Here is a 72,089-nt window from a genome sequence, read left to right on the forward strand (position 1 = left end):
ATCGGTTACCTCGCCATCAACAATCACAGGCAGCCAAAAATTTCCCATGCTTGGTGGCGAATGATATGGAAATTACACGCCCCCTGAGGACCAGAATTTTTTTCTGGTGTGTACTCAGTCACAAAGTTCCAACTAATGACCAATTATCTCATCATGCCTTATGCGGCCCGAGCTGGTGCGTCCTTTGCAAACAGTCCACTGAATCCATTGATCATCTGTTTTTAAATTGTGATTTCTCGAAAAACCTATGGGAATTCATCTCAAATTCTCTACAATCAGGTAGATGGGCTACAGATAATGTTAATAATGGCTGGAAAAATTGGTAAACCGCAAATCATGGTTCCAAACTGATCAAGCTCCCCTTGCTCTTTTGCTGGTCCATTTCGCTGTGTAGAAACAAAATCATCTTTGGCGAAGGGATTGCAAATGGGCCTGTCATGGATGCTAAGATATTACCAGCCTATCATGAATTGCTTGATATCAAACCACCCGCTCCTTGCTGACCTATCGCCCCCGCTCCCATTGATAAATCCATCCCATGAGCCTATTTTGATGGGGCTACACAAGAACAAGGATGTTGGGGGGGGGGGAAGGGGGGGTGCCGGGGGGCGGTGTTTCATTCTGCATCTAAATGATCATCACAAATTTAATGTTAAGCTGGGACTTGGAGGTGGAACAAACAACTTTGCAGAACTTATTACCCTCCATCATCTATTGCATTTCTCTCTGGGTCATGATCGCATAAATCTACAGATATTTGGCGACTCGAAAATCATTATAAACTGGTTCAATAATGTCTTTGCATGCCATGCACATACTCTTAGACATATACTGGATGAAGTAATTTTGTTCAAATCTCAATTTAACAGTATCTCATGTCAACACATCTACAGGGAATATAACCAAAGCGCTGATAGGCTTTCCAAGGAGGCCTCGCTATTACCCAGAGGACAGTGGTTGATACAGGAGCAGAATGGAGCTGAACAGTACCAGTATTATCACCAGCCGTACATAGACCAGGCATATCATAGGGCAATCAGGCCCTAGTCTTTGGTTTTTTGATTATACAGTTTTTGATTTTCCATTGTAAATATCACTGCAGCTACCATCTACAGACTTTTATTTTTGCTCTCACCCTGCGTGGTGAATGACATTGTAATTATTTCAGCGATGTTTATTACAGACTATATTATGCTATATACCCTGCGTGGTATGAGACCAATATTCAGCACCATTTTTGTATAGTCAGGGTGACAAAAGGATGTAATTATTACACAGACATGGCAACAAAGCCAATACTGCATATGCTATCAGCATCTACTATATGTAATTTTTCAAATATAAATGAAAGATTACGATTTTTCCGGTAGAAAAAAGAAGAAAAAGTGTAATAATAAAAATAGAAATTGAATACAAAATAATTAACTAAAAAAATGATATCTAAATTAAAGAATAGATATCTGCTTGAATCACACTCTGTGGTTTGTTGACTCAACGGATTATTTTATTGAAAAATTTCTCAAATATAAATAACATTATATTATATGTATATCTATAATCAAAATTAAATACAAATGAAACAATATGCGGGGGACGTGTGTAGAGGTGTGGAAGTGGGGGAATAATGCTTCTCCCACACATATTCCTCTTTCGCACATCCTTTCAATTTTCTACAATAGATACTAGCATGATAAATAATTCAAATCTTTGACCATTCAAATTTATGTGTTAATTAAAGTGAAAATTAATGTTTTATAATTTTTGTTGGATGATAGTGTGCGGAAGAAGGGTCTGACAGGGAGAATGTGTGTGCAGGTGTAGAAGTTGACGTATAATAGTTCACCCACACATATAGCTCTTTTGCAAATGAGTCAATTTACAAAACTGAGTTAAAACTGAAATTAAATTAAACTAAATTAAAAATTGATCTATTTAAAACTAAAATTAAACTATAGCAGAGTTGTGTTTTGTGTTGTGAAATCATCGTTTAAATGCTTGTGAAACCTACCATTCAATGTACGCTGAAACAACTTTTTGTACTTGTCGATAGTTTTGGTTATTGCAATTTGCTAGGATGGATTTTGGCTGTGAAGCCCTTTGTACGTTCTTGATTTTTTTACAATCAATAATCATTACACATGCCTTGAACATATATGGTGGGTACTTTTCCTCCCCATTTGTTGATCACCACAACTACATCTCCAGTTGTCCAATCTGCGATATCACCCACTTTTGTCTTCTCCGATATGACTGAACATAGGATCATTGATCTTCCCACTAGCATGTATTTTCTCCTCAAAGACACCAACACATAGGGTCTTCAACAAACAACCCTCTAACATTGATATGGATACACTATCATTGCTGCTCTTAGGGCTTGGAGGCTTCCCTATTATATTTGATTTAATCCATTATCAATCATAGAACTATGGCTAAATAACTTTCCCTCTTGACTACACTTTTTCTCCTCTAAAATTCAATCCCTAAAGCAACAGAGTTCAACCCACTTATTGTGACAAGTCTACAAATTGTCCACAACAATTAGGGCTTCCAAAACAAATACTAATAATCCTCCAACCACTATACATAAGCTGCTCCAAACTGTTGTTCAACACATACAAGAACAACCCTCCATCCCTAACAAATCTTTAATTAGAAAGACATACAACATACCTCAAACTGAAGTATTCTTCACCTCTACTAGGCCTTAGTCATATAACATATGACTGAGGTTTTTTGGCCTTGGTTAGGGCACTTGTACATATATATGTCAACCTTTTATTAGCCTCAAAACCTCTTCATTTCCAGTTTTGTCTTCTCTGTTCAACCTCCTTTCTTCTGCACTATATTGCAAGGTAATAAAACTTCAACTTTACGTCCACCATAGGTCATGCAAGCTTATGAATAGGGCTCAACCCTCCTTGATGACAAAAAGATGTCCTGCGGCTTGTACACAAGGAATTATACATGATCTTATGTGCAAATTTTCCTTTAAAATTGATCCATCATCTTCTCTAACTCAGCCTATCCGAAAACACAAGAAGGATGCCAAACTTGTCCTCCTTTCACTTCATATATGCTCCTATAGGCTTGTAGCTTCCTCAAATGTCTTTCACCTTGAATATATCCTCTTGGATGGTGATAAAATGAGACCTAAAACACTCTTAATTACATCATTCCATGGTGCAATTATTAGCTCTCCAAACGACAAATTTCAAGCCTAGCCGACTTGAAAATAACATAATTAACCCAACTCATATAAATAAAAAATCAATTTATCATTTGTTCAAAGCCTCCATAGTTTCCTTAGGTCGCCTTAGCTCCTTTAAGGGTTCTCCACTTGCAACAATGAAGAAACCATAAAAAAAACTCCACTTGGTTTCATGCCCACAACTTTGGGTGCAAAACCCACTGCTTGAGTACTTCACCCACAAAGCCCTTTTGTGGGACAACTTCTCACAAACCCAACACCTAGGGTTGTGGAGCACCTCCAAAGCTACACAAATCAACAATATAATTGATAAGAAGAATGAGATAATGATTAATCAAAGAATATTCAAGTATATAAAGCTTAATGAGCTCTGTTGTTATTAAATTATAAGACATTCTTTCTTAATTTTGTGTCTACTAGGTCATTACTCAAGCTAATCAATGATAATGATTAGGTCTCAAAGGTCAATTCAAACTATTTATGATCATAACTCTAAGTAGTTTATGGTGGAGATTCATTTACCAATAGGAAGTTAGTATGTAAGGTAGAATTAATACTCAAAGATATTTTTAAATAGTTGGATGGTGAAGTAAAGATTCGTATGAGTACCCTGTTTTTTTTCTTGGTGTTGCTACACTACCAAAGAGAATCCATAGCCGATGGTGTAGTCATATTGACATCATAGGCCTTTCTTCGCTGCAAGGGGCATCCTTAGCCCTGGCAAAGATACCCTCTTTCCTATTTTGGGAAATGTGAACATACAATAATATGAATTTTTGTTAAATTGAGATGTTTACACACTAGACCTTACCCTAATACCATAGACATTGCTCCATTGTCAGTGAGCAACCATAATCCTAGCGAAGTTGTTAGGATATCCTGATTATATGTTTGATATCTTCTTTATTATAGCATAGAGGGATGATGTCTAATAATGAAAATAAGATGGCATACTCACATCATTAGTGTAGGTTTTAACCTTGTACATACATTACCTGCAGACGAATTATAAAAATAGAAAATTAACAATGACGAGAGCATAAAACATAAAAAATATATACATAGAGATTTTCCCCTAGATCCCAAAACCGAGATTACCAGATTGATTTTTCATTATGTTCCTTTCAATGTTACAATACGTATCTATACATGTCGAAGCATCCATAAACCCCAATCCATTAACCCTAGATTAGAACATAACCATAGTTCCCTTGACCGGATCTACACAATACCATGGATGGAAAACCATCATGCCCAAAACAATGTGTGAAATCCATGCAAAAAACCACTTGGGTGCAAAACCCATTGCTTGAGTACTTCACCCACAAAGCCCTTTTGTGGGACAACTTCTCACAAACCCAACACCTAGGGTTGTGGAGCACCTCCCAAGCTACACAAATCAACAATATAATCGATAAAAAGAATGAGATAATGATTAATCAAAGAATATTCAAGTATATAAAGCTTAATGAGCCCAATTATTATTAAATTATAAGACATTCTTTCTTAATTTTGTGTCTACTAGGTCATTACTCAAGCTAATCAATGATAATGATTAGGTCTCAAAGGTCAATTCAAACTGTTTATGATCATAACCCTAAGTAGTTTATGGTGGAGATTCATTTACCAATAAGAAGTTAGTATGTAAGGTAGAATTAATACTCAAAGAGATTTTTAAAGAGGGAGATGGTGAAGTAAAGATTCGTATGAGTATCCTGTTTTTTTTCTTGGTGTTCCTACACTACCAAAGACAATGTAGTCATATTGACATTATAGGCCTTTCTTTGCTGCAAGTGAGCATCCTTAGCCCTGGCGAAGATACCCTCTTTCCTATTGTGGGAAATGTGAACATACAATATTATGAATTTATGTTAAATTGAGATGTTTACACACTAGGCCTTACCCTAATACCATAGACATTGCTCCCCTGTTAGTGAGCAACCATAATCCTAGCAAATTTGTTAGGATATCCTGATTATATGTGTGGTATCTTCTTTATTATAGCATAGAGGGATGATGTCTAATAATGAAAATAAGATGGCATACTCACATCATTAGTGTATATTTTAACCTTGTACATACATTACCTGCACACGAATTCTAAAAACAGTGTAGGTTTTAACCTTGTACATACATTACCTGCATACGAATTCTAAAAACAGAAAATAAGCAATGAGGAGAGCATAAAACATAAACAAGATATACACAAAGATTTCCCCCTAGATCCCAAAAATGGGACTACCAGATTGATTTTTCGTTATGTTCCTTTCAATGTTACAATACATATATATACATGTCGAAGCTGTTATCGGGAAATCTAGTGTCTATGCAGAGCTGCTAGTCCCACTAAGATGGGTAGCTATCTTAGAAACAAACAGATTAAAGTTACTTTCGTTTTCCTTTACGAGAAGTAGATAGGAGAGGAGAAAAGAATACCAACCTCAATATTTTGCTCGGTTCCTTGCTTGTTCCTTCTCCTCTCTGACAGATCTTTTCCGCTCTTTCCTTGATCACTCTGCTTCAAAGAGTACCTGTAAAGTCAAAGCAGCATAATACCTTCAAAGTGTAGAGATCTACAATCATAAACAATATAGGACCAGATATATATTGACCACACAAATGCACATATTATCAGACATACAAGAACGTGGAGGAAAACTTGAATAGCTTTATTGATGTAAAGATTAGAAGAGAGGATTACAACCCATTGATTTGACCCAACGTCATCCTCCCAGCATGAAAGCCCTTCTTCACCTCATGAAAAGCTTAGATCACCCAACACTATGATATTCCACCAGGAAACTTCCTTACAAGATACAAGATTCCAGCCTCTGGATCTCTGGGATGAGGGATCCATATATAGATGATTGCAGGGGGGTGAGTCAGCTTCTGGGATTTTGATTAGTGTCTTCTCTCTGATAGTTCTTGATTCCACTTGGAGATTGATGATCTCTTACTCATCCCTGGGCGAATTCAGAGAGGCAAGTGTCACAAGAGAAGTTTCTGGAAGATTCCATGATCATCCACCTTGCAAACTGTCTCTGCCATTTGTCTACTCTCGCCCATCGCACCCTATAGAAGGGCTTTTCAGTATGCATCGCACTTTTTGCACTGAGTAGGTGAGATGCATCGTACCCTTAGCACTGAGCAATCTGTATGGTCCAGTTTTGACCAGTTCTGAGCAGTTTTCTGTGGAGAACTTCTGGGAGATGATGTAATCAACTGACCTTGTTCCTTTAGGGCATGAAACAACACTTTTAGGGACTCAGAAGCCCTTGGTTTATGGACATATGTGATTGGGGTTGCAGTGCCCAAATATGTCTATAACAGAAGCATCCATAAATCCCAATCCATTAACCCTGGATTAGAACATAAACATAATTCCCTTGACCGGATCTACAAAATACCATGGATGGAAAACCATCATGCCCAAAACCATGTGCGAAATCCATGCAAAAAACCATAGGTAGGTCCTCCCACCTAATATAGGGTTGAAAAAAATTTCCCAAGGCGCTGCCCCAGACCCTGTACAAGGGGTGCTACCGCCCCCCTTCATACCTGCCAACAAGGGGGATACCGTCCCCCTTGTCACCCACCGACAGTGCCCACCGCAGCATACAAGGAGGGGCTACATCCCCCACTATGCCACCCCCCGCCCCCCCCGCATGGGGTAGTCTTGCAAAGAATATAACACAACCAAAAAGTTAAGATACTTTGCCAAGATATCCTAATTATATGTTTGGTATCTTCTTTATTATAGCATAGAGGGATGATGTCTAATAATGAAAATAATATGGTATACTCATGTCATTAGGATTTATCATTAAGGTTGTTAATCTCTCACAGTTTCAACACTACCCAAGGATAAACTAGTTATATTTTATGGTATAGGTGTATGTAAAACTTTGATTTGACTGAAAGTGGTAAGTTAGAATCGAGTATCTAAGCATTTTTTTAGAATATGGTTACCAAAAGTAAATCCTCTTTCAACCTATTGGCATGAACAAAATATCTTTAAGGACATTTCCCTAAACACATCATGACAATTAATACTAACTTGGGTTCATCGATCAATAGACCATTCCTATAAATATCAATTAAGGCGTTTAAGATACAAGGGTTCCATCTATATTCATTCTAACTTCTATAGCCGTAAATTATACGTGATCAAAATTTTAAAGAGGTAAATTTATGTACAATCCGTATACATTTTATGGTTTCAATAGAAAACTTATTCAAAGAAATCAAATAGCCAATAAGACAAAGTTAGAATCTTACAAATTTCATACCTCTTACCTTGATGCTTCATGCTTATCGAGAATAGTGATATGTTAAGTTTCTACGAAAAAGAGGAAGATATATCTTTCAACATGTTTACCAAAAATAAGTCAACGTCTGGGTGATAATATATTGATACTTTTTAAAAACCTTGTCCATCCAATCCTCCACAAATTCATAGTCCTTTGTGTGAATGTTCAGTTGATAAGGCCTTTGTGACATAAAGATATATGTGGCAAGTTCATGATGTATTTCCATGCCACAACTATATGAAATTGTACCAAAGTTAATCATATGACAACTTATATCCTTTTGAAATTCTCTCATATAGAAACATGGATATAAATCTATGATATAATCATCCCGAAGAGGCACACAAAATACCTCAATTACCTTATCATCACAACTCTTATTAGTTCCATTTTTTGTTTACAATGACTAATTGAAATATAAAAGAGTTGGAAATTTACATCAAATGAAAGTAGGAGTTTTTGAAACCATACTCCTAATAAAAAATTGTATGTTAGATCTTGCATATATATCTTCAAGGAAGCATTTAACTCGAATATATGCAAATATTGTTCACCTAAATGTATTCCTTTGATATCCCAAGTATTGTTGAATTTGATTATGATTATCATAGATGACAACAATGTTGTGTGGTAGATTTTGGATATATCATAATGGTAAGAATGTGTAAAGGTGTTGAAAATATCATTATGACGTATAGAACCATGTGCATTAGTATAAATTTTCTTGTATCTCAAACTATTTAAGGAATGATTCAGAATTTAAACTTTCTCCAATAAGGGTTGAACATTGATATGCAAAAGATTAGACATGCATACCTTTCCGAAAGACACTCTAAGAACATTTTCAAGAGTGTGAAGTTAAACTATTACTTCCAACACCTTCATGGGTGGATTAATGATAAAAATTTATATTCATCCTTTTTCAACATCAATTAAAATTGTGTTTTTGTATGCATGCATAAATTTTATGGTATTATTAGGGTGTTGATCCATAAATGATAAAGTAAAGAATTGTATATCATTTGACATAGAATTTTGAGATAGGTCGTTTGTAGTTCTATTTACTAGAATATTTTTGGAAGATTTATTGTTAATGACAATGTGTTTATCAATATCCTTAAATTTTGTATTCATAACATTTAAGAGAGAAATCATATCTTCAATTTGTTTCATAAAAGGTTGAGTATATATTTTTAAGAAATATGAACAAGATTCACTTGAAGGTGCTTCATATTCTTTAGATAATTCTTGATCACAAACCTCTAAAGAACCTTCTACATACTAATTTCCTTGCATATTATGATCTTCACATGGTTGTTATAAGAAATGGAAAAATCAAGATGGCCAGATTCACCATCCTTTGCATAACTATCATATATAGGCTCATGACTAGGAAAGTTGAAGAGTGTTAAGTCAATAACATGCTTATGTTCATTATGATTATAAGTATCAAAGGGATCATAGTTGCACAATGATTGTAAATTTTCACTTGTAAATGAACTATCATCCATTTAAGGATTGTGACAAGGAGTTAATTCTTCTTTTTCATATTTATCATATTATGGTAACTGTTTAAGTTAACCAACATGAAGATCAAATGAAAAAAAAATTAGCGCTATTTAAGACATCATCACATACTGCTACTTCTATAGAAGATGATTGAAAGACCGAACCACTTGTTTGAAAATTCTTCATCAGTTGATTGTTGATGGGAATATTCATGAATGTATAACGTTGATTCTTCCTAATCTTACGTATAGGATGTAACATCTTCTTCAAACTTGGTTTCTTCAAAAAGAAATTATACTACTATTAGGAAAATGATATAGAGATAAACCAAATTCAACATTAGTTCGAAGGTTTTGAGATTCTTCATAACACAAATGTACTCTTAATATTTTGTTAGAATAGAAGGATTTTCTTGGTAATTAAATCTAGATATTATGATGTCCTGTTTAGTGAAACATTTAATTGGTAGAGAAAGAGAGGATAAATATGTTTCCTTAAAATCATCAAGTTTATATGCATCTTGCAAACTTCCAATTTCAAATTCTTCATCACTAAGATAATGTTTACTTTCTTGAAACCTTAGATAAGCATTATCACAATGTCCATTCAAATTGCAATTATTTTCAAGGAGTAATAAGATATGATACATCCTTTTATAATATGTATGAAATATAAAATGAAAATCTCTTAAGGAAAAGATGTTGACAGGAGCCTAAAATATCTTAAGGAAAAGATGTTGATAGGAGGATGGCTCCTGTTCCATTGCCTAACATCTACCTCTAGAGACAACATGAATAATTTCAAAAGGATGACTTCACAATAAATCCTAATTTTATGAATGCAACAATGTAATTCAATAAAATGTTGAGTAGGTCCATCATCATTATCTTCTTGAAATTGAGGAAGATATTTATCCCACATGTCTATGTTAGGTATAGCATTGGGAAAACCAGGTATGTTAGATATATCCAGAGGAGAAAATTATGTAGCTACCCAAATAATCATTGAATTAGCACAAACAATACATATAAACTAAAGAGTCTCTAGAAAAAAAATAAGAAAAAAAAACAAATATTTTCTTGGAAATTACCATGTGTGTGTTGTGGTGTTCCTATTTAGCTCTAGGTCGCAGGTTTAATCACCTTCCATACCCTAGGGAAAATAAGTATTTTCACTACAATCCCAGCAACAACACCAAAAGGGGTGATGTTCCCTGGATTAAACCCATCAAGGGTCATTGCCAAGGCATCCAATCGAAATTTACAAAACTTCCTTGCTTTAGGTCTTAGGTTGGCCCCTTAGACGAGAGGGGGTATCCCTCGACATGCCAGAAATGATAATTGTCCCACATTACTTTAGAATAATTGTTTAAAGTATTAGACTACTGAATTAATGATGATAAGTAAGATAATTATTTTTAAATAATACAATGAAGATAATAACACTTGAATTAAAACATGTTAATTGAAAAATGTCCAATATCAATGATGGGAGTCTATAGTGTGAGAAATTTAGAGGAGAGAATTTCGATGTCAATGTTGGATGAAGTTGTGTTTTAATGGTGTTACATAAAAAGTTTATTTTTACTAAAAAGGCTTTAATTATGTTATATTTCTTTTTAAATGGTTTACAATGATAGTAATTTAAATAAAATTTATGTATTTATGCCTCAAAATCTATAAACAATACTTTTTGTTGAATTGTAATCTCATTCAAGAAAAAGAAAAGTTGCTTGATTAGAACTCATCCAAGTAAGCACATCCAATGTATATTTTGATTTCTCTCAAAATAATAAAAATAAGTTTTTCTTAATATCATTTTTTTTATATCACATATTATAAATTAGTGAGAAAACTATCATAGAAATTATTGAAATACTTTAAAGAAAATAAAATTTTAAATATATTTAAACCACATAAATTATTAATAATAATTTTTAAAATATAAATTAAAAAATTAAAAAAACAACCTCCATTAAATTTAAATAAGTGAATGTTTAAAATTAACATTCCCATTATTAAAATTTATTAATTTTTTTTACATAAAAAAACATTTAAATTTAAAAAATATTAATATTACAATGACTTTTATATGACATATAAAGTAAATCAACAATTAATCATTATTATATATTAATATTATTCACTAAAAGAAAATATTACAACAGTTTTATCCTCATCTTCCCAATCTATTTTGTTTGACTTGAATAATTTTTCTATCATAGATAAAGTAAATCAATTTTTTTTCATAGTATTTATTGATAACCAAAAAAATTACTTAAGATGTTGCATAAATCCACTTTACCACATACATAATGAAAATTAGCATTAACAATTTTACAAAAAAAAAAATGTACTTTACATTAAAAACAGATGATGAAATACTATATACATATGTGAAATTTGAATAAAGTTACTAAAATATAGAAATTAGAGTCTCTTACAGAGTTGACAAAATAAACACAGTAAATCAACAATTAATATCACTATATATTTACATCATTTACTAACTAAAAAGCTCAGATAATACAATACTTTTATCCTCATCTGCCCAATCTAATTTGTTTAACCTAAATAACTTTTCCATTAATCTAGGTAATCTCCTTAACAATGGGAAAAAGCTTATCACCACCCTTTCCAGCATTGGCGTAGCTTCTTCATTCCACACACCACTTGATCCTGTGATGCTTTCTAACGCTTTTAACCTGAATAGATACAATTGCTCTAACATTGGGAAATCACCATTTCCAATATCCAACTCTTTTAAGATATCACAGTCCTCTATGTTTAATACCTTTAAATTGGGTAGCCTCATTCCCAATGGAAATTTCTTCAACGATGGGCAGCTATCTATTGTCAACTCTTGGAGTGTGGACATGGATGCTTCATTCCAGATGTTTGATGGTCCTCAGATACTCTCTAACTGCTCCTAACTGCTCCAAACTGTTGTTCAACACATACAAGAACAACCCTCTATCCCTAGAAAATATTTAATTAGCAAGACATACAACATACGTCAAACTGAAGTATTCTTCACCTTTACTAGGCCTCGGTCCTATAGCATATGACTAAGGGTTTCTGGCCTTGGTTAGGGCATATGTACAACTATACGTTAACCCTTTCTTGGATTCAAACCCTCTTCATTTATAGTGGTGTCTTCTCTGTTCAACCTCCTATCTTCTGCACTATACTACAAGGTAATCGACCATCAACTTTACGTCCACCATAGGTCATGCAAGCTCATGAATAGGGCTCAACGCTCCTCGATGACACAAAGATGTTCTGCGGCTTGAACACAAGGAATTATCCATGATCTTATGCGCAAAATTTCCTTTACAATTTATCCATCATCTTCTCTAACTCAGCCTATCCAAAAACACAAGAAGGATGCCAAAGTTGTCCTCCTTTCACTTCATATATGCTCCTATAGGCTCGTGGACTTCCTCAAATGTCTTTCACCTTGAATATATGCTCTTGGATGGTGATCAAATGAGACCAAAAACACTCTTATTTATACCATTCCATGGTGCAATGACTAGCCCTCCAAACGACACATTTCAAGCATAGCCGACATGAAAATCAAATAATTAACCCCACTCATATAAATAAGAAATCATTTTTTCTCATTTGATCAACGCCTCCATAGTTTCCTTAGGTCGCCTTATCTCCTTTAAGGGTGCGCCACTTGAGACAATGAACAAACCATCAAAAATTCCACTTAGTTTCGTGCCCACAACTTTGGGTGCAAACCCATTGCTTGAGTACTTCACCCACAAAGCCCTTTTGTGGGACAAATTCTCACAAAACCAACACCTAGGGTTTTGGAGCACCTCCAAAGCTACACAAATCAACAATATAATTGATAAAAAGAATGGGATAATGATTAATCACATAATGTTAAAGTATATAAATATTAATGAGCCGAATTGTTATTAAATTATAAGACATTCTTTCTTTATTTTCAGTCTACTAGGTCATTACTCAAGCTAATCAATGATAATGATTAGGTCTCAGAGGTCGATTAGTCTCAAAGGTCAATTCAAATTGTTTATGATCATAACTCTAAGTAGTTTATGGTGGAGATTCATTTACCCATAAGAAGTTAGTATGTAAGGTAAAATTAATCCTCAGAGATATTTTTAAAGAGTGAGATGGTGAAGTAAATATTTGTATCAGTGCCCTCTTTTTCTTCTTGGTGTTCCTACACTACCAAAGAGAATCCATAGCCAATGGTGTAGTCATCTTGACATCATAGGTCTTTCTTCACTGTTAGTGAGCATCCTTAGCCTTGACGAAGATATCCTCTTTCCTATTTTGGGAAATGTGAGCATACAATAATATGAATTTTTGTTAAATTGAGACATTTACACACTAGGCCTTACCCTAATATCATAGGCATTGCTCCACTTTTAGTGAGAAACCATAATCCTAACAAAGTTGGTAGGATATCCTGATTATATGTGTGGTATCTTCTTTATTATAGCATAGAGGGATGATGTCTAATAATGAAAATAAGATGGAATACTCACGTCATTAGGATTTATCGTTAAGGTTTTTAATCTCTCACAGTTTCAACACTACCCAAACATCAACTAGTTATATTTTATGTTATAGGTGTTGTAGGTTTTAACCCCGTACATAAAATACCTGCATACGAATTCTAAAACACAAAAAATAAACAATGCGAGAGGAAAACACATAAAACACATATACACAGAGATTTTCCCCTAGATTCCAAAACCAGGACTACTAGCTTGATTTTTCATTATTGTTCCTTTCAATGTTACAATACATATTTATACATGTTGAAGCATCCAATACCATGGACCAAAAATCATCACGTCCAAAACCATGGACCGAAAACCATCACGTCCAAAACCATGTGTGAAAATTAATGCACAAAACCATAGGTAGGTCCGCCCAACTTAATATAGGGTCCAAAAACAAAATTTTCCAGGGCGCTACCCGGGACCCCATAGAGTGGGGTTACCTGCACCCCTCAAACTCCCTGTGACTCCCCCCGCTATGCAATCGGCGCAACGAACAAGGGTCTCCGCCCCCCTTCTAACCCCTCGGTTAACTACGTGGGCTAGTCGTGGAAAGAATATAACACAACCCAACATTCTCCCACTTGTTGTTTTCTTTCCACAGGGGGCCACAAGAGAGCTTAGTCATTTATCCAGCCCTGCAATGCCCATTGTTTCTCTACACCAAGAGAACTTCTCAGAGATCACAGATTTTGTCAATGCATCTACAGTATTCTTCAAAGTGTCCACCTTTACCAACAACACCTTTTTGTCTTCTATCATATCCCTCACAAAGTGATACTGAACATCAATGTGCTTTGTCTTTGAATGATATGCAGGGTTCTTTGCCAAGAAAATTGCTCTTTGGATGTCACAGTCTATCCTTATAACTCCCAGTACTAACCCCATACTTGAACACAATCTCTGCATCCAAACTGCTTCCTTGCTTGCATGAGTGGCTACCATGTATTCTGCCTCTGTAGTTGATAGTGCCACTACAGATTGTTTCTTACTCATCCAACTGACTGCACCTCCAACTAGGTTAAACACATACCCACTTGTAGATATTCTTTGATCCAGATCTCCAGCCTAGTCTGCATCAACAAAGCCACGAATATCCAACACTCTGTCCATTCCTGGTCTTCCTTGGTAGCACAAACCATAATCATTAGTGCCACGCAAATACCTGAAAACCTGCTTCACTGTTGTCCAGTGCTCCTTCCCTGGTTTTGACATAAACCTGCTCAATACTCCCACTGTATGTGTAATGTCTGGTCTAGTATAAACCATCGCATACATCAGGCTACGGACTACACTTGCATATGGAACACGGGACATGTCCTCTTCCTCGTCTTGTGTCTTGGGACACTATTTCGCAGATAACTTTACACCTACAGGAATAGGAACCTTCACTGGTTTACTATCCTGCATATTAAACCTCTGCAATATTGTCTCGACATACTTCCTCTGGTTTAAGCAAAGCTTCCTCTTTGTCTGATCTCTTTTAATTTCCATGCCCAAAATATAGTTTGCAGCACCAAGATCTTTCATGTCGAATTTGGAGGACAAATGGGTCTTCAAATCCTAGATAATTTCTTTGTCATTTCCAACCAGCGACGTATCATCCACATACAAGACCAAATAAATAACATGGTCACCAATTAATTTAAAATACACACTGATTAATTAATGTAGGTTTTAACCCCGTACAAAAATTACCTGCATACGAATTCTAAAACACAGAAAATAAACAATGCGAGATCATAACACATAAAACACATATATACAGAGATTTTCCCCTGCATCCCAAAACCGGGACTACCAGTGTGATTTTTCATTATGTTCCTTTCAATGTTACAATACATATTTATACATGCCGAAGCATCCAATACCATGGACCGAAAACCATCGCGTCCAATACCATGGACCGAAAACCATCGCGTCCAAAAAACATGTGCGAAAATCATGCACAAAACCATAGGTGGGTCCGCCCAACCTAACATAGGGTCCAAAACCAAAATTTTCCAGGGCGCTACCCCAAAGCCCATAAGGTCGGGTTACGGGTGCCCTTCAAACCCCTTGTTAACTACATGGAAAGAATATAACACAACCCAACAAAATGGGTCTTCAAATCCTGGATAATTTCTTTGTCATTTCTAACCAGCAAAGTATCATCCACATACAAGACCAGATAAATAACACAGCCACCAATTAATTTAAAATACACACAGTGATCTTCTTTGCTTTTGGTGAAGCCAAGTCCCCCTATAAATGTATTAAATTTCTGATACCACATCCTTGGTGATTGTTTTAACCAATACAGAGACTTCTTTAACTTGCATACCAATTCTTTCTTACCCTTCACCGCAAAGCCTTCAGGTTGCTTCATGTAGATCTCCTCTTCCAGATTCCCGTGAATAAATGTTGTCTTCACATCCATCTGTTCTACGTCAAAATCAAAAGCAGCAACAACAGGTAAAAGTAATCTAATAGAAGTTACATTGGCAACAGGAGAAAAAATATCACCAAAATCAATTCCTGGCACCTGGGAATAACCTTTTGCTACCAACCGAGCTTTGTATTTCTCCACCTTTCCTTCTGCATTTGTCTTCTTCTTGAACACCCATTTTCTGCCAATGGGTTTCCTTCCTGACAGCAAATCCACCAGATCCCAAGCCTCATTTTTGTGCAAAGATGCCATTTCATTAACCATGGCATCTTTCCAAAGTTTTCCATCCTCTGAATCTACTGCTTCCTTCACAGTTCTGGGATCATCATCAGTAATAGATAAACCAAAATTTGAATAGAAAGTAGATGGACTATACCTTTCTGGCTTCCTACTTTCTTGAATTGATCTTCTCACACCCGGAGTTGGAACTTCATCTTCTGATTCCTTCTCTATTGTAGAGTCTGATTCTTCCTCCTTTAGCTCAAACTCTATCTTCTCAGGTTCCTTTGGTTGGAATTCATGTTTAATAACATCTTTCACCTCTCTGAACACCACATCTCGGTTGTACACAACCTTCCTTGTTGCTGGGTTCCAAAGCTTATAACCTTTTAAACCATCCTTATACCCAATAAAGATGCACTTTTCAGATTTACTATCCAACTTGGTTCATTTCTCCTTTGGAACATGTACATATGCATCACATCCAAATACCCTCAGATGTGAAAGATAGGGTTTCTTACCATTCCATACCTCTTGTGGAGTCTTATCCTACAACGCTGATGAAGATGATCTGTTGACCAGGTAACATGTTGTCTCCACCACCTCTGCCCAGAATTCCTGTCCTAACCCAGTGCCGCTGAGCATGCTTCTTGCCCTTTCCATCAATGTCTTGTTCATTCTTTTTGCAACTCCATTTTGCTGAGGTGTATATGGAGTAGTCTTCTGTCGTACTATACCACACTTCTTACAGAATTCTTCAAATTCCTTCCTGCAAAACTCTCCATCGTTATCTGTCTTCAGCACCTTTATCTTCTTTTCTGTCTGGTTTTCCACCAGAGCCTTAAATTCTTTAAACATGTTAAAGACTTCATATTTATTCTTAAGGAAATATATCCATGTATTCCTTGAGAAGTCATCTATAAATGATACATAGTACATAGACTTACCCAGTGATGCAACCTTCACAAGTCCAAACACATCACTGTGCACAAGCTCTAATATCTATTTCGCCCTCTTACCACCAGAGGGGAAACTCACCTGATTCTGCTTCCCATATACACAATTTTCACAGAAATCAAAATCCAGAGAGCTATTACTCATACCTTCTACCATACCTTTACCATGAAGTATTCGAAGGTCCTTATCTCCAATATGTCCAAGCCTTTGATCCCATAGCATGGTCTTCTCTCCAGAGACCACTAGATCTTCTGCTCCACTTTCAGGAACCACGGAACTGTTGAACCCATCAACAACAGTGCTACCTTGTAGCTTGTACAGAGTTCCAATTCGAACTCCCCGCATCAATACCAGTGCCCCCTGAACCCTCTTGCAGGTATCCTTCTCGAACACTATTTTTACAACTGCATCATCCAACTTGCTTACAAAAATCAGATTTCTGGCTAATGCTGGAATATGCAGAACACCCAGAAGTGTTCTAACCCTTCCACCTTGCAAATTTAGCTTTACTTTTCCGTGACCAATGATTCTAGCCTTCCTATCATCCCCCAAGAAGACATCACCACCATCATATTTCTCATACTCGCAGAACCACTCTCTATTGGGAGTGAAGTGAAAGGATGCACCTGAGTCAATCAAGCATGCCTCATGATCTACATGTGTACTTGAAGAAGCGAAGTACACATCCCCACCTTAATCTGAAGTGGTTTTTGCCTCTGCAGAAGGAGCATCATCAGATCCCTTTCCTTTATCAGGAGCTTTAGATTTACAGTCCCTTTTATAGTGCCCTTCCTTTCTGCATTTCCAGCACACCACCTTTACAGGTTTTCCTGGAGATTTAGATTAGATTTAGATCTCCCACTCGATGACTTATTTTTGTTTCTATTTTGGGACCGTCCTCGTATAGACAAGGCATCACCATTCTGGCTCTCCATATTTTTCCATCTCATCTCCTCTGTCAGCAAGGATGAGACTATTTCATCAAACTGCAAGGCAGTTGCATTGCTACCTATTGCAATAACCAGACTATCCCACGAATCTGGTAGAGAACACAACAAACTGATGCACTTATCTTCATCTGAAATTTTAATATCGTATTGTGCTCTTTGCCTTCCGATCCAAATTCTTCCATTCTTCATCAGACACTCCCGTTGTTTTAGTACCTGGATCAACTGCAATCCACTGATCTTTATCCACCAACAGATCCTCCATCTTGAGTTTCCATAACTCAAAACTCTGACCATTAAATTTCTCAATCTCTATCTTTCCACTGCTCACCATCTTCTTTCACCACCACAATCGATCCCGCAGATCTCCCACTGAACAGAGTCTACCACAGGCTCGAGTGAAACCCCTCAGCGACAAAGGCATCCCCCTGAAGCCAAAACAGCTCTGATACCAAATGTAGGTTTTAACCCCATATAGAAATTACCTGCATATGAATTCTAAAACACAGAAAATAAACAATGCGAGAGCATAACACATAAAAGACATATACACAGAGATTTTCCCCTGGATCCTAAAATCGAGACTACTAGCTTGATTTTTCATTATTGTTCCTTTCAATTTTACAATACATATTTATACACATCGAAGCATCCAATACCATGGACCGAAAACCATTGCGTCCAAAACCATGGACCAAAAACCATCACGTCCAAAACCATGTGCGAAAAATCATGCACAAAACCATAGGTAGGTCCGCCCAACCTAATATAGGGTCCAAAAACAAAATTTTCCGGGGTGCTGCCCCAGACCCCATAGAGTGGGGTTACCTGCACCCCTCAAACCCCCTATGACTCCCCCCGCTACGCAATCTATGCAACGAAGAGGGGGTTCCTCCTCCCTTCTAACCCCCCCGTTAACTACGTGGGCTAGTCGTGGAAAGAATATAACACAACCCAACAGGTGTATGTAAAGCTTTGAGTTGACTGAATGTGGTTAGTTAGAATAGAGTATTTAAGCCTTTTTTAAGAATATGGTTACCAAAAGTAAATCCCCTTTCAACCTACTGGGATGAACAAAATATCTTTAATGACATTTCCCCAAAATCATCATGACAATTAATACTAAGTGGGGTTCATTCTTGTAAATATCTTAGTTAGAATAGAGTATTTAAGCCTTTTTTAAGAATATGGTTACCAAAAGTAAATTCACTTTCAACATACTGGCATGAACAAAATATCTTTAATGACATTTCCCCAAAATCATCATGACAATTAATACTAAGTGGGGTTCATTCTTGTAAATATCAATTAAGGCATTTAAGATACAATTGTTTCATCTATATTCATTCTAACATCTATAGCCGTAAATTATAAGTGATCAAAATTTTAAAGAGGTAAATTTATGTACAATCCATAGACATTTTATGGTTTCAATAGGAAACTTATTCAAAGAAATCAAATAGCCAAGAAAATCAAGTTATAATCTTACTAATTCCATACCTATTATCTTGATTCTTCATGCTTATCGAGAATAGTGATATGTTAAGTTGCTACGAAAAAGAGGAAGATATATCTTTCAACATGTTTAAAAAAAAAGTCAATGTCTGGGTGATAATATATTGATACTCTTTAAAAACCTTGTCCATCCAATCCTCCACAAATTCATAGTACTTTGTCTGAATGTTCAGCTGATAAGGCCTTTGTGACATAAAGATATTTGTGGCAAGTTCATGATTTATTTCCATGCCACAACTATCTAAAATTGTACCAAAGTTAATCATATGACAACTTAGATCCTTTTGACATTATTTCATATAGAAACATGGAGATAAATATGTGATATAATGATCTCGAAGAGGAAAAAAAAACCTCAATTACCTTATCATCACAACTCTTATTAGTTCCAATTTCTGTTTATAATGACTAATTGAGATATAAAAGAATTGGAAATTTACATCAATGAAAGTAAGAGTTTTTGAAACCATACTCCTAATAAAAACTTGTATGTTAGATCTTGCATATATATCTTCAAGGAAGCATTTTACTTGAATATATGGCAAATATTGTTCACCTAAATGTATTCCTTTGATATCCCAAGAATTGTTTAATTTGATTATGATTATCATAGATGAAAAAATTGTTGCATGGTAGATTTATGGATATATCATAATGATAAGAATGTGTAAAGGTGTTGAAAATATCATTATCACATATAGAACCATGCACATTAGTACAAATTTTCTTGTATCTCAAACTATTTAAGGAATGATTCAGATTTTCAACTTTATCTAATAAGGGTTGAACATTGATATGCAAAAGATTAGACATGCATACCTTTCCAAAAGACACTCTTAAGAACATTTTCAAGAGTGTGAAGTTAAACCATCCCTTCCAACAACTTCATGCGCTGATTGATCATATAAGTTTATATTCATCCTTTTTCAACATCAATTTAAATTGTCTTTTTGTATGCATGCATAAATTGTATGGTGTTATTAGGGTGTTGATCCATAAATGGTAAAGTAACTAATTGTATATAATTTGACGTAGAATTTTGAGATAGGTCGTTTGTAGTTCCATTTACTAGAATATTTTGGGAAGCTTTATTGTTAATGACAATGTGTTTATCAATATCCTTAAATTTTTTATTCATAACATTTAAGAGAACAATCGTATCTTCAATTTGTTTCATAAAAGGTTGAGTATATATTTCCTTAAAATCATCAAGTTTATATGCATCTTGAAAACTTCCAATTTCAAATTCTTCATCACTAACATAATGTTTACTTTCTTGAAACCTGAGATAAGCATTATCACAATGTCCATTCAAATTGCAATTATTTTCAAGGAGTAATAAGATATGATACATCCTTTTATAATATGTATGAAATATAAAATGAAAATCTCTTAAGGAAAAGATGTTGACAAGAGGAAGGCTCCTGCACCATTGCCTAACATCTACCTCTAGAGACAACATGAATAATTTCAAAAGGATGACTTCACAATAAATCTTATTTTTATGAATTCAACCATGTAAGTCAATAAAATGTTGAGTAGGTCCATCATCATTATCTTCTTGAAATTGAGGAATATCTTTATCCCACATGTCTATGTTAGGTATAACATTGGGAAAACAGGTATGTTAGATATGCAGAGAGGAGAAAATTATGTAGCTACCCAAATAATCATTGAAGTAACACAAACAATACAAATAAACTAAAGAGTCTCTAGGAAAAACTAAAAAATAAATAAAATATTTTCTTGGAAATTACCATGTGTGTGTTGTGGTGTTCCTAGGGAAAATAAGCATTTTCACTGCGATTACAACAACAACACCAAAAAGATGATGTTCCCTAGATTAACCCCATCAAGGGTCATTGCCAAGGCATCCAATCGAAGTTTAATGATGGTAAGTAAGATAATTTTTTTAAAATAATACAATGGAGATAATAAACACTCGAATTAAAACATGTTAATTGAAAAATGTTCAATATGAATGATGGGAGTCTATAGTGTAAGAAATTTAGAGGAGAGAATTTCGATGTCAATGTTGGATGAAGTTGCGTTTGTTAACTAGAAAGTTTATTTTTACTAAAAGGTATTTAATGATGTTATATTTCTTTTGAAATGATTTGCAATGATAGTAACTTAAATAAAATTTATGTATTTATGTATCAAAATCTATAAACAATACTTTTTGTTGAATTGTAATCTTGTTCAAGAAAAAATTGCCTTGATTAAAACTCATCCAAATATACATTGATCATCCAAATAAACACATCCAATGTATATTTTGATTTCTCTCAAAATAATAAAATAATGTTTTTTTCTTAATATAGTTCTTTTTATAACGCAAATTATAAATTAATGAGAAAATTATTATGCAAATAATTGAAATACTTTAAAGAAAATAAATTTTTAAAATATATTTAAACCACAAATTATTAATTATAATTTTTCAAAAAAATAAATTAAAAAATTAAAAAAACAACAGCCATTAGATTTAAATATGTGATTGTTTAAAAATAACATTCCCATTATTAAAATTTATTTTAAAAAAATTACATAAAAACATTTAAATTTAAAAAATATTAATTTTTTTCTAACATATAAAGTAAATCAACAAATATAAATATGTGATTGTTTAGAAATAACATTCCCATTATTAAAATTTATTTAAAAAAATTACATAAAGAACATTTGAATTTTAAAAATATTAATTTTTGTATGACAGATAAAGTAAATCAACAATTAATCATTATTATATATTAATATTATTCACTAAATCTTCCTAATCTATTTTGTTTTACTTGAATAATTTTTCTATCATAAATAAAATAAATCAATATTTTATTTTTTTCCATACTTATCTATTAATAACCAAACATATTATATAAGATGTTGTATGGGTCCACTTTACCACATACATAATGGAAACTAACCTTAACCACTTTACAAAAAAATATCTACTTTACATTAAAAACAGACGCTGATACATACATGAAACCTGAATAATGTTATTAGAATATATAGACTAAAGTCTCTTACAGAGCTGACAAAATAAACAAAGTAAATCAACAATTAATCATCACTATATATTTACATTATTTACTCACTAAAAAGCTCAGATAATACAACACTTTCATCCCTACTATATATTTACATTATTTACTCACCAAAAAGCTCAGATAATACAACACTTTCATCCCGATCTTCCCAATCTAATTTGTTTAAACTGAATAACTTTTCCATTGCTCTAGGTAATCTCCTCAACAATGGGCAACCTCTTATCTCCACACTTTCCAGCTTTGAGGTAGCTTCTTCATTCCACACACCACTTGATCCTCTGATGCTCTCTAACTCCTTCAACTCTGCTAGTTTCAATTGCTCTAACATTGGGAAATCACCATTTCCAATGTCCAGCTCTTTTATGCTATCACACTTCAATATGTATAATAGCTCTAAATTGGGTAGCCTCATTCCCAATGGCAATTTCTTCAACAATGGGCATCTGTCTATCACCACCGTTTCCAGCTTTGACGTAGCTTCTTCATTCCACACACCACTTGATCCTGTGATGCTCTCTAACACCTCTAACTCTGCTAGTTCCAATTGCTCTAACATTGGGAAATCACCATTTCCAATGTCCAGCTCTTTTATGCCACACCGCCCTATGTTTAATGCCTTTAAATTGGGTAGCCTCATTTCCAATGGCAATTTCTTCAACGAGAAGCAATTCCATATTTTCAACTTTTGGAGTTTGGACATGGATCCTTCATTCCACACGTTTGATGGTCCTGAGAGACTCTCTAACTTTGATAACTTGACAAGACTCAACACCGTCAACATTGGGAAACTCCGAAGAGAAAGCTCCCTTAGTTCTCTACAGTACTGCAACTCTAATACCTGCAAATTTTGGAACTCGCAATTGGGTAAAGTTACCCCACGATATAAAGTCAACTGAAGCATTTCCACCCTTTCTATTTTTTCTATATTAACACCATCCGACTGGAAGCGTAATGTCAAGTGTTTCATCTCCGTCCAAGTATCAATTGTAACAACATCTCCACCACCATCTGCCTTTACAGGCGCCTTCAACACCCGCATCTTAGTGAGATTTCTGAGATCACCTGCCCTCACGGCATCATTCATATTCCCAACGACCAATCGGTTCAATGAAATGAGTTGACCGATATCATCTGAATTGACCTTCATTTCAGAACAATCATCCAAATTGAGATGCTTTAACATTTTAAGCCCTCTTATTGTACTGGGCAAACCCTTCAACTTATCACAGCCGTGAAGATTGAAAAATTGAAGCGCTGAAAGATTACCAATGCTGTCAGGTAACTTTATCAATTCCTGGCAGTCACTCAAATCAAGGAACTCAAGCAGTCTGAGTTCCCCCACTGATATGGGGGGCAACTCTGTTATACCAGTCGAGGACAGATCCAGAACCCTGAGAGAGATGACGCTGGAGAGAAATGGTTGTCGAACATGCCTCAAACTATTATTTGAGGGCAACAGCAAGCTCACCAGATTTGGACATTTGAGAACAGCAAGCTCCTGAATATCATTGTGGTCAAGTGAAATTCTGTTGCAGTTGCTAATCTCCTTTTCACCGGGAAAATTTGTGAGATGTTGATCCGTGGCAAACAACCAGTGCTCCTCGCTTTGGCCTATATGAATTGCCATGTTCCGGAGGACATCATGGATTTGTATCGTCTTCACATATGCATAATTATAATCAACTTGAACATACTCACCGGGCACAACATACTGGATCAAGCACCTGTTTGCCAGCAGATCCAAGTATTCGTGGCCAACATCCATAAGATCAGTTGTCTCTTTGCCGGTGAGCAAGCCTTCCGCGATCCAAATTTCCACCAGTCTCTCCGCATTAATTTCTTCATCCTCCGGAAAAGCAGCACAGTAGAGAAAACAACACTTTGAGTTACGGTCAGGCAAATCATTATAACTATACCTTAACGTTTTATACAGTTGTGCATTAATTGCCTCGTGAAGCCTTGGAAAATTAGGATCCGCATTTCTCATCAGATTCCTTGCACGACGCCAGTGGTCTTCAGTCTTTTTGGAAGTCATGGCTGCACCAACTACATTTACAGCCAAAGGCAGGCCTTTACATTCCTTGGCAATTTCTCTGGCAATAGCTTCTATCTTTTTGTCGAGAGCAGCGGGGCCATTTTTAAAAGCTTTTTCCTTGAACAGCTCCCACGCTTCGTCTTCGGACAGGGTCTGCATCTTCAAGGATCGCTCCTGTGCCCCCATTGCTGCAATCACCTCTGCGCTGCGAGTAGAGATCAAGACTTTGCTGCCCTTATCGACATTGCCAAAGCTGAAGCCTACTTCATCAAAATCAATGCGCTCCCACAAATCGTCCAGAATTAAAAGAATTTTTTTCTTCTCAAGGGATGCGGACAAACTCATCTTCCGCAGATCATTGTCGAAGCTTTCATCGAATTTCAAATCCAATGCCTTGGCAATGGATCTCTGCAAGTTTCCAGTATTATAATTCTGAGAAACAGTAACCCAGATGACAATCTCAAAGGTACTAACCTTCTGGAAATGGTTATGAATTTTTTTCAGCAGGGAGGTTTTGCCTATCCCGCCCATACCCCACACACCAACCACGCCGTGAGGAGGTTGGGTAAGCCATGTCTGTAGTTGCATCTCAGCATCTTTGATATCTGACCCAACAAGATTTGGGACAGGTTGGAGGAGGACTAGCCGTGACACTGCAGCCGGCAGAAATTGCTCGATATTGGCAACAAATTGAAATTCATCGTGCAGCTCTTTAAATAGGTTATCGAATTTTCTCTTCCATTCTCTACATTCTGTAGAGAGCTTCGGGTAGCAAAGATTCCAGCAATCGAAACACCAACTTCGCCGTTTCTCGATGCGAACGCTGAGTTCTTTGGCCTTTTTTATTTCATCTTCCATCTTCGTTATGCATTTTTCTACAGGATCCTGCAGCACTCTCCGTTCAGCCTGGAATCGAGTGCGCGCATGGCTCAAGTCGGTCTCCATTCTCTTGATATTTGCAATCAGAAGTTCATGGTTTTCTTCCAGATTATAACAATCCTTGAACTGTTGGATGATGAATACTTCAGTGAGGGCATCTACAATTCTCTCGGGCACAGCAACGGCAATGTCGGTGGCAATCTCGGCAATCTCGACGGCCATGTTACAAATATGAAAAACGAGGAATTGGAGACAGGAAAATGGGGCTCTACAAACTGGAAAGGGGAACAAAGGCAGTGTGGTAGAATGGGCGAAGCGATGGTCAACATATATAACCAGACGAAGGCTTTGGCCTTAACCCAGATTCCACATAGAGGCGTAGGCCTACACGACTCTACTGGTCTCAGCTTTTTGAAAGTGGGCCCGGCCCTTAATTGAATTATTGTACTACACTAACTCAACCAACCTGTAGTGAATGTTTTAATTGTTACGTAAGACGAGGAGGCGTATGTTTTAATCATTGTACTCGATTTGTTTGATTAAATTTGAAAGGTGGGGCTTAATTTTATTTGGAAAAGCATATATTTATTTAACTCATTAAAGATGAAAAATTATAAAATAAATTGTATTTCTATTAACTAGTGTATATTAAATGAATTTTTTATAAAAAAATTGCTAAAATAAAATGGTGTCTTTTTAAATCTTTAAAATTTAAAAAGTGACTATATCAAAAAACTATAAAATCTCAATAAAATTTAGTAAATAGGTAATCATTTTTTTCAAATTCTATTAAAAAAAGTAAACATATGTTTCTTCTATTCATTAGATAATCTTCAAAAGTATTTAAATTTACAATCATTGAAAATATCAAATTCTATTAAAAAAAGATAAATCTATGTTTCTTCTATTCATTAAATAATTTTCAAAAAATATTTAAATTTATATTATTGAAAATATAAATCTATTCGCACAATGGAAAAATAAAAAAAGAGACCATCTTCATGCACATGATGGTAATGAGATTGTGCAAGTGGAGAGCATTATGGGGAAAATAACTTTCTTATTTGGTTGAAGGTAATGTAATACGTATAAGTGTTTCTTTTATGAGATTTTACTGGTTGAGATGTTATTTTTTTTTCCCAGTAAACTCCCATAGAATCTCTATTTTCACTGAATCATAAATCCTTAAAATATTAACAAAACATTTTATTAGAAACCGTGATTAAGACATGAACAGCAAAAACTTATTTTATAGTAAGCGGTGATTAAGACACGAGCGGGACAAGCTTATTTTATTAAAGGTGGTGAGTAAGACATGATTAAAGGGGGGACTATATTATTAAAAGCAACATAACGTGCAAGTGGAGAACGTGTTGATTGAAGTCAGTGGACGACCAACCAAAAATCGTATTTGATGGAACTTAATTTACAAGTAGGGAGGGGCATCCTTATCTAGACATGTATTAAAATATTAACAAAACATTTTATTAGAAACCGTGATTAAGACATGAACAGCAAAAACTTATTTTATTGTAAGCGATGATTAAGAGAGGAGCGGGACACGCTTATTTTATTAAAGGTGGTGACTAAGACATGCGCTGGGCAAGCAGCCCAAAACCTATTTTATTAAAGGGGGGACTATATTATTAAAAGCAATATAATGTGCAAGTGGAGAACGTGTTGATTGAAGTCACTCGACGACCAACCAAAAATCGTATTTGATGGAACTTAATTTACAAGTAGGGAGGGGCATCCTTATCTAGACATGTATTAAAATATTAACAAAACATTTTATTAGAAACCGTGATTAAGACATGAACAGCAAAAACTTATTTTATTGTAAGCGATGATTAAGACAGGAGCGGGACAAGCTTATTTTATTAAAGGTGGTGACTAAGACATGCGCTGGGCAAGCAGCCCGTTCTTCGTCCAGGGCCGCGGAGCTGAATTATGCGACCGCACGTTCTTCGCCTAGTTCCGCGGGTCCTAGATGCCAAATGGAGAGAATGAGGGGGGACACACTAGTAGTTGTATGAATAGTTATTGGTATTTTATATTTTTTGGGAAGACGAATCGGAAAAAGAAAATTAAGTTGTAGCTTTGTAGTCATACCAATCTTCGGTTGTGTGGTTATTAATAGAGCCCTGAAATTTCATTTTAACATTTTTCCCCAGTTCAAAACTCTACATAATTTTATGGGAAGCACACTTATTATTTTTCATTTTTTTAGTATTAATTTGTATGTTTTCAAAAACTAGAGAGTTAATAAAGAAAAAGGCTTTTTAAGGTAAGAGAAGAAATACGGGGTTTTAAATAAAGTTTGATTTTACAAATGCTAGGCTTAATAGTAAGCTTGATTACAGTGAGTTCAAATGGTAGCAATGCTAGGCTTTTGTAAGCATTATGGTTGTCAGTGACGGAATCATCTAAAAATAGAAAAGAGATGGTAGTAGTTATTTACAAGAATATAAAAAAAATCTGAATCGCTAAGCATAGTTACCACCATCTAATGGGGTAATCTCATAATTGAACAATCTTGTTTGAATGGTTGGTTGACAAGAAAAAAAAAAGAAAAAATTGCAAATTAAGAAAAAAAATGAAGATACAATAGAAATTATGGTTATGAGGTAAAAATGTCAATATTATCTTTTTAATCTATTTTTAAACACTATAAAATTACATCTTTAACTAATTTATTTCATTTATTACTATAAAATGAAAAATTATTCATTTCTTACTATAAAATAAGAATTTAAATTAATAAAGAGATTACTCTGTCTATATACCAATGTTCACTAAAAAGAAACCCTAAAGAAAGAACCCTATCGGTCTTATTACGCTATCTCAAGATTTCCATATTGAACATCAGAGTTTCAAAGTAATGATGTTTTCATGGAAAATGTAAGGAACCCTATTGGCCTTATTATACTATCGCTGTAAGATGATCAATATTCAAATATATTCAGCATGATCAGTACTCGAATATATTTGGCATCCTCGAAGATGTAGTGGATGGTAGTAGTTATTTACGAGACGAGCGTAGTTATCACCATTTAATGGGGTAGTCTCATAATTGAACAATCTTGTGTTAATTGGGTTAACGGTGGGTTGACAAGAAAGAATAAAATTTTACAAATTCAGGAAGGAAAATGGAGATACACAAAAAATGTAATATAGAAAATGTAATATGTGGCTATGATATAAAAATGTCACAACTGTCACTTTAATCTATTTTTAAGGGCGGGACAAGTATGAAAATTATCGTTTCAAATGCTGAATTGCATCCCTCTTGAAGGCCATTGATTGAGACCATGAAATTGCTTTCCTTTATAGATGCTTCAAAAGTTTCATAACTCCCCTTCCAATCCCCTGGAAAAACGAATATATGAAAAAATATGAAGTGAAATACTTCAATGGATTGATTTTTCAGAGTTGAGCAGAGCAAGATATAATTACAAGTAGAAGTAAATATAAGGAGACACAAATCCATATCAAACCTTCGGGTTGAAGGGAAAGATTAAGAGATTCTGCTTGATACTGAGTGTAACCTTGATGGTTCTCATTCCGCAGCAATTTCATCGTTTCCTCCTCACAAAGGGCAAAAGGTGATCGACTTTGCTCAAAGACTTAGTCCAAAAAATCTTCATGGATGACATGATGGACGATATAAAGAAAATACAGTCTACACATAACTATATTAAAATCAATCAACCATTCCATACATAATAATTTTAATAGGTTCCGCCTAAATCAATGAACTAAATGAAAGGCTAGAGAAATGAAAGTTGAAAATTAACACTGAGAGTTAAAAATACCTTGCAAACTTATGATTATATTGAGATCAATCAACCATTCCATACATAATAATTTTAATAGGTTCTGCATAAATCAATGAACTGAATGAAAGGCCAGGTAAGTGAAAGTTGAAAATTAACACCGAGACCTAAAAATACCTTGCGACAAAATCAATGCAGACAAAATTCACAGGCTCATAATAATCTACTTCAGTCATCATTAATTCTATCTTCTGTCATTTATTTCTTCTAAATCTCTGATACCTTCAAAATATGCCCTATTCACGGATACCAATACATAGATACTTCTCCTCTGCTATCAATGAATTCTAAAAGAAACCTTTGTTATCAAGGAATGCGAACATAAACCATATCATGACTGTTAACTCTATTAGTGCTACCATTTTCATAGATGGCCTGGGAATGGATGAACAACCGCCATTACGTCCCATTGCATATTGCCAGAACCTCCTGCAGACTTTAGAGTGTTACATCCCATTGCATATTGCTAGAACCTCCTGCAGACTTTAGAGTGTTACATCACCTGGAATTTTTTGAAATGTCCTACGGACGGCCCTTCATACGACATTTTATAATATTATTTAAATTTTTAAAAAACCTGTAACAATCAAAATTTAAATTTCTTTTGACTATAAATTTGGTTGAGCTATTCTCTAACGTGCTAGAGGGCTTCAGAAGGGCTGTGACATGTTCAAATTGGAACACTGCTCGTTTTTCCTAGAAAACTTTATTGTAGTCTACCAGGGCGTAAATTTCGTCCACTAACATGTGGAAATTACAGTAGGATTTTTTATAAGAGTTGTCTTTAGTGCAATTTTTGGAATTTTTTTTGGTTGGTTTTTTCCGTCAAATTTTTCTAAAGGCAGGGATTTATTGAAATCACAAGCGCTTGATGGGTAATCCCTGCACAATCAAAGCGTCCCAGGGGTTTTTCAGGGTGTTGAATCCAAAGATATAGTTAAAAAACCAGGTTAAATAACACAAATCAAAATTTAACCTCAAATTTTTCTGACAATTTTTACACCAAAATATAAAAAAATTCACACTAAAACAACTTTTACTTTTTTATAAAGTTAAGCGAATTATCTGTATTTTACTTTATTAAATCGACTCCCAGTAGAAAACGCGTTAAGATTTTATTCCAATTTCAAATGTGCTTTTTTACTTTAATTATTTAAAACGACTGTGGTTTTCCAGCTAATTATCAGGACGACGCGGTATGCTTTACTAATGGAGAAACATTAATTCTAAAACATATGGATAGTGGTATCACCCGGCTTGTTTAAAGGGTGGAGCTTTATTGAATTATCTTAGTTTATTGCGATTTTCAAAGGTGGGTCTCAATTGAATCACTGCGCCGTTTTTGAGTCGTAGAAAAGAATATTCTCCACGTAGAAAGGGGATTTGTTAGTTCAGTCTTCATTTATTTATAGCGTCCTTTATCGATAATTCAATTTTGAATTTTGTTTGGTTGAATATTAATTATAATTAAGTGGAGAGGATTTGATTTTTTATTATTATTATTATTATTATTATTTATTTTAATTTAAAGATGTATGACGATTTTATAAATAAAATAAAGAATATTTTTTATTTTGAAATAAAATTAAAATATATGAACATATTTTTCACAAGATTATTTTTAAATTTAAATAATATTAATTATATAATTTATTTTAAAAGTTTACACATATATATGTTAATGTAGCCATATAAATTAAATGGATGATAAATACTAATAGGTATCAATTGATCATATACATTTCATATCCTTAAAATTAAAAAAAATTAAAAATAAAAAAATAAAAATAAAAAAAAATCATAAAAACTAAAAAAAATTATAACAACAATTTTATTATTATTATTATTACTATAAAAATAATTAATATATATATATATATATGTTTAAAAATATGAAACAACATTTTTAACAATGCAGATTTACTCACTTTACCATGAAGATTTTTAATTTGTAAATAAGCCTTGTTACAATACCATCGCTTATCAACACCATATACCCAAAAAACCATAACTCACTTCATATGATACTTGTTCATATCACATTCTTTTCAATTAATAAGTTTAATTAAAAGTAAAAAAAAAAAAAACATAGTTATTTCAAAAATAAATCTCAACTTTTGATTTGTGTATACTATTAAAAATATTCTAGAATATTTCGTTCAATGTCTATTATTCACTTAATAATTAAATTAAAACTCTAGAACCTTTATTCCAAAATAAACATACCTACCCACATAGTAAAATATATTCTTTATAATATATATCTCAAAATATATATACATTACTTTAACAAAACAAAAAATCAAAAAAATAAAATATGAAAAAATAAATGAATACAAGAAACATTCATACATCCCAATAACAACTAATTAAAATTTTAAACATGATGAGTATTGACTTCTCAAATCTTTCAAATAAATATTTAATGGTTCAAAAACATATTTTATACTTGAATAAAACAATCTTATGTCTAACATAATCACGAAATTAAACATTAGTAAATACTATAAAACATTTTTTACCTTGGAATCCTATAAAGCTTTCATTTAAATAATTATAAGAAACTTTACCTTATAAATATTTAGTAACATCTATCAACATATGGTTCCATGAAATTAATTCGAGTTCAATAGTAATCATTATAACAAAGGGAAAATTAAAGAGAAAAGCTTCGCACAAAACAAGTTGCGTCGAATACAAGATAACAATAAGAGAAGCATGTGCCTCTCTTATGATATTGACTCTTTCTCCCTGTGGAATACAATAAGAGAAGTATGTGCCTCTCTTATGATATTGACTCTTTCTCCCTGTGGAATACAAAGCTTGCCAAGATGATAAAACAAGTTATCATGCAAATGATAATCCAATTCCCCTACTTGGTTACCTTGACTCAAGCCTGCATAAACATCCTCAAATTCATTGTCTAATGCATATTGCTCAATATAAATTTCATGCAAAATAGAATTATGCTTGAGTAAAGTAGCTACACTAATAATAGGCCTAGAAAGCATATCAGTAACTTTATTGTAGATACCTTTCTTATACCTTATTACCAAATGGAATTGTTGAAGAAAACCCATCCATTGGAAGTGCCTTGATTGCTCCAACTTAGATTGAGATTGCAAGTATTCTAATGGCTGATGATCAGTGTGAATAATCGTTTCCTTACACATCAAGTAGTGTTTCCAATTTTTCACACTTTTACATGCATACAATTCCTTGTCATATGTAAGATAATTAATCACTGCACCACTGAAAGTTTCCGAATGAAAACAGATAGGCTTACCACGTTGCATGAGGACTGCACCCATGGCGTAGTCACTAGCATTAGTCTGGATTTCAAATGACTGTCTCAAGTCTAGAAGTGCAAGTACTGGAGCTGAACTGATCTTTTCCTTCAATGCATCAAAGGCCTTTTGTTGTTTGCTTACCCACTAAAAAACCCTTTTCATACTACTCAATGCATGAAAAGGAGCTGATATAGAAGAAAAGTTAGCAATGAATTTCCTCCAATATTGGGTTGCTCCAAAAAAACTTACTTCCTCAGTAACTGTCTTAGTCCTTAACCAATTCAAAATGACACCAACCTTGGAGAGATTTATTTTCAACTCACCTCCTCCAACAATATGACCCAAGTAAAGTAAAGAAGTTTTTCCAAACTCACAGGTTGACATCTTTAAATATAATTGTTATTTTTTTAAGGCATCAAGTACTTTTCTCACATGCATGACATGTTCATAACGAGATTTACTAAAAATTAAGATGTCATCAAGCATATTATAACAAACTCATCAAGAAATGGTCTCAACACATCATTCATCACACGCATGAAGGTAGCAGGAGCATTACATAAACCAAAAGGAATAACTAGCCATTCAAACCAACCTTGTTTTGTTTTGAATGTTGCCTTCCAAATATCTTCTTCAGCAATTCTAATTTGATGGTAGCCACTCCTTAAGTCCAACTTAGTAAAATACTTTGCATCTTTCAATTGATTAAGTAAATGATTTATTCCAGGCAGTGGGTAATGGTTTTTTATTGTAATCTTGTTCAATGCACAAAAGTCCACACACATGCACCATGTTCCATCCTTCTTTGGAACCAAAACAATAGGTGAACCACGTGGCGAAGAACTTGGCCTAATGATCCCTTTATCCAAAAACTCTTGAATTTGCTTTATGATTTCTTCACTTTCCATCACTGACATCTTGTACATGCCAATGTTAGGAAGAGGACTATATTGTTGCAACTAAACCTCATGTTGGATTCCTCTCTTGGGAGGAAATCCTTTTGGTTCCTGAAACATCTCATCATATTTAACAACATCAACCAATTCATATTTCAATCTTGAGTCACAACCTTGAAAAGCTTCAATATCAATATCATTCTTGGGTTTGCTCATTAGAAGCACAAAATTCTTGCTAGAATTCACTAGTCTTTTCATTTGCCCCGCATTAACAAGTGAACAATTTAGTTTCTTTCTATGGGCTTTCACAATATTGGTCATCAAAGAGTGCATCAAGGCACATGATAGGTCACTCCCACCAATTAAAGACCTTATAAAAAGGAAAATCTACTTATTTTGTGGAACTTGGAGACAACAAGAGCCAATGGATCATCATTTGTAAAACTAAAATATGGAAGCAGCATCCACCTCAACAGCATTCGGCTTGTTCCAATTTGTAGGCTCCCCTCAAGCCTTGGAGAGAGCCCCCAAAAACTCTCAAAGATAAGTATATCATGTCTTTTAAGTTTTAGGTTCATGTACTCATTTAGTTTTGATTATATTAAATACTAATTACCTTTCTCCCTTTGTTTTCTTGATTAGGAAAAACATATGCAAGAAGGAGGATCTCTCAAAACAAGAACCCTAGACAAGTTTTGGAAAACCCTAACAAAAGGGTATGCTAATGTGAATGTCTAAAATCCTAAGCTGATTAGGGATATTGTGAAATGCCACTTGAAGCCTTCATTGATGATGTCATGTTTGGGATTTGGGTATGATCGGGAAATCCTAACATGTTAGGATGGAATGATAAGGTATAAACTCCTGGAACCTGTGGGTTTTTGGTAATGTAGGGTGTGTTCTACATTGGAACCCTAGCTCATTAGGGTTTGGTGGAATGTGTGAGCAAGACCCTCATATTGTCTTAGAAATGTTTTCCTTGGTATGAGTGTGTTTGTCTGATCAAACCCTAGTGTAATCAAGATGATTGTGTGTCTAACTCTTATTGATATTTGTGAAGTTGGGTTTGACTAACACATGATATGATATATATTTGCATGATGATAAAATCTAGGCATATATATGGATATGTTCTTTTGGTTAAAGTCCTAGGTTGGACTAGGTCAAATGTATTTATGTTATTAGACATATGATATGCTGATGTATGGTTATGATTTCCTAGATATATGTTGACCTAGTCATTAATGGTCATGATTTAATAGAAGTCCTTGTCTGAGATTCTAGGATGTTGATGTTTGGAAATCTAGGGTGTTATAGCTAAACCCTAGTGAAGTTAAAATTGTCTAGTATGTGTAATGTAACAATCCGAGATCTATGAATTTCTAGGGTTTTTGAGTTAAACCTTAGTCAAAGTAAAATCTCTGAAATATGATGATTTGAGATATGTGAAAGATTGTTGAAATTCTGAATCTTTGGTTGAGATTTATAATTGATCGGAAATCTAGGGTTTGCAACTAACCCTAGTGATGGTTGGTCATGTTAGTGATTGTTTGATGGTTGATTGAAAATCTAGGAGTTGGAACTAACCCTAGTGGAAGCTGGTCAGGTTAATGACTAAGTTGTGATTGACTATGATTGATTATGTTGTATGAACGCTAGGATTTGTATGAATCCCTATTGAGAAGTCTAACATATATATTTTGAAATATTGTTAGATACTTTGTAGATCTATATTTGTGTGAATTGTTTCTAGGGTTTGCTATATGTTGTATTAAGGTATGTCATACCTTTGGAAGACACATTGAAACCCTAGATGGAATGAGAAAGTGTTTTGAAGTAGTCTAGGATGTGTAACAAAAGTCCCTAGCAAGATGTTGAAGAGTATATGTCTCTTGTTTAAAATTTTGGGTATCTGATTTGTATAAAGTTGAAATGCTTCTGTGATTCTGATATGGCTAACATCATGCTTCTATAGATTTGGTTGTACTTTCTATCTAAGTTGTGTAGGTACACAATCTTCAACTTGGTGAAGATGCTCGATGTGACAAGCATGATGAGGTTGATGATAACTCCGATGAAATGATTGGAAGCCACGAAAAGATTCTCCTATGTCAAAAAAGAAGAAGTTGATCTCCCAGAGGAAGCATGAATAGAAGAGATCTCCCTAAGATTAAGAGGGAGTCTAGATAAAGAGGTGCTTCTTGGTTGAGAGGGAGTGGAAAATGTGGTTCTCTGCTTCATGTGTCATGCACTAGACGAGGACTAATAGTCGTAAGTCTAAGTGAAGGCCATGAGCAAGAAAATGAAATTGGAGAATGCATTTAGTAGTGATGCTAAAAGAAGGAAAGAAGGATCTGATTGCATAATATGTTGCAGCATGTGAAGTTAGTGAGGAAGCAGTTTGGTTAAGGAAGTTGTTGTCTGACTTATTTGAAAGACTGATGAACCTTACAGTGATACATTGTGATAACACAAGTTGTATTCGTTTGTCTGAGGACCCAGCGTTTCATGGGAAGAAAAATCATATAAAAGCATCACAATATATGAGAGCTAGTGCAAAATGATGTGGTGAAACTACAATATATCTCCATTGATGAGAAAGTAGTTGACATATTGACAAAATCACTTCCAAACAAAAAGCTTGTATACTTAAGGGAAAACATGGGTTTGGTGGATTTGTCCTCTCGAATTGAGAGGGAGGGATAGACACAATCATTCTTGTCTTCACTTGGGAAGAAAGAATAGAGGATTGGGTAACCATTTGGCATTCGATACTCTTTGACAATGTGGTAGGGAATTCAAGATAAGAGTAGTTGTGGACTGATATTCTTTGAGGATTAGCTACGCAAGATAAGAATAGTCCAACAAGAGGTCATACTTTGGGAACATCTAGGTGGGGTGTGTACCTTGGAGAGACAATGATGTTGGTGTCTACATATCATTGGTTTCGCCAACATTGTGCTATGATCTTGTGGAGAGATAGAGTTGTTATTCAAGGCCTTGCTATATAACAATGTTGGTCATTATGATGCTAGACATATGGGTTACTAATCTAAATCTTCTTATGAGATCTCTTCAGATTGAGAATGACCATGTACATTCTATGAATACCTCCCTAGTTAAGAGGGAGTGTTGAAAAATGTGTAACTAGCTTCGATATTCATTAGTATGAAATGTATTCTTGTATATATAAAAATAAAAAAGAAATTATTATTATTATTGGGGCATGGGTTTCATGCTCAAGTTCTTTTATTTTATAGGTCAAGCACCCATTGATTGCTTCTATGGTTTGTCCCAGGTATAAGAGTCATTGTCATATATGGAAGACCCTATCGGTACATTCTAAATTGTAAAAGAAAATTTATTTTGTCTTGGAAATGTTAAAATACCTCCAAGATCAAGTCAGCCTACATGAGATGTCAAGTCAGCCTAAGTGAAGAGACATGTCCACCCTTGATGGAAGCCTATATATAAGAAGAAATCGTCCTCCATTTGGATCATTCACTCACTCATATCTTATACGAAATCTACGTAAAAGTTTATTTTGGGCATCAGAATCTTCTGGGGCAGTATGAAATCTAGGTAGTAGTTTCTTCTAGGCAGCAGAATCTTCTGGGGCTATACGAAATATGGGCAACAGTTTCTTCTGGGGTAGTACAAAATCTGGGCAGTGGTTTCTTCTGGGCATCAAAATATTCTAGGGCAGTGCAAAGTCTAAGAAGCATATTCTTCTGGAAGTACAAAGTTAGGGTTTCTACACTGGGAAGTCTAAGGTTTGATTTTGGAAGCAAGAAGAAAAAGAAGGAAATCAAAGGTCCCTTGTAAGGGTTTCCTACTAGCCCTAGGACTCAAATAAAGGCAAGCGAATTCAAGGGAAGAGAAGTTAGAGGGAGATCGAAATCTCCTAGAGAAGCAGCAACAGTTGCAGTAGTTGTTGGATAGCAGAATTTCGGATTTACTGGGAAGTCGAAGATATTGTAGTTGGAGGTTGAGGAAGACTTGATCTTGGAGGGTATTTGTCTGAGTCTAGGTCATGGTATTTGTTAATTAAAAGATCGGAAAGATAAGAAGATATTTTCGGGTTTTCCCCTCAAGAGGAGGGGTTTTGGCCCTAGTTTGCAACATATATATTGTGTCATTGTTCTTACTGTTTTGGTAGTTGTTTGATGTATTGCGCATTTGACTAATAAATATAAAAGCTAATAATTAAAAAGGTAACACAAACAATTATCAAGTTAAGAGAATTAACATATACATTTCCCTATTGAATTATCAACACATCATCCCACATGTTGTTTTCTTTTCCACATAGGGGATCAGAGGAGAGCTTAGTCATTGGTCCAACCCTGCAATGCCCATTGTTTCTCTACACCAAGAAAAATTCGCAGGTCTCATAGACTTTGTCATTACATCTATACCATTCTTCAAAATGACCACCTTTACCAGTAACACCTTTTTTTCCTCAACCATATCCCTCACAAAGTGATACTGAACATCAATGTGCTTTGTATTTGAATCATAAGAAGGGTTCTTTACCAAGGAAATTGCACTTTGGCTGTCACAGTATTTCCTTATAGCTCGTTGTACCAACCCCATACTTTAACACAATCTTTGCAACCAAATTGCTTCCTTGCTTACATGAGTGGTTGCCATGTGTTTAGTCATTGTAGTTGAAAGAACCAATACAGATTGTCTTTTTCTCATCCAGTTGACTGCTCATCAAAATAGGTTAAACACATACCCACTTGTAGATATTCTCTGATCTGTATCTCCAACCCAGTTTGCATCAATAAAGCCACGGATGTCCAAAAATTTGTCCAATCCTGGTATTCCTTGGTAGATCAGACCATAATCACTAGTGCCACTCAAATACCTAAAAACCTGCTTCATTGTTATCTAATGCTCCTTCCATGGTTTTGACATAAACCTACTCAATACTCCCAGTGCATGTGCAATGTCTGGTCTAGTACATACCATTACATACATCAGGCTACTGACTGCACTTTCATATGGAATACGGGACATGTCCTGTTCCTTTTCTTGTGTCCTGGTACCTTGTTCAACAGATAACTTTACACCTACAGGAATAGGAACCTTGACTGGTTTACTATACTGCATATTAAACCTCTGCAATATTGTCTCGACATACTTCCTTTGGTTTAACAAGAGCTTCCTCTTTTCATGATCTTGTTTGATTTCAATGCCCAAAATATAGTTTGCAGCACCAAGATCCTTCATGTCGAATTTGGATGACAATTGGGTCTTCAAATACTAGATAATTTCCTTATCATTTCCAATCAGCAACATATCATCCACATACAAGACCAAACAAATAACACGGTCACCAATTAATTTAAAATACACACAATGATCCAATTTTATTCTTTTGAAGCCAAGTCCCCTTATATATGTATCTAAATTATGATACCATTTCCTTGGTGACTGTTTTAACCCATACAAAGACTTTTTAACTTGTGTACTAGTTCTTACTTACCCTTCACTGCAAAGCGTTCAGGTTGCTTCATGTAGATCTCTTCATCTAGCTCCCCATGAATAAATTTTATCTTCACATCCATTTGTTCTACCTCAAAATCAAATGCAACAACAACAAATAAAAGTAATCTAATTAAAGCTAACTTGGCAACAAGAGAAAATATATCACCAAAATTAATTTATGGCACCTGGGAATAACCCTTTGCTACCAACCGAGCTTTGTATTTCTCCACCTTTCCTTTTTCATTCATCTTCTTCTTAAGCACCCATTTGCTACCAATGGCTTTCCTTCCAGTCGGAAACTCCACCAGATCCCAGGCCTCATGTTTGTGCAAATATGCCATTTCATCAACCATGGCCTCTTTTCAAAGTTTTCAATTCTCTGAATCTATTACCTCCCTGATAGTTATGGGTTCATCTTCAGTAATAGATAAAGAAAAAATTGAATAGAAAGCAATTGGAATATACCTTTCTAGTTGCATTCTTTCTCGAATTGATCTTCTCAAAGCTAGAGTTTGTGACTCTTCCTCTTTTGATTCATGTTCTGTTGTAGAGTCTAATTCTTCATCCTTTAGCTCAAACTATATCTTCTTAGGTTCCATTCCTATTACTTCATCTTTAATAACATATTTAACCTCTCTAAACACCACATCTCAGTTGTACACAACTTTCATTTATTCTAGGTTCCAAAGCTTATAACCTTTTAAACCATCCTTATACCCAATAAATATGCACCTTTTAGAATTATATCCAACTTTTTCTTTTCTCCTTTGGAACATGTACATATCCATCACAACCAAATACCCTCAAATGTGAAAGAAAGGGTTTCTTACTAGTCTCCATCGCCTCTTCCCAGAATTCTTGTCCTAACTCGACAGCACTGAGCATGCTTCTTTCCTTTTCCATCAAAGTATAGATCATTCTTTCTGCAACTCCATTTTGTTGAGGTGTGTATGGAGTAGTCTTCTTCCGTGCTATACAACACATCTTATAGAACTCTTCAAATTCCTTCTTGCAAAACTCTCCACCATTATCTGTCCTCAACAACTTTATCTTCTTCTCTGTCTGGTTTTCCACCAGAGCCTTCAATTATTTAAATTTGTGAAAGACTTCAGATTTCTTCCTCAGGAAATATATCCATCTATTAATTTTGAAGTCATATATAAATGATACATAGTACCCATAATTACCCAGTGATGGAACCGACACAGGTCCAAACACATCACTGTGCACAAGCTCTAATATTCATTTTTCCCTCTTAGCACCAAAGGGGAAACTCACCCAATTCTGCTTCCCACACACAGACTTTTCACAGAAATCAAAATCCAAAGAGAAATTAGACATACCTTCTACCATACCATTACCATGAAGTATTCAAAGGCCCTTCTCTCTAATATGTCAAAGCCTTTAATGCCATAGCATGTTCTTTTCTATAGAGACCACTAGATGTTCTGCTCCACTTCTAGGAACCACAGAACTATTGCACCCATCAATAATAGTGCTACCCTAAATATTGTACAAAGTTCCAATATGAAATCCCCACATCAAAACCAGTTCTCCTTGAACCATCTTGTAGTTATATTTCTCGAACATTGTTTTTACACCTGCATCATCTAGCTTGCTTACAGAAATCATATTTTTTGCCAATCCAGGAATATGCAGAACACCTAAAAGTGTTCTAATCCTTCCACCTTGAAACTTCATCTTGACTTTTCCACGTCTGGAGATTCTAACCTTCCTGTAATCCCATAAGAAGAAATCACCACTATCATATTTCTCATACTCGTAGAACCACTCCACTCCCTATGGGGAGTGAAGCTAAAGGATGCACCTGAGTCAATCAACCATGCCTCGTGATCTACATGTGTACTTGAAGAAGAAGCCAAATAAACATCCCCACCTTCATCTAAGGTGGTTTTCTCCTCTTTCTAATCAGATCCATTTCCTTTCTTAGGAGCTTTAGATCTAAAATCCTTTTTGTAGTTCCCTTCCTTTTCACATTTTTAGCACACCTTTACAGCTTTTTTGGAGGTTTAGATCTCCCACTCGAGGACTTATTTTTTTCCTATTCTAGGATTGTCCTCGTACAGACAAGGCATCTCCATTCTGGTGCTCCATATTTTCCCATCTCATCTCCTCCAAAAACAAGGATGAGACTATTTCATCAAACTTCAAGGTAGTTGTATTTCTACCTATTACAACAACTAGACTATCCCACGAATCTAGTAGAGAACACAAAAAATTATGCACTTATATTCATATGGAATTTTTATATCAATAGGTAAGAACTATCTTACCACAGTATAAAAGGCATTCAAATGCTCTGTCACCAAGTCTCCATCCTTCATCCTCATGTTATGCATTTTTTTCTGCAAGAATAGTTTGTTCACTAGAGACTTAAATTGGTACAAAGTCCCTAACCTGTCCCACAAAGCCTGCGTCGTAGCTTCCCCTAATACATTCAACAATACTAAATCTGAGATACACAACCGTATTGTGCTCTTTGACTTCCGATACAACTTCACCCAATCTTCTACTAACATTGTCATTAGTTTAGTACCTGGATCTACCGCAATCCAGTGCTCTTTATCCACCAACAAATACTCCATCTTAAGCTTCCACAACTCAAAAATTTGTCCATTAAATTTCTCGATCTCTATATTTCCATTGTTTGCCATTTTGTTTCACTGCAAGAATTGATCCTGTAGATCTCCTACTGAACAGGGTCTACCACAGGCCCGAGCAAAACCCCTTAGCAGCAAAGGCATCCCTTTGAAGCCCAAACAACTCTGAAACCAAATGTAGGTTTTAACCTTGTACGCAAATTACCTGCAAAACAATTCTTAAAATAGAAAATAAACAATGGCAAGAACATAAAACATATACACATAGAGATTTTCCCCTGGATCCAAAAATTGGGACTACCAGATTGATTTTTCATCCTTTCAATGTTATAATACATATATATACATGCTAAATCATTCATAAACCCAAATCCATTAACCCTATATTAGAACATAATTGTAGTTCCCTTGACGAATCGACAAAATACCATGAGAAGAAAACCATCATGCCCAAAACCATGTGCTAAACCCATGCACAAAACCATAGGTAGGTATGTCCACCTATTATAGGGTCCAAAAAAAATCCCTGGGGCATTAAGCATGATGCAACAAACATGGGGAGCTAGTCGTGGAAAGAATGTAACACACACCCAACACAAATCTTCACATTTTAGCAAGTAGTTTTGGGTTACTTGTAACTAGCATTGAAAATCTTGTACAACCTCATTATTTTCTTCTCCAAACATAAATAGTTTTTACATCTTTGAAAATAGATACTCTTCTCAATTTATAGTTTTCAATCTTCCTGTCGGGGACTCGAAAGTTAAGTTACTAAATAATTATCCCATAACCCTTGCTTCTGCAAATTCCCATGTTTATCATGGTAAATCCATTGATTATCACCAGCCAAGTCTACTAATTGTGAACCACTAACTCATCCTTCTAATCAAAGTATGGAAAAGACCCCACAACAAGTCTCTTCTCCTAAACCAACCATGGCCCCTGCTACCTCTGCATCTAAACAGAATGATGAATAAGGATAGAAATAAGTCAAGCAACCAACTTTCTCCATGGAAAAATGACTGGTTGTGGGTAAAAATAATTCAACTACTTTTGTTTATAAGTTTTGATGATTGGGTGCAAGTTTATTTTGAACAGTGAAAAGGAATTTTGGTTGTGGCATGCATTTTCTATATATAGTATGGTGGCACATATGTTTCTTTTATTTTAATCATTGGATTATAAAACATGCACATTTTAGATATATTCTATATATTACTTATATATGAAATAGCGTGGTTTGAAAATTGTCAATCTCTTGAATTGACATTTTATGAAATGCATGCTATATACTGATATACAATGATTATCATGCATCTTGGTTAAAATAATGATGACTAGGTGGAATTATTCGATGATATGGATGTGGACTCCATTCCCTTCATTCATAGCCATTTCCTATTTTTTAGAAACCCAAATCTCATTTGACTTCTCTTTCACATAATCGAGCCCACGATTAGTTAATAAAACTAAATCAATATTCTAAACAAATAGAACAAACTGTTACATAACACTTGTAAATACATTTCTACTATAAATATAGGTTCACAAGAGGAAGACAAGATCCCTCGATTGCAACACAAGTTGGTATGACATAAGTTTCATTCTTCAAATTGGGTACTTAATTATGTGTTTACATATTTTTTACTCGACAAAATTTGATCTATAGGGCTCCTTTTAAATAGCATCAAAGACAGAGGTCAATGATCTTTCTTGTTGTCAAAGGTACCATATACTTCTATCATTGATAATTTATAACCGCTGCATTTTTCCAGTAATACTATTGGCTCTTCTTGGAGTAGCATATCAGTCCCTCAATGCACCTTTTGAGTTGGATGCAACAAGTTTGATTTAATTGTTGCTTATGACTGTTGGAATTTGACCAATACGGTCTTGAAAACAAGGCCATTTGTTAGGAATTCCATTGGTGAATATTTATAATATGCTAACTCTGTTATTATTATATCTTAACATTATTCATTGAGACACTCAATGAAGGATCTTTAGTTGATTTTTCCATCTTGTGTACTATTTTTAGTATTTATACCTTTTATATTCTTAATTACTACTAATTGGTGTTTTATATATTGTATCTTTATTTTTAATGGAATGTTATTTAAATTAACGGAGTAATTTTCAAGCCCAGGACATGAACATAGTTATATTTTATGATAATGATTTGCAAGCAAATGAATTATTTCATATCACTATGTTTATTTTTTTAATCCAACGTATGCTTTTACCTTTGTGTATATTTTTTTCTATTTTGTAGATTCTCACTTCTTCTTCTTTTTTTCTTTACTTCAGAGTTATATCATAGTTTGTCCGGGCTATAAATCAGGCACAATACCCAAGTTCTTGGCGTAGCCATCCAAGTATTTGTAAGGGTGTAAACAAATCTACTTTTCAAATCAATAGAAGGCTCAAGTACCTTGGATGTGCTTGCTTCTCCTTAGATTCAAATGAGTCCCATGATGCTTGCTCCACTTTTACATCTTAACACCCTTAAGCAAACTCCATCATGCAACCATTTGTATAGTGTTGTTGTAGCAGCTGTTATCACTGAAAATTCTGTAGCCAAAATTTTTAGCCTAGCTTAAGGACAGGGTGTTTTTGCAGCGCATGAGTCCTCTTTTAACAGTTTCGCAGCGCAACATGCTTCAAGTGATTCCGTAGCGCGCTACGAAATTGGGGATTTGCTCGGGTTTTCAGTAGAAGGTTCATATACTAAATTTAGATGGTGAGCAGAGTGATGCAAAGGCCAAAAAGGGAATGCAGTGGATCAGCTTTTGCTATTTCTTCTTTGCCTCTATCCTTTGGTGAAATGCTGGTCTCTGAAATAGATGAAATTAGTAAATACCCTGCCTGTTGCATCTGATGTATCTTGTCCACTTAGCTTGAGAATACCATCAGGCTGTTACTGGAGTTGGAGCCCGAGTCAGATCCAGTTTGGCATTATCTTAATATTCAGAACCACAGAATTCGTGGCCTCTTGGAAGGCTGCGCATTTGATCATGAGGCACGAATGGATGCTCTACATTGCCATGTCCGTGAACTAGCATGGAGAATGCGCGTAAACTGTTTGACAATATCAGCATTAGAATTTTCTCTTATGGAATGCAGTGATTAAATGCCAAGTGTCAAGTGGTTTTTATAAGGATTTGATTGCCACAAGGCCGCCATTATTAGTGACACCGGGATAGAGATGTGGCACAAGGGCTGGAATTATGTTAACTGGTGTCGTTAAAAGATGAGTGCGCATTGAATAAAAACAAAAGAAGGATGGCGCAATTCCTACGAAAGATACTATCAATTCAGGGTTTCTTGATCTGAACACTCCAAATAATCTTTGTTTGGCATTAATTTTTCAAATGATCTTCATGATCAAATGTCGATGACAGAGAGAAAAAATTGCTGCCGTAGAGACAAGGAGGCAAATGGCAGAGCTCGAAATAGACAAGTTTCCTCAGTCAAGGTGGATCTGTTGTTTCTCTTTCGTTGCTTCTAAATCTTCTCGATCCGGAGAAGGCTCGGATGAGATATTTGGGGGTTACTTGTATTTCCACAAGGCTCCAAACAGAGAGGAGCTACATCGTGAAACATGTCAAAAGATAAAGTCTCTTCATCTATATGACTGCCTGAGAGCTAATAAGTCAACAGCAGCATGGGTGTTGAGGCTCGTGTGCCGTTTCTAGATAAGGAATTTATCAATATTTCCATGGGAATTGATCCAGAGTGGAAGATGGTGTGGCCTGATCTTGGGCGCATTGAGAAGTGGATCCTTCGCAAGGCATTTGACGACGTGGAGAATCCTTATCTACCAAAGCATATTTTGTACAGGCAAAAAGAGCAATTCAGCGATGGTGTTGGTTATAGTTGGATTGATGGTTTGAAAGAGCATGCTGCAAATCATGTTACCAATATGATGATGGCAAATGCAAAGTACATTTACCCTGAGAACACACCCACGACAAAGGAGGCTCGACCGAGAGAATTTCAAATTGTAGATATTGATTTTCCTAATACAACTGCAATTTCCAGCATGAAAACATAAATACTATGTTATTTATGGGCGCAACATCATGTGTTATAAAATGTGAAATATTTCACAGTGAAATATTATGTTATAAAGGATACGCACAGATGTTTATTGTAATGATTTAAGGGAAGCTGTATGCCGTGTATCAGGCACAGTCTTTGATAAATCTTCTTATTCTATCATTCCAACAACAATCTTATGAACTCCAAGATGGACAGGGCATTCACTTTGCGGGTTTCCCCAGATGGTTATCAAGAATATAAATAAATGGGACGTGGATATAAGCCGAGAAATTGTTTAGCAGTATTCTGCTTGCTAGTGACACGGCATCAATGCAAATTGCAGATAAAGAAAACCGTGCAGCATTTGGGAATGTTACAGCGTTTCAACCAGATTTTGTTCTATTCTTTGATTGTCCCGAACAAGAGATGTGAGGTGGCTTCTGAATAGGAATCAACGCCAAGCTGATGACAATTGGAAAGGGAGATCATAAAGTAAATTTCAACAGCTGGTGGCGTGAAGGGAGACATTCAAGGGCTAATATTTATGTGTGATTCGAAAACAACGGAGGACTGTTTCCATTATCGTGTTTCTGTTTCCGTTATCGTGTTTTTGGGTTGCCTAAGGCGCACGAAGAGCTTGTTGAGAAGGTAATAGCAGTCGAGTTGGATCCTCGTATAGTGCTGGAATTGCAGCGTAGGGTACAAGGCACAAGTAGTGCCATTCGGCTGCAGGTCATTCAAGGAGATGTTCTCAAATGCGAACTGCCTTATTTCGATGTGTGTGTGTAGCAAATATTCCTTATCAAATGTCTTCTCCGCTTACATTTAAATTGTTATCACACAGACCAATTTTAGATGTGCCGTTATCATGTTCCAAAGAGAGTTTGCTATGAGACTTGTTGCACATCCAGGAGATAATTTGTATTGCCGGCTTTGAGTGAATACTCAATTGCTAGCTCGTGTTTCACATCTCTTGAAAGTTGGAAAGAATAATTTCAGGCCTCCTCCAAAAGTCGACTCCTCGGTTGTATGTATTGAACCCTGTAATCCTCTTCCTCCAATTAGTTTCAAGGAATGGGATGGCATGGTTCGCCTCTGTTTTAATTGTAAAAATAAGACTTTAGGGGCGATCTTTAGGCAAAAGGCTATCTTATCACTACTGAAAAAGAACTTCAAGACATTTCAAGCATTGCAAGAAGCATGTCAGAAGACAAATGAGAGTGAAGATATTCCAGAGTAGTTATTAGCGGTGGTGTTAGCTTGCATGGGAAGAGGAAAAGAGGATGTTTCTCCAATTGCTCGTTGGCTTGCTATGGCGGTATTGGAGCAGTGTGTAATCAAGCTGGAGCTCTATATGATCCACTTTAGAATATATTAATCAGGTAGAAGAAAAGATATGTAATATTATCCACTCAGATTCAAAATCTCATGTAGAAGAGGATCAAAAGGAATTTGTTGTTCAGGTTGATGTTACAGGATATGCTAAGGATACCAAGAGATTGGATTTCACCTCTTAAAAACTTGAAGAATTAAAGCACTGTGTCATGCTCATGACTGTGTCTCCCAAGAAGCATTATTGTTTGAAGCTGGTCACAGGAGTTTTAAATAGGACTGAAGAGAAGACAGGGGATATTTCGGATGCAATTTTGAAGTCCGATAATAATCAAAAGTCAGTGGATGGTCAGAGTCATGTACTATTGCCTGTTAAGAGCACTGAGGAGCCAAGTCTTAGTTCTCAGCAAGTTGTCAACTCAGAGCACTTTGGCATGCCTGTACCAATGCCACTTGGTAAACATGGTGGGTCAAAATATGCCTCAGAACACTATAATCTGGCAAAAGAGAACCCTGGGTTTCTTATGGATGTTAATCTCATGCCAGATATGCATGATAATTGAAATCAACCAAGCAATGGGTTAGGTGTATTATGCATACAGATTTGAAGTCTCATGTGCACATTAATCAGAATAAACTGGGCAGTGAGGATGTATGACAATTTGAAGCCTGGCAGCTGAACAGGATTACTTACAAATTGTTATTCATTTGTTGGAATGATGAATAGTCAGAAAATGGAGGACTAGTTATCTATGGTGGAACAGTAACCTTCTGAGATAATGCAGGATGCGGTGATTCTATCCATGAGTGCGTTGGTAAAGCCAGAGCTTTTAAGGCACCAAAACAAAGATGTCAAGCTCATTATTGTGACTTGCATTAATGAGAATCACACTGAAAATGTATCTGATTCAACGCAGACAATTATGAGTTTGGTTTGAATGAAAGGAAGACTGTGTTTTCTTTAAATCACACAGCAGTTTCGTAGCGCGCTACGAAACTGCTGTAGGTGATGATTTTAAACGCAGAGCAGCTATTGTGATACTGTGAGAGGGAGTTGAGGAAGAGAAACACCTGTCCATCAATACAACCTACAGCACATCAGAAACATGGCAGCATTCCATACCTGGGGTTATTAAAAGAGCTGGGACATGTTGCTGAACTTTCAAAGGATGGTAGGAGACAGGGATCTTAAAAATAGGTGTCTTGATCCTGATGATAAATGATCCATCAGCGCTAACAGGTATCCAAAGTCAGCGTTCCTTGCATCTGTAGCTTAATCATCTCAGCCTAACTGAAGGAGGACAGCTGTCAAGGATCCAAGAAGAATCATGTTACGAGAAGAATGGAATTAGTGTTTTAGTTTGATTAGGATTTTGTGTAATTACAGCTCAGCGCTTTGTAATTAATGAATTATTTAAATAGCATATAGGAGTAGTTAATAGAGCCTTTGAGCTCGCTCTAGAGGGGGAAGAATGTATTCCTATAAATGGATCAAATTAGGATGTAATAGAGGTTGGAGATTTTATAAAAAACAGAGTTTTTATCAGCTTGTGTAAGAAGACTTTGACAGTAATACAAGAATTACTTTTTCTTCCCAAGATTCATTATATGTTTAAGGCTCAGAACATGTGTGGTTTTGTCATTATCTTTTATGTATTTTACAGCTCACTAAATATGCAATCACTCTGAATTCACCTAGTGCTCAGACTTCCTGTGCTTATTTATGAGTTGAGTTCTTTTTGGAGAGATGTTTTGAGTGTTAAACGTTATATGCCTTGGTTTCTATGATTAAGTGATCAATAGTTTACTGCAGAAGTGTATGACCCCATGAGCCCAATGGAAGAGGTGTTGTTTTGTATTTCCAACCAGCGTTATTTTCATAAATTGTGTAAAGAGTTAGCCATCTGTTGTTGTAATTGATTCTTATCAAAAGTCTGTGAGAGAGCCCTCTCTGACTAAGGAGGCTAATCCTTAGTCTAAAGTCTGGTTGAAATAGTTACATGAGATCTTGCTAGGTAGCAGCCCTTAGTACTGATTTTGTGATAACATTTTGGTGCGTCTGCCGGGAGCCTGATGATTACTCATTCCCGAAGTTTTAAGATTGAATTTCTGAAGGTAGCAGAAGTTCAAAGTGATTTTCGAGGCTGCAAACCTACCTTGGCGACTCCATTGTTGAAGAATTCAAAGTTCATACATTCATGGTGATTCCACTGGAGTTATGAAGGACCCAGAAGCTGCCATTCTTAGTTCAAGGTATGCATGCATAGATTTCTCGGGAATTCATGGTTTCCCAAATCATTTTCCCAAGGATGCATATTTTCTAAGGAATGGTCCCAAATTCAACGGAGAAGATTTGAGTTTAACCTTGAAGCATATATCAGATTTTTGTGAATTTTTAGAGCTTCTTAGAGTTAAACATGAGGATGTTTGTATAAGGTTATTCTATGATTCATTTCAAGGGAAATGCAAACAGTGGTTTGAATGCTTTCCTGCCAAATCCATTAAGTCATTTCAAGACCTTTGGCTCATGTTTTTGGAGGAATGGATAGATAGGTCAGAGTTGGTGGCAGACTCTCCATCAGTTGAAGGTTTCAAACAATGGAATGATGATCATAGTAAAGAAGAAACAAATGAATCTTTTTCTTTGTCATTATCCTCATATCTAAAATCTTTTGACTGCAAGGCAGAGGATAGGATGAGATTTTTGGATGAATTTGCTGAGGACCTTGAAAAAGAAATTGAAGGGTTAGAAGGACAAATTCAGGCATACAGTTTTCATGATCATGATCATTATTCTCAGAAGTTTTTTATGGCAGAACGCAAGGAGACTATGCTGGTTCCTTTCTCTTTCACGATTGAGGAATTGAACACTGTGGTTGAAGATCAGTTTGCACAGCTGGAAAGTTACAAGGAAAACCAAGCTGATCATGTATTCTGGGATCCTGTAGCTGATTACATGGAAGAGTTTTACTCTCCAGTATTTCAGTTTTTCAAAGAAGATCAGAGACAATTTCAGTGGCAGCGGTCATCACACTATCATATTGACTCTGAACTCCGATGCAGTCAAAGAAGTCAAATGTCAGATAAAACAGAGGATTGGTTACATTGGAAATTTCATATTGATTGAACAGAAAGAAGATTGAAATGGTTAGGGTAGGTAGGTAGAGGTAAATGCAAATAAGCTCAAGGTTAACTGAGCATTTTTTTTTTCAGTAGATGTAGCTTTCTTTCTCCTACAGTCATGCTGGTCAAGCAAATTTCTGTTTGTCAAATAAGTTTTATAAGGCACTGGAACTGCAGGTTCTTAGTGCACCACAAGGGCACACTATCCCAAGTGGAGCCACTGTTATCACTGAAAATTCTGTTGCCAAAATTTTTTAGCCTAGCTTAAGGACAGGGTGTTTTTGCAGCGCATGAGTCCTCTTTTAACAGTTTCGCAGCGCAACATGCTTCAAGTGATTCCGTAGCGCGCTACGAAATTGGGGATTTGCTCGGGTTTTCAGTAGAAGGTTCATATACTAAATTTAGATGATGAGCAGAGTGATGCAAAGGCCAAAAAGGGAATGCAGTGGATCAGCTTTTGCTATTTCTTCTTTGCCTCTATCCTTTGGTGAAATGCTGGTCTCTGAAATAGATGAAATTAGTAAATACCCTGCCTGTTGCATCTGATGTATCTTGTTCACTTAGCTTGAGAATACCATCAGGCTGTTACTGGAGTTGGAGCCCGAGTCAGATCCAGTTTGGCATTATCTTAATATTCAGAACCACAGAATTCGTGGCCTCTTGGAAGGCTGCGCATTTGATCATGAGGCACGAATGGATGCTCTACATTGCCATGTCCGTGAACTAGCATGGAGAATGCGCGTAAACTGTTTGACAAATATCAGCATTAGAATTTTCTCTTATGGAATGCAGTGATTAAATGCCAAGTGTCAAGTGGTTTTTATAAGGATTTGATTGCTACAAGGCCGCCATTATTAGTGACACCGGGATAGAGATGTGGCACAAGGGCTGGAATTATGTTAACTGGTGTCGTTAAAAGATGAGTGCGCATTGAATAAAAACAAAAGAAGGATGGCGCAGTTCCTACGAAAGATACTATCAATTCAGGGTTTCTTGATCTGAACACTCCAAACAATCTTTGTTTGGCATTAATTTTTCAAATGATCTTCATGATCAAATGTCGACGACAGAGAGAAAAAATTGCTGCCGCAGAGACAAGGAGGCAAATGGCAGAGCTTGAAATAGACAAGTTTCCTCAGTCAAGGTGGATCTGTTGTTTCTCTTTCGTTGCTTCTAAATCTTCTCGATCCGGAGAAGGCTCGGATGAGATATTTGGGGGTTACTTGTATTTCCACAAGGCTCCAAACAGAGAGGAGCTACATCGTGAAACATGTCAAAAGATAAAGTCTCTTCATCTATATGACTGCCTGAGAGCTAATAAGTCAACAGCAGCATGGGTGTTGAGGCTCGTGTGCCGTTTCTAGATAAGGAATTTATCAATATTTCCATGGGAATTGATCCAGAGTGGAAGATGGTGCGGCCTGATCTTGGGCGCATTGAGAAGTGGATCCTTCGCAAGGCATTTGACGACGTGGAGAATCCTTATCTACCAAAGCATATTTTGTACAGGCAAAAAGAGCAATTCAGCGATGGTGTTGGTTATAGTTGGATTGATGGTTTGAAAGAGCATGCTGCAAATCATGTTACCAATATGATGATGGCAAATGCAAAGTACATTTACCCTGAGAACACACCCACGACAAAGGAGGCTCGACCGGGAGAATTTCAAATTGTAGATATTGATTTTCCTAACACAACTGCAATTTCCAGCATGAAAACATAAATACTATGTTATTTATGGGCGCAACATCATGTGTTATAAAATGTGAAATATTTCACAGTGAAATATTATGTTATAAAGGATACGCACAGATGTTTATTGTAATGATTTAAGGGAAGCTGTCTGCCGTGTATCAGGCACAGTCTTTGATAAATCTTCTTATTCTATCATTCCAACAACAATCTTATGAACTCCAAGATGGACAGGGCATTCACTTTGCGGGTTTCCCCAGATGGTTATCAAGAATATAAATAAATGGGACGTGGATATAAGCCGAGAAATTGTTTAGCAGTATTCTGCTTGCTAGTGACACGGCATCAATGCAAATTGCAGATAAAGAAAACCGTGCAGCATTTGGGAATGTTACAGCGTTTCAACCGGATTTTGTTCTATTCTTTGATTGTCCCGAGCAAGAGATGTGAGGTGGCTTCTGAATAGGAATCAAGGCCAAGCTGATGACAATTGGAAAGGGAGATCATAAAGTAAATTTCAACAGCTGGTGGCGTGAAGGGAGACATTCAAGGGCTAATATTTATGTGTGATTCAAAAACAACGGAGGACTGTTTCCATTATCGTATTTCTATTTCCGTTATCGTGTTTTTGGGTTGCCTAAGGCGCACGAAGAGCTTGTTGAGAAGGTAATAGCAGTCGAGTTGGATCCTCGTATAGTGCTGGAATTGCAGCGTAGGGTACAAGGCACAAGTAGTGCCATTCGGCTGCAAGTCATTCAAGGAGATGTTCTCAAATGCGAACTGCCTTATTTCGATGTGTGTGTGTAGCAAATATTCCTTATCAAATGTCTTCTCCGCTTACATTTAAATTGTTATCACACAGACCAATTTTAGATGTGCCGTTATCATGTTCCAAAGAGAGTTTGCTATGAGACTTGTTGCACATCCAGGAGATAATTTGTATTGCTGGCTTTGAGTGAATACTCAATTGCTAGCTCGTGTTTCACATCTCTTGAAATTTGGCAAGAATAATTTCAGGCCTCCTCCAAAAGTCGACTCCTCGGTTGTATGTATTGAACCCTGTAATCCTCTTCCTCCAATTAGTTTCAAGGAATGGGATGGCATGGTTCGCCTCTGTTTTAATTGTAAAAATAAGACTTTAGGGGCGATCTTTAGGCAAAAGGCTATCTTATCACTACTGAAAAAGAACTTCAAGACATTTCAAGCATTGCAAGAAGCATGTCAGAAGACAAATGAGAGTGAAGATATTCCAGAGTAGTTATTAGCGGTGGTGTTAGCTTGCATGGGAAGAGGAAAAGAGGATGTTTCTCCAATTGCTCGTTGGCTTGCTATGACGGTATTGGAGCAGTGTGTAATCAAGCTGGAGCTCTATATGATCCACTTTAGAATATATTAATCAGGTAGAAGAAAAGATATGTAATATTATCCGCTCAGATTCAAAATCTCATGTAGAAGAGGATCAAAAGGAATTTGCTGTTCAGGTTGATGTTACAGGATATGCTAAGGATACCAAGAGATTGGATTTCACCTCTCAGAAACTTGAAGAATTAAAGCACTGTGTCATGCTCATGACTGTGTCTCCCAAGAAGCATTATTGTTTGAAGCTGGCCACAGGAGCTTTAAATCGGGCTGAAGAGAAGACGGGGGATATTTCGGATGCAATTTTGAAGTCCGATAATAATCAAAAGTCAGTGGATGGTCAGAGTCATGTACTATTACCTGTTAAGAGCACTGAGGAGCCAAGTCTTAGTTCTCAGCAAGTTGTCAACTCAGAGCACTTTGGCATGCCTGTACCAATGCCACTTGGTAAACATGGTGGGTCAAAATATGTCTCAGAACACTATAATCTGGCAAAAGAGAACCCTGGGTTTCTTATGGATGTTAATCTCATGCCAGATATGCATGATAATTGAAATCAATCAAGCAATGGGTTAGGTGTATTATGCATACAGATTTGAAGTCTCATGTGCACATTAATCAGAATAAACTGGGCAGTGAAGATGTACGACAATTTGAAGCCTGGCAGCTGAACATGATTATTTACAAATTGTTATTCATTTGTTGGAATGATGAATAGTCAGAAAATGGAGGACTAGTTATCTATGGTGGAACAGTAACCTTCTGAGATAATGCAGGATACGGTGATTCTATCCATGAGTGCGTTGGTAAAGCCAGAGCTTTTAAGGCACCAAAACAAAGATGTCAAGCTCATTATTGTGACTTGCATTAATGAGAATCACACTGAAAATGTATCTGATTCAACGCAGACAATTATGAGTTTGGTTTGAATGAAAGGAAGACTGTGTTTTCTTTAAATCACACAGCAGTTTCGTAGCGCGCTACGAAACTGCTGTAGGTGATGATTTTAAACGCAGAGCAGCTATTGTGATACTGTGAGAGGGAGTTGAGGAAGAGAAACACCTGTCCATCAATACAACCTACAGCACATCAGAAACATGGCAGCATTCCATACCTGGGGTTATTAAAAGAGCTGGGACATGTTGCTGAACTTTCGAAGGATGGTAGGAGACAGGGATCTTAAAAATAGGTGTCTTGATCCTGATGATAAATGATCCATCAGCGCTAACAGGTATCCAAAGTCAGCGTTCCTTGCATCTGTAGCTCAATCATCTCAGCCTAACTGAAGGAGGACAGCTGTCAAGGATCCAAGAAGAATCATGTTACGAGGAGAATGGAATTAGTGTTTTAGTTTGATTAGGATTTTGTGTAATTACAGCTCAGCGCTTTGTAATTAATGAATTAGTTAAATAGCATATAGGAGTAGTTAATAGAGCCTTTGAGCTCGCTCTAGAGGGGGAAGAATGTATTCCTATAAATGGATCAAATTAGGATGTAATAGAGGTTGGAGATTTTATAAAAAACAGAGTTTTTATCAGCTTGTGTAAGAAGACTTTGACAGTAATACAAGAATTACTTTTTCTTCCCAAGATTCATTATATGTTTAAGGCTCAGAACATGTGTGGTTTTGTCATTATCTTTTATGTATTTTACAGCTCACTAAATATGCAATCACTCTGAATTCACCTAGTGCTCAGACTTCCTGTGCTTATTTATGAGTTGAGTTCTTTTTGGAGAGATGTTTTGAGTGTTAAACGTTATATGCCTTGGTTTCTATGATTAAGTGATCAATAGTTTACTGCAGAAGTGTATGACCCCATGAGCCCAATGGAAGAGGTGTTGTTTTGTATTTCCAACCAGCTTTATTTTCATAAATTGTGTAAAGAGTTAGCCATCTGTTGTTGTAATTGATTCTTATCAAAAGTCTGTGAGAGAGCCCTCTCTGACTAAGGAGGCTAATCCTTAGTCTAAAGTCTGGTTGAAATAGTTACATGAGATCTTGCTAGGTAGCAGCCCTTAGTACGGATTTTGTGATAACAGCAGCTACAACCACCCTCCAAAATTTTGCCTTCACTACATTTTGGAGCCTCATTCCTTGAAAGATTAGTAGCCATCTTACACTGCTCAAGTATGCGTGTTTCATTGGAATTTATCTTCTACCTAAAAACTTGTGTTCAATTACTCATTCTGTCAACTAACCACAAGCTGACCCGACACTTGGTTCACAACCGGTCTTGCGTTGTCTGGGAAAATTGCGCCATCCTAGAGGGCAGTTTCCTTGCACTCAGGAATTGCGTAGAGCAGCCCAACAACTGCCCTACACTCAGAAAATGCGCAGAGTATGCCAACCAACATTACTCTCCAGAAATTCATAGAGCAGGACAACCATCACTTCTCTCCAAAAACGCGGAGAGCAGGTCAACAATCTTGCTCTAAAAAATTGCAGAGAACTGGCGAGACAATCTTGGCCACTCAGCCTAGAAACATCGCAGAAATTTTCCCTTAGTTGATGTCTATTGCATGTGCTGGTAGGTTGCCCATTTCGCTCCAGAACAATGCAATTCTTCCTTGCATGCATGGCATATTTTTCCCAAAAACAAAAAAACAAAAAGCATCCCTAGATTTTAGGGATCTATTTTTAGCAACTGGGAGTTACATGCAAAGTTGATTTTAGAAACTTCCCGTCAAGTTTCGCTTTTTCCTATATTTGTGGCATGCGTGTCATAAACCCTAAATCTAACAAATATATTTAATCAATGCCCCAGAGCTCATTCTTCACATTCAATCTTGGAGCTTTGGCATTCCCGAGGCATCTAGGAACCTTCGACATAGTGGGCACAACTTTTCTAGGCAAGTTTTCTTTTCATGTTGTTTGCTGCTTTTTTTGTTGATTTTGTTTTCTTAGCTTGTGTGAGTGTTATTTTCCTTGTTTTATTGAACAAATGTTGGCGTTTCAACGTATTTTAGCTTGTAGAAGTGTTGTTTTTATTTTTGCATCACATTTCCTTAGTATCACATGCATAACCATGTTTCTGCACTGATAGTCATCATTTCGGTGACTCTCTCCATGAGCTTCATTGTTTCGTCGTTTGACTGATTTTTTCACTTGCTTGGATTGCATGCATGTCTATTCACTTAGATCTGCACTAGCCTTGCACACACATTCAGTCCTTCCCATTTTCAAGTTTCCCTTGGGTAGATCTGGGTTGCCTTGGACCAGATCTTGCTTTTCAAGGCATGCACTGCACATTCCTGGAAGGCAAGGCTCTACCTTGCCTCCAGGGATTTCGTAGAGGTTTCCCACACTGGCTCCTAACTGTGCTCTACACAATAATGGGAGGTAGTGTCCCAATCCTGCCCACTGTAACTATGCAATGCTCAGTTCCAACTAGCAACCCAGCTTGATTGAATTGTGCATTACGAAGTTCCATTCCACAGTCAACCTCTCTAGACTCCGCATTGCATAGTTCCAGTCAGCAGCAGGTCTCACTGATAGCTGGGACTGTGCAATGTGCAGTTCCAGTTGACCGTCTCCTAGCCTCTCTGAGTCAATGCCACACAATCTTGCCCAACAGTCACCCAGTCTTCTGCATGATTGATTCCCAAGTTCCTTTACGTTTTCAACTAACATTGGATTTCTGTGAGTCTCTTCTCTATCTCTAGGTACAATAGTCGTTGAGTAGCTTCTCAGTAGTATAGGTAACATGGCCTCCAAGAGAGTTGGATCAAAGGACATAGTTGAAGGTAGTACTGGAGATGTGTTTGAACAGTTGACTATGAGCTTGCCCGTTTATACAGACAACACCTGTTCATTGAGAAAGACATCAAGATCACATGGCAAGACATCAATAAGACATTCACATGCAACTTTAAGGAGAATCTGGAGGATCGACAAGTCTATGTCAACATTCATAAGTCTGGATTGTACAAGGTTTCATGCAGGTGTCTTGTTTTCCCATGCGCGGACATGATCCACTGGATTGTCTCACACATTGATCATGAGACGATGACACTGAGCAGCGTCACTGGAGTAGAGCTTGCTACCTTCAGGACAAAAGATTATCAACAAATGTATCATTTTTTGCAGCTGGTGAACATGATGGATGCACCTCTCTACACTCCCAACAACAGTGCAAACATAAGAGACATGTTGAAGAGTTGGGTAAGGGAGCCATCAGAGTTCAGGATCGCACCCAACCATATCTACAAGGAAAAGACACTCAGGAAGGCTTACCGACTCTTGTTCATATTTACGTTTCACTTGTATGGCCAAAAGAGTACAGAGACCTTCCTGCAGAGTTGGGTTGTTATGTTGGATTTGCTGGAAAGTGAAGAAAAACCTTTCAACTGGTCTGACATGTTGGCTCTCTAGATGGAAGTTCATGTACCAAATGCCCAGAGTCCACCCAAGGATCAAAAAGCAAGATTCTTCATGTCTTCCTACCTTCTCGATGCAATTTATGCCCATCAACAACTTCCTGGTATGGGTTGGGCATGGACATATTCAGAGAATGTTGTGAACATATATTGAAATTTTCTCTCAAAGTGAAGTTACCGAGGAGTTAAGGCTAGACTATCTGACCACTTCATTGCCCCTTTGTACATGATGATATTTGAACAAGATCCAGCTTGAATGTCCCAAGCAACAATGGATGCATTACTGAACATTGCCGATTGGTATGCCTCACCTAATGGTACCTTCATCAAGATGTACATCATGGAGAAGGCTCTGAATTTGTTGCTGAAGTTTTCCACAAACAAGTTGGTCATGGAGGAGGTTACATACCACATCTCAGCAAGGTTATAAGCTATATTTCATAGGAAGAAGAAGGCACCATGGCCTATCTTTCCTTTGCGGATTGGGTTGTATGTGATCCAGAGTGTGAAAGAAGCAGATTCTGAGGTCGAGGACTTCAAGAAGTTTCATTTCATCTCCAAGAGTTTCAATCCATACGATCCACATGGCTTATGCAGGGACCACTGTTCGAGAGTGTACTATCCTTGGATCCACAGGGCAAGCCATTGGCCAGAGGAAGACCCATCGAGATACTATTATAACTCCTCCAGGGTCAATGAACTGTTCAACATGGCAATAGAGTGGCTAGCAACACTCAAGGTAGTAGCACTATAGGGAGCAGCAACAACAGCATCAACAAGCAACAAACATGTGCAAGACAAAGGCAAGAGGAAGATTGTCAAAAGCGCAGAGGCAGAGCAAAGCTACAAGTTTAAGGAAGGTCCACTTGTTGAGAGAGTATCTTTGGAGATAGAAGCAAAGAGGCGACAACGCGAAAGGAGAGGAGCACATAAAAGGAGAGATAAGAAAATACTGGAAGAGACAGAGAGGAAATTGCAGGAAGTAGAACAGAAGCTCAAAGAAGAACAAGAATTTCGCAAAAGAAAGAAGGAAGTGCAGCATGAACAAGAACATGAATAGGAACATGAGGAAGTGTAGAGCGCACAAGCAGTGCAAATTGCATCAATACAGGTTGAAGACTCAAATCCACCAACAAGATGAGGAACAAGGTGAGAAGCCACAGTAACAGGAACTTAATTAGTAGGATGAACCAATAGTTGAACAGATGGACATGGAGATGGAACATTTGGAAAATGACCATGACACTGACCTCATGCCAAAAGCAACTGAGGTCACCCCATAGGCTTCACCAGCTCTAGCAGCAGAGCAAGTCCCAAGTGAACAAGGGGATACCATTCTCCTTGAGGATGATCCGGGAACATATGTGTACAACATAGCCTTTGATGAGTCACAGAGTTGTACAGGCACGTAGAGCGCACATCCTGGATGAGCATGCATCACCTACGCACCTTGAAGAATGGGTGGTTGTGTTAGATGTGCAAAGACATCCAGCTGCCTTGGCCAACGCTACGAAGGCTTATGTCAAAGCCATGAGCTCAAGTGTGAAGTTATTCATAGTGGAAAATGAGCATAGATGAAGAAAGCGACAGTTTTTGAAATATCGACTCTTGAGACAATCATGCGGAGATTGTATGACAGGTTTGTCACTGTGCACAAGGTCGTTTTCCATCTACATGGTCATCAGCACCACTGCACCAAGATAGCGCGAATGCTCACAAATATACATCCAATTGTTGATCACGTGCAGACATGGACAATGAGGTACAAGGGCGCCCCACTTCACTTTCACAAGATAATGAAGTCGCAGGTATAGTTGGACAAAGCACACATCTAGAGTCTGATCCGAAACTATGAGGAACTCCCGCCGCTCCTCGCCAACATTGAGGCTTCGTACGCACGGTTATTTAGGAGTTTAGATGTTGTGGTGAGAAAGTATGGCACCTCATCAATTGGAACACTCACCAAAGCCAAGGAGAAGAACCAAGTCTGACTAGAGCTCGATGTGTACTTTGATCAGTTGATGAACATGACCACCAACGCAAATTTGTAGATCAGTGTAGAGAATATGTAGAGATATGTCGGCAGTCTGGCCTTGCTCAGGAATAAGATTGGCATGTTATAGGATGAGTTGGATAGAGGTTCCAAATCAATATACACGAAAGTGATGGAGAGAAGAGTTTGTTTCCATAAATACATAATCAAGCAATACACAGACACCATTGTGCAATACCAAACATGGTATCAGTTTGTCATCGAGGAGCACAGAGAGGATGTTGATGAGTTGGTCTTTCCATAGTTGTCTGAGTCTTAGTATTGTCTTGTTAGGATGACTCAAGCCAATTTTTGTCCCACATGGGTATATGTGGAAAATGTATTATTGTTGTAAATAGATGTAAAGTGAAATTCCAAGTGTCATTGGTGGAATGCAAACAGTCATATGTAATGTAAAGGTTTATGTAATGAAGTTGAAGATTCATGAGGGTAGTCCAAGAGTCACAAAGGGGAATTTCAAGGGTCACCCCACCCTTTATTATAAGTAGAAATTCATAACTCATAGAAGATACTTTTAGGAGGCAAGATTTTGCTAGGCATTACTTAGAGAAGGGCTTAGAGAGTATTATGACGAGCCTTGGCTTCTCCATAGTGCAGATCGAGTACATATCTTTGGAGGAGTAGGCGGTGTTGACTGTAATGTTCTACTATTGGGGCTAGTGGTTGTCATAATTGCATGTATGGATGGAACTTTCACTTTATATAATATAACAAAGCCATCATGTCTTCATGCATATGTTGTTATTGTAGTTCGACTACTCTGGGTACTTTAGTAATGTATGTTGTTCAACTTATGAATTTTTGTATGAAATATTTCATATACGATTGCATGAATCTTGTTGAAGTCATGTTGCTGGTTTAACCCATCACTTTGGATTGTCGACTATTCTGCTTTCTAGTTTATGATTTCATTTAACTCATTTGTTCCTTTCAGGCTTCATACTATTATAGGCTTCTAAGGGCACACTTCCTTTTCCCCTCCGTGTGGTAGAACCTCCCCATGCATCTCTCTTGACTTGCTGCAAGGTCACACACTTGCTTCTGATAAGGATATCTTGCTTACCTCTATATGTTATCATAGTCAAGGCATAGCTTTACCACCCACTACTAGGAGTCTTACTCCAAACGACCTTAGGTCTAGTTGGGACTTCTTACGAGGGAGATCCCCTAACATTTTTGTGGGTCTAGCACCGTCAACAAGTGTCTAATAGAAAAGTGTTATAGTTGCTACAACACCCTCCAAAATTTTGGCTTGCACCCAAATTTCGAAGCCTTCCTTGGTCTTTTCATTATTGTTGCAAACACTAGAGCTCATTTCATGAGCTTTCTCGTAGTTCTTTGGTCCCTTTTGCATGTTGGGTTAATTGTCGTCTTTTGGCATGTTTGACTATTGTACAATGTTTGCGAGCCTTTTTTGATGGTTTCGAAGGTCGATCTTTGTGTATATGACTTGTACCAACCATGTAAACATTTGTCGCATTCATACACAAAGTCTTGAGCACTGTTGCACAAGTGTCGTCACGGTCATCCTAAAGCCTATCTTAAGTGTTACACTTGTCATATCTTGTCATGAGGTAGTCACACAGAGGGAAATTCTTTGTTTACATGTTCCAATGATCTATGTTTTTGTGTCGTCAAAGTATGCTAAGTGTGTGATCATAGTCAAGGTTCATTACCCATCCCATACTTACCCATTTTCGTAAAATCTTCCCGACCGAGAAACTTAGCTTCACCAGGCCCTGACTGAACTGCACACTGTTCAATCTTAGCCCTCTAGGATGTGACCCTGCTACTTGGAACTATGCAGTGCATAGTCCCTATCCTCCAATGTTGCTACTCTGCGCAATTCTTGAGTCCAGCTTCCGATCTTAACACCATAATTGTGTAGTTGTGTCTCCCAATCTACCTCAAACTACAAAATTCACATCTTCAACCCTCAACCCTCAAACCTTTTCCTTTTCTATTGGAAATGTGAAATGCGCAAAATCCCAACCTCCCTTGGCCTCCAAAACTATGCAAATGTTTCCTCCATTGTCCTTTCCCTTAGCAGAACCCCACTGCCTCTAGAAACTGTGCAGTTCTGTCCTTCAAGCCTCCCTCAGCTGTGAATTGCGTAGTCTCAGAGCCCAAGCTCTCCCCATGTTTGATAGAATTGTGCAATGTGCAATCACTACGATCCTTCCCCAGTCTATGACTCGTCCTGGGCTCAATTCATGGATAATAATGCATCATCTTATGCTAGGGGGTTTCCAGATTGATGTCGTCTCGTCATGAATGAATTGTAGGAATAGGTACACTATCAAGTCATGGCAAGATGATGAAGAAGGAGAAGAAGGAGGGAAGCATGTCTAAAGACTCTCTTATAGTTGAGCTCACAAGTTGATCAATCAAGAGGAAGCAAAGTGACACAAGTTTTCAACTACCATCCAAGACTAAGGATCATTGAAGACCCTGCATCACCAATCCATGCAGAGGTGAAGAGAAATAATATCCAAGAAGACATCCAACACTTAGCACCAATAGTGACTTGACATTGCAACATTACCAAGCAGTCCATTTCAGCAGTGTCATGTCATGTCATGTAATGAGTGGTCATATGCCACATCACTATTGTGGACCATGTATATTGTATTCAATTGTATTTTAAAGTCAAAGTCCGAAGGACACACATGAATATGGACATTTACATTTCATGTTTTCTTTTACATGTATTAAGATAGTTGAACTATTTCGGTTATTTTAGTGCTTATCTTATTGAGAATGTGTTGTAATGGTTGGTATTGTTGTCCCATCCTTGTGGAATATTCCACGAGATATTAGAAAGATCTTTCCATGTTTATTGGTTGTGATGAACATCGCATCCACTATAGACTATTATGTTAGATGGTAGACAGATCCTTCTAGTTCATGTGTATCTCTTCCCGTGTGGTACTATTACCTCTCAATTAGAGGCTCACTTTTCTCCTCTCTTTGCAGTAGAATAACTACAACACAATTGCAACTGCACACTCACCAGGTACACCTCCCTTGCTTTTTGAAGACAACATTGCATCACTCTATTGTGCTAACAGCTAGAGCCAGGGTAAATATTTAAGGATTTGGAAACTAATCCTTTATACCAAATGGGACTCCTACACTAAATGGTGTGAGGCATGATTAGGAATTCATATCGGGGAGATCCCCTGAATGTTGGCGGGTCCAAGACCATCAAAATTTCTAGCGCTAGGAGGGTAGCTAGTATTTTATGGCTGATAGACCCACCAACCCCATCATTCCATCTTCTGGTCAAGGAAACAACGATCATCGCACCTCCCCTACTCGTGCTTCTGAAGTTGGTGACTCTTCTCGGCCTAGGCCTAAACTTGAAATTCCATATGATCAACTTCAGGCCATTTTCCCTATAACTCATAAATTTTCAAAAGTTGTTGGATTTATTTCGAGAGTAATCAATCTTCCATATTCTCCAAAGAAGAAAGCTACCACCTCCATGGGGATAGTAGTTTCGAATCTTGAAGAATCGATTCTTGACACTCTTGAAGAATTTTCAGACTTTGTGGAAAATCAAGAAGAGCCTCCACTCGTTTATGGTGGTGACGGAGATAACATTCCACTCTCGGGCACAACTTTCGATGGGACAGGTGGAGAAGAAGAAGAGGAAGAAGAACCATCAAATTCTAATAAAGAAGAAATGGACAACAAAGAAGAAGAGGATGACTCAGGTCCCACTCGCACTTTTGGGTATCCTGCACAAGATGCTAAGGCATTCAGAGAAGCTCTTAACGAAGTATTTCCCAAATAAGTTAGTGAAGGTTGAAGACCACTTTGAAAAATTTTACCTACACTTGAAAACACTTGAGATACTTACGATGATGTTGCAGGTAGACTTTTCCCATGTACCTTGGATGGTAAAGCAACTATATGGTATCACAACCTTCCTCCAAACTTCATTTGGAATTGGAGGGGGTTCAAGAAGATCTTCCTTGAAACATTTTCTAATGACAAGACCCCCGCCATGTTATTAAAAGAGTTGGGTAATAGTATGATGGAGAAAAAGGAAAAAGTGAAATATTTCAACCAGATGTTCAATCGCATCTTGAAAAACTTTCAGGAAAACACAAAACCTCATGATTCCATCACCATAGATTACTACACTTCTTCCTTGCTAATACGCATTGCACAATTTGTGAATCGAACTACAAAAAAGACATCGGTAGAAAATTATGAAGACGATATCGATGTCGAGAAGGAATTGTGCATTATTGGAGGCATCTCAGATCTCAGATGATGAACCATCAAAATACTCCAAGGACACGAACAAGAGCTCTCAGGCCTTTGGGAGCAGGGCTAAAGAGAAATGACGAACTGATCTTGAAATTCTAACTCATCTCATCAAGTCTTTTTCCACTAAAATGGTAGAACTCAAACAGAGGACAAGCAAGACCACCATGAGCAGCAAACCTCCTAGGTTTAATCCATTCAGAAGAATCACAACTTATAGCAATGGCAGTAACCTATCAGCAAAGTCTGCGCAGAGTTCCAATGTTATCCTGAACATTGAGAAGATGGGCATGGATCAATATTGCACATTTCATCAAGAACATCATTCAAAAGGACGTGCCCACAATGGAATCAAGCCATGAGCATGGTTTCTATGTAGCTTGTTGATTCGGTCATGGTTGAAGAGCAAACTGAGCTTGTTGAAGAAAAGGAAGAAGCTACTGTAGTTGATGAAGCTCCAAGTGTTCAACATGTAATAAATATGTTTAATTGTATTCTCATAGCCAAAAAGAGTATTGTTTATAAGAAACCCCCAAGTGATGGTCTGACCCAAAAGCATAACAACCGGTACAACCTAAGAAGCCAAGGGTTGGCCACCACAATTGAGTTTCCAAAGTAGAAATTCAAATAAAACCCATTGAGGAAAACCAACCCATCGGCTAACTCAATGTAGAACACTCAGAGAAAGTATGGAAAATAAGTCTCACCTTAAAGTGTTTCCAGCAACAGTAAGGACACAACCATCCCTTCAGAAACCACAAACCAAGTTCCATCCTCTGACATCTCGCCCAATATTCCTGCTGTAGATTATAACATTGTCGATGATGAAGAAGGTGCGTGTGAACATCTCAATGTTTGAATTAACAAATATCACAAGCCAGCGGGACATCCTTCTATGGGAACTTGGGCAAACATCTACAGGTAACACTACCTCTTCAGAAAAGGGATCTATTAAGTCTCCTAGTACTCTCAAATATGTACTTAATGCAGTTACGATGGATGTGAACACACTCTACCCACCTTTCTTATTAACTTTTGAGATCTTCAACTTCAATGTACATAACTTCTTGGTTGATTATAGTGCATCGATGAATGTCATGCCATTATATGTTGCCAAGGATATAAATGCTAATTGGGAAAAGACAAATGCACAAAGTATTCAGCTAGACATGGCTCATGTCCATGCAATTGGTGAACTCAGATATGTCATAATTCATTTATCATCTAACAAATGGTAATGATCAGTATGTTGAAGAAGAAAAGGGCTTGATTCCCATAAGAAACTCTTTAATAATGAGACCAGATTCAAAAATCTAGATTTTGTACATCTGCATCTTCAAAAGAAGTGTATGGAAAGTCATTCTTAAATATATGAGTGAGGTCATTGTTAACAAGATGACGATTCAAAAATCCACTTGTTTAATTATTAAGTATTTGATTTGAATTATTATTCAAAATGCAATATTCTTCATCGATTATGAATGGAGAGACATTAATGGGAGAGTTTTTTTTTAGTAACCTAAGTGGGGAATATCATCTTGATATGTTGAGGATTGGAAATCAAAAGAGATATGAGAAATATTTTCACTCTTTTCTTCCTCTGAACGTGAGACATTGCTTCCATATATCTGATCACAATCTAGTCCAACATAGATAGAATCAAGAGCATTTGAAGCGATTGTTGGTGTAGCAAATTTATCAAGCGAATCAAGATACAAGGAGCAATGAGTTGTGGCTGAAAAAAGGATGAAATTAATCCTGTGAAGACACATCGATTTCAATAAAATCTAATTCAAGATTTATATTATCACATTGATGTCAATTCGAGGAATCAACGAGTCAACATTCATATTATGCTCCATAGAATTTTTTGAACATTCAATTTTATCCAAGACAACGTTGTGGTCATTGCAAGTAGGTGAAGGTGAGAGAATATTATTAGGAGATTCATGCATGGATTCTACAAGATGTTCAATGGGATTGTATTGAACCTCCTCAAAAGGAAGATGTGGTTTACCAATTGATTTTTATATTGCCTTACCTATGAGGAACCTATAACAAATTGTACCACAAGATAACTTTGCTCCTTTTCATGCAAAATCTCTTCATTACCTAAATTATTGATAACAAAAAATTAAATATCAACACACGAAATAATTTCATTAGGTAATGAATTTAAAGGATGATGAGGGATCTCACAGGTCACAATTTCCTCCTCTGAGGCTATGGACTTTCTTAGACTCACAACTGGATAAGAGACAAAAGTTGGCATAGTGAAAGTAGGAGAAAAATCTTGATTACTTGTAATTTTCAAATTACTAGAATCATCTGATAATTGATTTTCACTTCTCATTTCATATTTAAATTGTTCCATAGAAAGGTAAACAAATTTTTAAAACATTTCAAACAAATAACTCCAATCCATGTGTCTCTTAGGAAATTGATGACAAAGATGAAGAAATTTATCCGTAAAATATTCCAATGAGTCATATGGTTTCATTCTAAGCTCATTGAACTTTTTAAACAAACTTTGAAAGTCATACATGTCAAAAGCACAATGAATCTCCTTAACGAATGTTTTGAAGGACTGGATAGATGTAGGTGGTAGGGTTTTGCACCTGACACAACCTTCAAGATTAAGGGTGAAAAGTATGCAAGAGACATCTTGACAATTCACATCATTAGAAAGACAAATTTGAAGTGTATGTTATAATACAAATATTTCACCCTTGCCATCAAACTTATTTTGTAACAAGTGATCAACTATCTCAACAAGGATTGAAATATTTAGTCTTTAAGAAAAATAATTCGAGATAAAGATTTGCGAAGGAGCCATTTCAAGGTAAAACGTTAAATCAGTGGCTTCACAGGGTCAAGTTGTCATCTTCCCTCCTTCTAGTGCCAAATCTGTTGACGGTAAAAAATGTACCACCAATAGTAACGGGGTCTCCCTGGTGTGAAGTCCCAATTATACCTCACACCATTTGGGATAGGATCCCCATCTGGTATGTGGGCTCAACTACCACCATGTGTGCTTTACTCTTGCATATCAAATGAAGAGAATTTAGTGCAAGAGAAATTGTGAAATTCCTAGAGAATGAGGACAAAATCAACCCACAATCAATAGACTTGCAGAACAATGTGCAATATCATAGCAACAAAACAATGAGAAAAATATGCCTCAAGAGGAATAAATTAGCTAAGACCATATGAAACATACCATTAAGAAAGTACTAGAGGTAAACTATAAATTGGTTCACAATTAGTTACTAACATATGCGTGGAATAAGAGAGCAAGGATTCAAAGCAAACATATAAGCCGTATGCCACAAATTAGTTCATTAACATATAACCAATATGAAAGCACACACAAACACATGATTGGAGTATCAGTCATCCATTATAACCAATAGAGGAATGCGTGGGAATTTGTGCCAAAAACATGAAGAAATTCTCATTAATTATGTTGCAAATCCAAGTACATACGCTCTCATTAATTATGTTTTCAAAATACAATATCGGAATGAGGGTTGCTCATATCACCTCCAAGAAAAAACAATAGCTACACCACCACTTAGCTTAAAATCTGCCAAGAGTGAGAATGCTTTAGATACCTAAGCACACTATCTATCTAAATGCTCATAGAGCTCCAATGTTCAAAGTCCTTCTTTAGGAGGTATGGGGGTATACTTATACAAATGAAAAAGAAACCATTCACCTTTCCCATGTCTTGTCAACTTCCTCATGACCCTTTCACTTCTAATGACCTTTACATTCATATGATTTTGGCATTTTCATAATTATAACAAAATAATAATAAATGTGATTGATGAAATCATTTGTTGTGTTGTTCTTCCTTCTCAAGCAAATGATTACTTCACTCATCCATCAAGGCTCAAGTACTTTAGTTGTTCTTTCTTCTCCATAGATTCAAATGAGTCCCAAGATGCTTGCTCCACTTTTACGTCTTAACACCCAAGACCAAACTCCATCAAAAAACACTTTGTATAGTGTCTAATAGAAAAGGTACACCCTTTCTCGTTCCACATTACCTTCAAGTTCCTTAATTATTGTGAAAGGTTTAATACCTACAATGTTAGACAATCAAATACCTCGAGTTGTTTGGATATCAATTCTTCTATTTCACTAGATGTTTTCATATTCTAAGGAGCCTTTTGGCTATGATGTGGGTTGAATTATCCACCAAATTATAACATATCAATTCAAGGAAAAGAACTTAATGTGAATAAGCCTCTAGGTTAGCACAACAATCCTCTTAATACTAGTATAACATAAGCTAAAAATAAGGTATTTGGAGAGAAATCTATACTTCATTCAAGACCACCAAATCACCATGCCCAACAAATTTTGTGTTAGGTCCCTATACTACTAGTGTAACCCCTTATTGTTATTAGTACAACCCCCTTATTATATTGTTCTGCCCATGTAGTCCCCATATTGTTATTATTTTTCCCCATAGAAGCCCACAATTGTTATTATTGTGCCCTTACATTATTATTGTTATGTCGGCTCTGATTATATTATGACCCCTTAGACTCCTATATATAGGAAGGAGGTCTTGTCATTTGTATCATCCAAGAATTGTTCATTTCTGTAATGTAAAGGGGGTTGCCCAAAGGAGGTTGCCCCCTCGAAGAGGCTTATTTCTAAGGAGTTCATCTATTTTTTCTATCTTTTTGTGAGCTGGTTTCGTAACATTCGGTATCAGAGCTTTGGATTCTAGGGTTTCGCTGCTCCAAATAGGTCATCATGGAATTTTCGCTATAACTTTTTTCTGTGACGTTTTAGAAGTGAAAAACAAAACTCATTTGAGATGAACTCGCGTTAAACCTCAGGTCCACATTTTAGAGCTTGTCTCACTATATTTTTGGAGATATGATATGAGAAAGTTAGGATTTTTGCAAGCTCTAGAATTTAAACTAAAATAGGTCATCGTGGGATTTTTGATATAACTCTTTCGCTACAATGTTTCAGAAGCTAAAACAAAAACCCATTTGGGAAGAAATCGGTCTGAACCTTGGCTTCAAATTTCAGATCTTGTCTCGCTATATGTTTGGAGATATGGTCTGACGAAGTTAGGGTTTTTGCAGACCCCTAAATTACATTCCAAACAGGTCACCGTGGGAAAATCATCATAACTGTCTCTCTGAGCATCAGATTAAAATTTCGTAAGAAGTTACAGAAAGAGGACGGATTGTAGTTTCTTGTATATATTTTTTACATCCAAAGGTCAAAACAGTGACACGTGGAACTTTTTATAAGTTCGCTCTTCTAAAAAGGTATATAATCTGACAGGTTAGCTTGGGAGATTGTGGATAACGCTTTCTTGGAGAATCAAATTTTGATCAGACTGGTGGCATTGGAAAGAGGACACAGAGGGCTACCTGAGGTCGTAATTTCAGAACTGGAAGAGTAGAAATTACAGATTTATAGATGTTTCAATATCAAGCTCCTAAAATCAAGAAAAGACGATATGAGGAAGTTTGATGGCAAGGATCCAGTAAATTGGATATGACATATGGAGCAATATTTTGAGTTACATGAGGCGCAACTGTTACAAAAGGTATGTATTGCATCTTCATATTTAGAACCGAATCAATTTTTATGGTATAAAGGGCTTTGTTCTCATAAACCACTTGTTACGTGGTCAATTTTCACGGAGGAAATGATAGCACATTATGAGGATACAAAGAGAAACATCTTCTTTAGCCAATTGATAAACCTAAAACAAAAGTGTTCAATGGTAGAGAACATTGAGGACTTTCAAAAATTGAATATAATAGTAAATGATATTCTAGAGAAGCAAAGGATTGATGCCTTCATAGGTACTTTAAAGGATAACATTCAAAATGAGGTTCGTCTTTGGGAACTTGATTCATTGGAGAAGGCATTTAGGTGGGCAAGAAAAATTGAAATCGAAATTATGAAAACAAGGAATCCCGCCAATCATGAATATAATTATGGAAGTGTTTCTTCTCCTAGCCTTCCACAACCTACAAGGTTTACACCACAACAATTGGAAGAAAAAAGAGAAAAAGGGCTTTGTTACAATTGTGATAGCAAATGCACTAAAGGTCATAAGTGTGAAGAAATTATTTTACATAGAGTATGAAGAGGAGGAAGAAAAGGATCAAGAAAAATAAAAAGAAGAGGATATACGCCATGACCCAACCCGAGAGAAAGAAGAAATGAATCCGACCATATCTTGTAAAGCATTGGCAAGAATTACCACTCCTCAAACTCTCAAGATAGAAGGACATATCAAGAAGAAAAAGGTTCAAGAAGTGAAAGATCACATCGAGCATCAACCACAAATTCTCCAACTTTTAAAGGATAATGACACTTTGATGCAAAATCAAATGAAACAACAGGTAGATCAACATCACAGTGAAAAAAGGATTGATGTAGGTGATTGGGTATTTTTACGGCTACATCTCAAGCAAGCTATTTATGAGAAGGAAATGTTGGCAATACTACACGCACTTAAGAAATGGCGACCTTATCCAATGGGAAGACACTTCAAGGCAAAAATGGATCATGATAGTCTTAAATAATTTTTAGAACAAATATTATCTTTAGAAGAACAGAAAAAATGGGTCACAAATATGTTGGGTTATGACTTTGACATCATCTACAGAAAAGGGAAGAAAATTTTTGTTGCAGATGCACTCTCAAGAAAGGATGAGGATGTGGAAGCATTGTTTTGTGCTATTTTTATTATCCAACTAGATTGGATAAATGAAACAAGGGATGAATGGAAGAAGGACAAAGAAGTGTGGCCACTCTTTCAAAATTTGCAAAAGATCCCAGTTCAAACAATATTTCCAAAACTTGATGAGGAAGGAAAAATCATTTCGGAACATGGAGCAGTCATAGAAACAAGAACCCGACAACTACGAAATCAATCAATTTCAAAGTATATCATCAAATGGAAGAACTTACCTGCTGAAGATTCCACATGGGAGGACAAGAATTTTATATAGAAGCATCAAGAACTACTCAAGCATTGAGGACAACATTTTTTGAAGGAGAGGGGCATGTTAGGTCCCTATACTACTAGTGTAACCCCTTATTGTTATTAGTACAAACCCCTTATTATATTGGTGTGCCCATGTAGTCCCCATATCGTTATTATTGTGCCCCATATAAGCCCACTATTGTTATTATTGTGCCCTTACATTATTATTGTTATGTCGACTCTGATTATATTATGACCCCTTAGACTCCTATATATAGAAACGAGGTCTTGTCATTTGTAACATCTAAGAATTGTTCATTTGTTTAATGTAAAGGAGGTTGCCGCCTTGAAGAGACTTATTTCTAAGGCATTCATCTATCTTTTCTATCTTTTTGTGAGCTGTTTTCCTAACATTTTTGTTCCCCAAAATATTAAAATATCTGTTGGTGGTCCATACACAATTTTTGATGATAGTGGAATGGCCCGAATTATATTTCCCTTTCTAAGAGAACTAATTGAACATTCTCAAGAAATTTAATACTACTTTTGTCAATGCTAAATCATTCCTCATTGTTTTTTATTTCAAGGATAGAAGGGAAGAAGACTAGAAAAGAAGGCGTCGTGGTTTATTTATGCAGAAACATGAGTAGGCTGAGAGCTCAAATATTGTCATCCTATATGTAAGGTCTGAGAATGTCACTAGTTGAAGGCATAAAACTCAAATATTGCCACCAATTGAAGCCTTAAAACTCCCTTGATTGCAAAATAATGGTGTATGTCTTTCAGTGAAGCTTCAATTATTGACATTTCTTCCTTGGGAAAGTGGAATCATATGATATTTAGCCAACCTTCTTGTAATTTGATCAACTGTGAGGGTGCCAGAGTTTTTTTATGATGGTTTTATCAACATTGTTTATCGGATTTTTATAATTTGACATTCTTAGATATGACCTCGAACTATTATGGCAACTTACTTTAAGAATTGCATGAGAGATTCTATCCACTGAGATTCTTGTTCTATGTTATCTGTTCACGTTATGGCCATATCTTGATCAGTGATATTTTCATGTTCACAAGTTTAAGTGTTTCTTGACTTCTCAACTTACT

At 36.3% G+C, this 72,089-nt stretch overlaps 1 protein-coding gene and 2 pseudogenes across 1 annotated transcript; 2 read left to right on the plus strand and 1 right to left on the minus strand.

Moving 5' to 3' along the window:
• Positions 1-22,795: 22,795 nt before the first annotated feature.
• LOC149146581 (putative disease resistance protein At5g63020) lies at positions 22,796-25,889 on the minus strand. Its single transcript, XM_089452812.1, has one exon. It carries the CDS (start codon positions 25,829-25,831, stop codon positions 22,796-22,798), a length of 3,036 nt encoding a protein of 1,011 aa, XP_089308938.1. The 5' UTR covers positions 25,832-25,889.
• Positions 25,890-45,412: 19,523 nt separating this feature from the next.
• On the plus strand, positions 45,413-47,029 carry LOC149146582 (uncharacterized; annotated as a pseudogene).
• A 4,548-nt stretch (positions 47,030-51,577) lies between these two features.
• On the plus strand, positions 51,578-53,194 carry LOC149146583 (uncharacterized; annotated as a pseudogene).
• Positions 53,195-72,089: the final 18,895 nt, after the last annotated feature.

Source organism: Pinus tabuliformis, chromosome X, assembly GCF_031772625.1.
Source record: "Pinus tabuliformis cultivar Carrire ecotype Pingquan chromosome X, CPIR1, whole genome shotgun sequence".
Lineage (NCBI taxonomy): Eukaryota > Viridiplantae > Streptophyta > Pinopsida > Pinales > Pinaceae > Pinus > Pinus tabuliformis.

What these genes read in the sequence shown, in the direction of transcription:
- LOC149146581 (XM_089452812.1), bottom strand. Translation starts at nt 25,831, where the DNA reads ATGGCCGTCGAGATTGCCGAGATTGCCACCGACATTGCCGTTGCTGTG.